This window comes from Oryza glaberrima, chromosome 6 (assembly GCF_000147395.1).
Source record: "Oryza glaberrima chromosome 6, OglaRS2, whole genome shotgun sequence".
Classification (NCBI taxonomy): domain Eukaryota; kingdom Viridiplantae; phylum Streptophyta; class Magnoliopsida; order Poales; family Poaceae; genus Oryza; species Oryza glaberrima.
In genome coordinates, this window is record NC_068331.1 from 13335977 (window position 1) to 13407650 (window position 71674).

Here is a 71674-nt window from a genome sequence, read left to right on the forward strand (position 1 = left end):
GGGAGGCCAGTCATCTGTCATTCACCGCAGGACACCTAACCACATCACTTTTTTTATTCATTATACGATTTTCTTCTATTTTTTTAAGTGAAACATATTCTGCGATACACCACTTTTTTTCCTTTCTATTCATTGTATGATTTCCTTTTTTTTTGAGTGAAAGCGATTATGCGATTGGAGTGCAGTGAGGTTGATATGAAAGCTAGCAAAAAAAAGTTTCTTGTACTATTACTACTCTTTATAATATGTAAAAAAAATGTTTATCCATATCAACTACCAAATAATAACCATGCATTGCAACCGATCTCTTAATAATACATGACAAAAGTTTTAGGTTTCAAATTTTAGTCTATAATACATAATTCAATTTTAAAGTGGTATTAATAGTTTTCCTATAATCATCCATGTCAATGGATTTAGAGCAACAAATAATTATGTCATGTTACCATCTTATTTACACTGGAAAGATTCGATTTGACTATACGGACATCAACTAATCTGGTGGCATTTTGCTCCCACACACCCATTATTAATATTTTTTTTTTGCTTCACCCAATGCAATGCATGGGGATTTTGCTAGTTAAGTTATAATTTACTATGCTATAGAGAATGAAGTATGAATTGAACCTCAATCCTTATAGTATAATTTAACTATCCGCTTTAATTTTAGTCTTTTAATATATTAGTTAATACCCGCAAGATGATAATTATTTTTCTCATTTTCCCACGATCTAATTTTATTTTCTGATTGTTTGTCACGATCTAAACTTTTAATTTGGATGGTATATTATCACAGATACGCTTATCATTTTGTATGCTTTGTACTCATAAGGCTAATTTAAAATGAATAAATATATTCAGTATAGCTACTTGGGTTCTTTTATTATTATCATTTGTTTTTTTACGTTGATATGAAATATTGTTTGTAGGAAGCCTTGATATTTTCGTATATTTTATGCTAGTTTTTATCGTATTTACTTGTCAAGTTGGCCCTTCTCGTAATCGGATCCTGGCTTCGCCACTGTAATACAAGATTTTACTCTCAAAACATTAGAGTGTACTCCCTCTTTTTTTTTTCTAATAGATGATGCCGTTGACTTTTTCTTACATGTTTTATTTAAAAATTTTATGCAAATGTATAAGATATAAATCACACTTAAAGTACTATGAATGATAAAACAACTCATAAGAAAATAAATTATAATTACGTAAATTTTTTGAATAAGACGAATGGTCAAACATGTGAGAAAAAGTCAACAGCGTCATCTATTAAAAAAGGAGGTAGTACTAGTTTAGCAAACCCGTTCCTTTTACTCACATGGTTAACCGAATTTCAATATTTCACAACACAATTTGTCGATAAAGTACAGTAACTCCACGAGGTATATAGGTAAATTACAAAAAAAGAAGCATATCCTACAAAAAAGTCAAATAGAAACCCCCATGTGCCAATCATTCACCGGTAGCCGGCGGCTTGGTCGCCGGCGGCCCGGGCCACACGCTGATCCGCTCCTTCTCGTACTTGACGAACACGGCGCCCGCCGCGGCGACGGTGTACACCTGGAGGAACAGCGTGGCCGGCTGGTGGTACTTGACGAGCGCCTTCCCGGAGCCGAGCTCCACGAGCAGCAGCGCCGCCAGGCCGACCGCCGCGAGCGCGCCGTTGAGCCTCTCGCTGTACGCGCTGAACCCGAACTCAACGGGCACGCCCACGGAAGACCGGGCCTCCCGCAGCGGCACGGGCGGGAGCGTCACGGCGGCCTTGGACTTGGACGACGCCCCGGCGCCGCCCTTCCTCTTCCGCGCCGCGGCGCTGCCTCGCTTCTTGGGCCCGACGCGGGACTTGATGCGCAGGACGCGCTCCTCGAAGTCGTCGCCGCCGCCGTCCGTGGCGGTGGCCGTCTTGGCGGGCGCCGCCGGGGCAGCGGGCTCCACCTCGCCGCCGGCGCCGTCATCGCCGGACGCCGCGCGGGGAGGGCGCAGCGACAGCGCGCGGTAGCAGCGGCGGCCGTGCCGGAGCTGCTGCTGCGGCGCCGGGAGGGGCGTGGCGGTGGTGGTCGCGGCAGGGGCGAAGGTGGCGGAGAGCTGCGTCGCCATAGGGTCCTCTCGGGGCGAGCGCGGCGGGCGCACCAGCACTTGATGGCGCGCACCCTGGGCTTGCCACTGGTTTTGGATAGGATTTTGGTGTCATCCGTGTGCGTGGGGCTCCGGTGGTTCCACGGGGCCTTGAAACGTGTGTATGCCCTCATGTCCTTGAAACGTGTGTATGCCTTGAAACAGTGCATGCGCTCGTGGAAGGTCCGAAGGTGCTGTCCGTCAGGTCCAGTCCACGGGCACCGCTGGGCACTGGTCGTTCATAAACGATTTTTTTTAAGAAATAATACGATTTCAACGAAAAAACGTAAAAATATTGGTTAGTTAGACGAAATCGTAAGTTTAGCACCTATCGAACAACTGTGGTTCGACAGAGTTGGTCCACTTAAAAAAATGAAAAGGGCATGAACAGTGTGCTACCGTGTTGTGCAGTGGCCTATCAAACGGCCAATGTTGGATATGGTCACATAAATAGTGCGCTACTGGGATTATTCTCTTTTTTAAAAATTTTGTATCACTTGTCCAACCGCGGTTGTTGGACAGGTACCCTGTCAAACTGTGTTTTTTCGACAGGGTGCTAAACTTGCAATTTCGCCTAACCAACTTATATTTTTGCGATTTTCCATTAAAATCATATTATTTCAAAAATTCTTCATAAACTCTGTTTGGCCTTTCACAGTGGATTCGCCTACATGGAGAAGAAAGTAGGTAGGGCCCATAGCTCTGGTTGATTCTTTACTTCTCACTAGATAAACGAGTGCTTTCTTTGCTAAAGGTTGGCACAGGGCCCGCTCAATGAGGAGAAATCGGTGATACCACTGAACCGTAGGGGTCGTCGCCGCCGAGGGCCGCCACAAGCAGATCAGCCACCGCCGCCACCACTCGGAAAGACAGCGATCCGGACCGCTGTCGCCGCCCCTGCCGGTTTGAAGTGCCGACCGAGGGAGCTCATGGAGTTGATGGAGTCACCACCGGGGCCATTGCTCAAGATCCGCTAGCGGGGTGCTGGCCGGTGACGCAGAGATCCACCACCAGGGCCGCCTCTCGAGGCGAGGAGGATGATGACCACGACCTGCTACGACGCTGCTCCGCTCGGCGCTTCCGACATCACATAAAACAAAAATTGTTCATAAAACACATCTAGGTTGTTTACTCGCCATAAATACTAATGATTGAGTCCTCGGCATTCTCCAGCTCAGCCATGACATCCTCCCGCCTATCGTCAGCCCACCCTTCGTTAGCATCTCCTCGATGTTGAGTGAGCCTGAGGCAGACAAGGACGTGGCAGGTGCTAGTCCTTAGGTCGTTCCGTTCGCCTTATAAAGCCTAGTTGGAGATGTCTGCGGAGATCCCTTAGAGTGATCTCGCGAGCTCCCTGAGAGACACCAAAACTAACGTCTCATCGGGAACTTGGGAGGCTCGACCCCACGACCTTATCCTTTGGCGATCTCGTTAAAGTGTGAGAAGTTATCGTCCAAGCCTTCTTAGAGGGATACCAAGGGCTCCTTCTCTTTCATCAGCACATCTTCGCCCTTCTTGCGGATGGCCTTGTTGTCCCGCACTAGTTCACAAAGTTTGTTGTTGTCGGATCTCGCCATACTCCATCTTTTTTACCTTGTCCCCTGCCGAACCCATCTCCACGTAAAGATGATTGAGTTCAAAGGGGGCTTCCTGGGCAGTGGTCTCTAGTACTCGGTAGGCCTTGGCAAGATGGTCAAGGACCAATCTGGGTGACTTGGTTCGAGAGGCGCTCGGTGCTAGCGGCAGTACAGGGAGAGGAGTCGCAATGGTAGAGATCGGATGAGAGCTGGCTTCTAGCTGTTCCGAGCTTTGCTCCGATAGAGATGGAGTCATCCTTCCAGAAAAACAAATCAATTAAGCTTGTGAACTGGATCCTATATAAGAGCAAGAATGGAAAAAAATGATTAAGAAGTTTGCTTACTTGGGCCCTGTTTAGTTCACACCAAATTTTCCCCCAACTCCCAACTTTCCATCACATCAAATCATATCTAAAACTTTCCTATACACATAAACTCCTAACTTTTTTTCAAACTACCAATTTTCCTCAAACTTTTCCTTAATTTTAGAAACTAAACACAGCCTGTTTCGATTCTCTCTCTTGAACAGAAGAGATGACTTTATGCGGTCGCTGATGGAGGCCCTTCTCGGCAGAAGAAGCCTGGCATGTGACAAACATTTATTAAATCATCATTTGGTAAAGAAAGTCCAGATGGAAGTTAAAAAGTCAGGGAGCTATGCTTAGCGTGGAACCACTGACCTTCTCAGGCTCTCAGCGTCCATGTTCCCTTGGCCTTGGCCAATTTAGATCAAGGTGCCTTCTTGGCACCTGCGGTCCCACTAGTGCCAGGTCTCGAGGAAGTGGTGATCGCTGCCGTGAAGGCCACGGCCAAATGGGGGTGCACAGTGACGGAGCTGGAAACAAATTAAGGGTGATGCACTACTTTACTATATGGATGATGGCAATTACTCTAAATAATTGGTATTTGATTATTTATAAATAACTATTGATACCAAAGCATTGGGTAGCAAGTAAAAGAGGTTACCGAAATATAAGATGAAAAGAAACTGCGAAGGGAAACATAAAAAAATACATAAGGGACGATCAACCTATGCAAAATATATCCTCTACCACAAAGCTGCCAATCTCAATGTCATCGATAATTAATAGCCTACAATTGAACCAGAAAAGAAGTCAGAAACATCTTAATTTTCAACTAGAAAATTATATCCAATGGCCATGTAAAAATTAAAAAATAAATATGTTACTTGTTCATAGCCTGTCAAAGTGTTAATTAAATAGTTTTATTATGTTAGATTATAAGTGCACTGTACAATAGAATAATGTACACCCCAAAAGCAATGATAGTTTCATATTGTGCTTACAATTTTACTAGTGATGGGGATTTATAGCTGCAACACTGCAGGTGTCCGGGTCCCTTCAAGAGAGGATCAGTTGAAACTTCCAATTCTTCAAACTTTAAAACCTAGCTTATATAAATCTGCATAATTGAAAAGGCTGTATCAACACGTTACAAATCAAGCTAATAGGATTAAAAAGAAGACTAGAACTACAAGAGAGTCTGGAACTAATCAAGATTCAAGAGAAAGAAAGCCTATGCACTTACTGCACTGCCCGGCGCTTCTGCTGACTGCTGCCCTGCTCCTGTAGTCTGTAGACTCGTGGAGTCGTAGTCGAGCTGCTGCTGCGCCCAGCGCTGCTGCCGGTGGCCGGCAAGGGCGACCAAAGGGACGACCGTCACCCAAGCCCCAAAGCGAAGACCGATGACGAACGGATGCGGCGTGGTGGGGGAAAAAGAAAGAAAAAGAAAAGGAGAAAACGGGAGTTGAAGAGATTTGCGGCATGCAGGAATCCTAATTGGAGCGTGCGCGCCGCTGGCGCACACCGGCCCACACGGCCCAATAGGCGGCAAGACACGGTTAGTTTTTTTTTTCCGAATTTTTTCATATATGTGTAAACTTTCAACCCAGATTTGAATACTTTCAAATCCAACTTGAAAACTTTCAACTCCGATTTAAAAGCTTTCAACTTCGACTTGAAAACTTTCAACTCATATTTGAAAATTTTCAAGTCAGATTTAAAAACTTTCAACTCAAGATTCGAAAACTTTCAACTTAGATTCGAAAGCTTTCAACTTGAGATTCGAAAACTTTCAAATCGGATTTGAAAACTTTCAACTCAAGATTTGAAAACTATCAACTCGAGATTTAAAAATTTTTAAGTTCAACTCACGGGCTTGGCCTTCAGCCTTCACTTGCCAGCTCATGGGCCAGGGTGGTGCACGGCCGTGGGCTGAGGGTGTTCTCATGTGGTAAGATGAGGGGTTAAGTACTAAATTTGAAAATTGGGCCAGGTGTCTATGAAACCCCAGACCCATTGGACTATGCCCCTGGGGGTGCAGCTCGATCAATATCTTCTCAAAGCAACACAGACTCTTAGTGGTCGATTAGAAGCCTGATGATGTCCGTTAACGCACTACTACAGAAACAGAGATTAGTGCCGGTTGGGAAACCCTCTTAGGTGCCGATTTTCCCAACCGGCACAGGGGAGGCGGCACTGATTTAAAATCAAATGGGTGCCGGTTCCTTAGAACCGGCACCTTTTAGGTTCGTCGAATAAAAAAAAAAGCTTAACTTTGGATGAAAAAAAACATTCATCACAGCAAGCACATCCACATTCACATCCAACATTCATCCACAACACAAAATTTGGATCAAATTTATGCAATAAAAAAGAGAGGGGATTCACACCTCTTCGAGCCATCGCGCCACCTCCCGTCGGCGAGCCCACTGCCTCCCTCTGGCCAGCCCGCTGCCGGGTCTCCTTCGCGAGCCCTCCATGGCGCCGCCTGCCGCCACCTAGCCGTGGCGCGCCCGCCGCCCCTGCCGCCACCTGGGAGGGCTCCTCCCCGTGGTAGATCAAGGTCTCCCGCCGGCGAGCCCTCCACCGCCTCCTCTCCTCGAGCCCGCCGCCCGCCGCCACCTAGCCTCGGAGAGCCTGTCGCCCCTGTTGCCACCTCCCCTCCTACCAGATCTGGCGGAGGGGAGGGCTCCTCCACCGCCTTCCTCCAGCCAGCCCTCCACGAGCTCGCCACCGGCCGACGCCTCCCCGCGACTAGCCCGTCGCCGCCTCAGAGAGAGAGAGAGAGAGAGCGGTGGAGAGGAGGAGAAGAGAGCGACAGAGGAGAAGGGAGGAGACGAGAGAGAGACATACGCGAGGCACCGCGAGACCTTATCAGCTCCTCATGGTGGGGCCCGCCGGCTCGGCTCCGGCTCAGCTCGATTTCGTGGGTATCGGTTTTTTAAAAAAACAGCACCTATAATATGTTATTGGTGTCGGTTTTTAATTAACCAACACCTATAATATATTATAGGTGCCGATTTTTTAAAAAAAACGACGCAAAATATAATAGATGCCGGTTTTTATATAGAACCGACACCTATAAGTACTTAAAGGTGTCGGTTTTTTCGATTTCAACCCGCGGAGGTGGGAAAAGGCCTATAGATGCCGGTTTTAGCACAACCGGCACCTATAATGGCGACACCTATTTGATGTTTTGTAGTAGTGATGGAGACTCCTGGAAATTCCTACAAAACAAATCGCAACCCAAAAAGAAGTAATTGAATACTCACATTAATGATCTCCTCCGGCTCACGCTCCGTCTGGGCAAGGTCGCACGATGGGGGCGAGATGCTCTCGCAGAATGGAAGCGGGATGTTTTCGGCTAATTGTCGAATTGGATTCCAAAATATGAACGGTTTAATCTTGATGTCTTCATGTTGATCTATGATGTCAGCAATAGTTATATCCATTGTAGGCATGGTCACATTATTGCCTTAACTATAGTTATCATTGGTCGTTAACAATTTCAGCTCGTTTGACAACAGGAAATAACTGAAGAAAAGCATTAAATTGAGGGCTAGCTTTCCTGACATGGTTGAAGGTAAGTGGTTTGATACTTTGATATGGAACAAGCTAAAAGTAGTGGTAGTAGAGACACATCCCAAGGTATTATAAACTATCTGCTATTGAAAGAAAAGTAGTGTTTAACTTTTTATTAGTATTTTATAAATACAAAACCTTATTTTATATTTTATACCTAGCTCTTAAATGTATTTAGAGGCGGCCCTATCAAGATAGGCATGAGATGGTGACGGAGCTTTCTCTTGGCAAATCCATCGTGGCCGGTGGAGGAGTGGAAGCAACAGCGCGGTGGAGCTTCTCTCGCCAGATCTGGTAGCGGAGGCGACAACAGCGGTCGTGCAGCGATAAAGATGCGACGACAACGGCCATGCGGCGATGGAGATGGCGACGACTCAGCAGATGCTCGGTGAGCAAATGGGGAGAGGGAGGTGATGGGATGTGCGACCCCCTCTCGCCCTTCTGCATTTGCCCATCCCACGCTTGCACCCCGCATCCCCGCCCCTGCATGCGCTCAGCCTGGGTGAGGAGAGAAGCTCGATTCGAGCGTTTCCAGTGAGCCTGGCTTGGGAGGCTGATTTGCACGAGCATGGCCAGGCCCTGGCAGCCATGCAAGCAACCAAACACTGGGCGACTGCACCCGCGCATGCTAGCCAGGTACGATGCAACCAACCAAACACGCCGATAGAGACACATTACGCCATGAACCAACAGGCACAATATCCACTCTAAATTTTTAACTGATCTACCACGCTATAGACAAAGCATCGACAGCCTCTGACCCTAATCCAATTGACGAAAATTTGAGTGAGGTTGACACAGAAATCACTACATCATGGTTAAAGTGTACTGACAAGTGTCATATTTTCTGCTGAGAATATCTGAGAATATCCTCTCCTGACAGAAAGTGGGTGTTGTGGAAAACCATGTTGGTAAATGACTTTTCCAACAGACAATACATGACCACAGTGTGATATTTCTTCCGACAGACCAAGCTTTAGCGACAGAGAAAACTCTACCAACAGACAACGACAACAGACAATATGCTGAAAGAAGTTCATTTCCCCACAGACTGACCCCAAGATCAAATATCATTGAATTATTATTATAAACAGGAGATATAGTATTTTTAATAGGCATTAAACAAAAAGGTGCATTTCAGACATTAGTAAAGGACATACGTATGGTCTGGATTCCTGATGTACTTTCATACGTTCATTCAACACATGAAGAGAATACATATATTGTCAATAGACCAAAAGGTCAGAGCAACTTATACATATATAAATAGTGGTTGTCCAGAAGCTCACATACTAACAACATTTGTTATGCAAAAAAATCAGGTCACATGCCTTCAACAGGCCACAAGGTTCGAGCAATTTTCATTACAAAAGGCAAATCAGTCAGGAAGGTTACTACAAAATGAGAATTTAGATTATTTACCACCTAATTCGTATGCCTCAACTTTTTTACCACCCAATTCGCGTGCCCTCTATAATATGTCATTAGGACTGCTAATTGCTCTATTTGGTACCACTTTCTCAGTTTTTTATTTATTTCTCATTTCTTAATCCCATTTGTATTTCTTCTCAAACTTTGTAGACTGTTTTGCCCCTGGGCCCACTGTCAGATGAAAGGAAGAGAAATCCTCTTCTATGTCGATCGATCTCTCTGCCTCCTCATGAGCGCCGAGCGCGGCATCCACTCCGGCCGTGCGCCGCACCAAGCTTGGCCACCGGCCCAGCTCGACGCCGCCGAGCGCCGCCGCTGACGCCGCACCGCCACCAAGCGCCGCCGCACCGCTCGACGCCGCACCGCCACCAAGCGCCGCCGCTGGCCCTCGACGCCCCGCGCCCCCAGCTCCAGCACCGAGCGGCACCACCTCGCCGCCATTGCCCTGGTTCAACACCACGCCGCCGAGCGCCGCCGCTGCCCAGGTCGACGCCCCAGCTCCAGGACCTGCATATTCCAGAATTTGATTTTTATGGACATGATTCATTTCACGGAAGCTGAATGTCAAGCAATATATTCTACTTTTCTATACTCCAATTTTATAACTACATTGTTCATGTTATTCATGTTTGTCTTTTCCCATAAATGCAGAACTTAGAGTGCATCTTAAGATGCTGAAGATGGGCGACCAAGATGAAGCTTTGCCATTGCGCCATCATTCTGAGATTGTTAAGATGTTACATGATGATATAGGATTCTGTAGCTGAATTCATATTCCTCGGGAGCCGCCATAGCCACCTTTCCTTCTCTCCCTTCAAACCCTAGGCAGCACGGGGGAGGCGCTCGGCCGTGGGGTGCACGGCGGCGCTCGGCCTGGGCGGCGGTGTCAGGGTGCGGTGGTCGGCGACGGGGTGGCGGCGCTCGGCGGCGTGGTGGCGGCGCTCGGTGGCGGGATGGTGGCACCCGGCGGCAGGGGTGCTCGGCGGCGGAGGAGCTTGGCGCGCTCGGGCTAGCACTAGGCGAGAGATCGATCGACATAGAAGAGGATTTCACTTCCTTTCATCTGATAGTGGGCCCAGGGGCAAAACAGTCCACAAAGTTTGAGAAAAAATACAAATGGGATTAAGAAATGAGAAATAAATGAAAAACTGAGAAAGTGGTACCAAATAGAGCAATTAGCAGTCCTAATGACATATTATAGAAGGCACGCGAATTGGGTGGTAAAAAGTTAAGTCACACGAATTAGGTGGTAAATAATCTAAATTCTCCTAAAAAATGCACCGGCCTCATATTCTGTACACTCTGCAATCATGAGCACAACCAAAAAAAAAATTGCACAGTGACCAGCAACGGAGAGGTCTCCAAGCTCCAGCTATCTCTGCCGCAGTGAGCTAACGAGGTGAAGGCATCCATGGAATCTACCGTGAAGAGAATTAATTGAGCACTGGATCTGATTGGGATTTGCAGCCGCTAGATCAATAGGTCGCTAGATCTAGTAATGGGGAGGCCGGGGGTCGTGGAGGCCAAGGCTACTCATCTGGCACTAGTAGGGGGAGGGGCGGAGCTGGCAATTGATGCTCCTTGCTTGGTGCCGGGGCAAGGTGCAGCGGTGAAGGCGGCCCATGCTCCTTGGCTCCTCACTAGGTGATGGGGTAAGGTGCCGGTGACATAGGAGGGGACCAATTCTACTGGAGGAGGCTGCAACTACAGCCTCCGGCAAGCAACAGGCTGCAATGATCGGAGGTTGGAGTTGTGGATAGAGAGAATGATGTGGGACCTTATATAGTATACTTGGTAAATGAATCTGGGTTGTTCGATTTGGATCGAATGGATGAAGCTTTGACGACAGATAATGAGTCGGTACATTTTTGGTGACAGACAGTTCGACCTAAGATTAACAACTGCCGAAACATAATTTGACATGAAAAATCTATAGAACTACCGACCGATAGATGGTTAGTTGATCATTATGCATTTTTGCCCACAAACATCTGTCGGCAATGCTGTATCATGGTGTAGTTAATCTGTAGACACATTGTATAGCAAAAATGAATCTAATACGTATTACATTCCTAACAAAATTTGCTTTATGCCATCAAAAGTTCCCGAGTTTTATTTTTATACCATCGAAAATTCCTAGTAAATTTTAATACCATCCAAAATTTACACATTATTCATTTTATAATTTCCTGTTGAATTGACTTGTAAAGAATGGTTAATATTGTCATAGCCTAGCTCTTTGCCCTTCCAGCCAAATATTTAAATGAAAAAAAAAACAAAATAGAAAGGGACATAAATGGTAAAACAAGTGACAGGGTAAACTTTGAGAGTACAAAGAACATAAGGCTTAAAGCAAAATTGGGAAGCTTTCGTGGGCATCGAACCAATTTTTCCTATCCTCATATGGTACACAACGCATCTGACAGGATGAACTCGCCCCACCAACTGGCATGATGGCCCCTTACTTAGATAAGCGTGGCAAAGAACAAGAGGTGTCCATCCAATCTAGTGTGTGTAAACACAAAACACAAAACACAAACATAATTGCAGAAAATTGGGATGGATTTAGATAAAATCCTACCCCGATGAACCGTGTCACAGTTCGTGATGTCCTCCCTAGTGATGGCCCGACAAGTTATGGTCTAGGAATAGAAGGAGATGAGGGGATCGGAAAGCAAAGTTTTCTGAGTTTAGAAGAATGACTGTTGGAAACCGTAGCCTATTGTGGTAGGTGGGTCGCAGGGGCTGTGTTACAAAAGGTTGATAGTAAATGATGGGCTGATGTTGGCAGCAGAGACAAAACATAACTATTAGTTTGGTGTCGAGGGTATATCCCCGTTGCCGCAGACGGAAAAGATAGTGGGTCAAGGGCATGTCACCACCACCTGCGTGTTGGCGCCTTGCGAGGTCGTAGGGGCATTGAGGTGGCGGCGGAGGAGGCAGGCCGCTTGGGAGGATTAAGTGGCGGCGTAGGTGGGGGGGGGGGGGGTAATCAAGGAGAAGCGCGGACTTAGGGTTGAGGGGCTGCACAAATCTCAAAGCAAATTCAACGGTCAAGAAGCACAAGAGGTGGGGGTGGGATAGGCAGTCCCAAACACAAATTAATACTACAATTCTTGGCCAGTACAAATAGGGCAGCCTCCACTGGACGATCGAGCGACCAATCCTCCCTGATCTAGCTGCTGCCTGCCTGGACGGCAATCGGATCGTTGTGTCTCCCCATCGGTTGTCACATCCTGATTTTCGTTTTAGGATTTATAAATTAATTAATAAATTACATTTAGAATTTCTATTAAATGTTCATTAATTTACAAGTAAAGTTAAATGTGGGAAATAAAATTTCCTAAATATAAAGCATGGTTGGATTTATTTTTTATTAAATTCTCCATAGTTAATTATATTCTCTGAAATTTTCTCGGATTTTTCGGAGCTCAATTCCTAATTTTAGTAATACAAAGAGCATTTCAGCAATTATTTAAATAATAAAATTAATCATTAAATGGTCTGATTATAATCTTTTTAAGTACTTTGAGTGTCCAATTAGTTTCAGGATTTTTATTGAAATTATTTGAGAATTAGAAATATTTTTAACAATTCAAAGATCATTTCAGTGATTAATTTAATTGAAAAAGTAATTAAAATCAACTTTTCCTTTTCGGGCCGAAACTGGAAATGTTCACCTTTATCTCTCGGCCCAATCTCCTCTCGGCCTGCAGCCCTCTCCCTCTCTTTCCCGAAGTCCATTTTGTGTCCCTCCTTCAATCGGGCCAAGCAAAAGGAAGCCCAGCCGAAGTCTGCTTTGTATCCCTCTCGCTACAGTGTTGCTCTCAACCTCCAGCCGGCCGGACAGAGGTCCTGTTCTTCCCGATACCGCCGCCCTTCTCACCAAATTCTGTCTCCTCGTTGCTCCTCCTCACAAATTAGTTGCTCCTCCTCACAAATTAGTTGCGGGAACGGATTCCCCTCGATCTCCTCCAAGAAACCCCTTGAATGCCGAATCAAATCGTGTGGAATCAACGCGGTTTTGAGTTCTTATTTTACGGCGAACCTTAACCAATCCACCGCCAAATCCTCTCTGGTCCGAGCCGATTTCCTCAACCTTTGCCTATAAATAGCAGCCCCTGGACCTCCTCTTCCGTTTCCCTCTTTTTCCCGAGCTTTTCCCTAACCCTAGCCGTCTCCCCGCAGTCGCCTTCTCTCTCCAACTCCGGCCGCCGCTCCAGCCGGCAGTAGCCGTCGCCTCCGCCATCTCCGGTCAGTGCCGCCACCTCCCTCCGCTCCGCAAGGTTGATCTCCACCCCGGCCACCGGTTTCCCTCCGCCAAATCCCGCCGGAAGGTTGCCGTCACCGTGAACCAGTGGGTTGTTGCCACGGTCTGGTCTCCAGCCGCGCCGTTCGTCGTCGTCCATCGTCGCCTTGGGTCGCCGCCGCCTCCATTGGATTCACAGAGACGAGCTCTACCCCGTCCACCCCTCCGTTGCCGCCGCTCGTCGCCGGAAAGCTGTCGCTGCCGTTGACCAGTACCTCGCCGTCGTCCCGATCTCGTCGCCGGCCATCTCCTTTGCCGCTCATCGCTGCGTAAGTGTTGGTAAGGATTGTTGCGTCCTCCTCTTCCTCCCCGTGCTATCGGTTTCCGCTGTCGTGCTGCCATTCACCGGTGTAGGTTTTTCCTTAGTGTCTTAATCCAATCTAACATAATTCATTGTCTGTCTAGCGTCGTCGTCATCTCCGTGTGTTGCCGCCAGGTCGTTGTCGCCGTCTCTCCCTCTCCGATCACTTTGGTTTGGTGAGACTTCTATCCGTGTACCCTCGGTTTAGGTTTTAATCTCTCGTTTGTGTCGTCGAGTAGTCGCTGCCGTGCCGCGCTTAGTTGTTGTATTAGCGTCGCCGCTGCGCTAGCCGTCTAGCCGCCATTGTGCCGCTCCCTGCTACAGCCGTGCTGCTGCTCGTGCGTGCCAAGTCACTGCCGTCCCGCTACGCAGCCACCGTCTGTTGTCGCTGCTGTGCCGTGTTGCAACAATGTGCCGCTTAAGCCTAGCCGCCGCTTTAGCCCGGTGCTCGGTAGTCGAGTTGTCTAGCCGTAGGTGCATCTCTAAATTCCTACAGGCCTATCGTTTGCCGTATCGGGGCTTTGCCGTGAATCGTGTCTAGCTCACTGGTTTAGTCGCAGCCGTTGTTGAGTCGTTCGCTCGTTCGTTCGAATGAGGTGTCCCCGTGCTTCGTTCGTTCGTCCGTCCTGAGTAGTCCTTTAGTTTAGAGCCGTTCGGAGCCGCTGGTTCGGTTCGCCGGTTTCAGTTGATCATTTGGGTGATCCCGTGTCACGTAGAATTAACTCGTTGAGTCGGTATCTCGTGAGGCTCGCTTGCCAGATCAGTCCAAGCCATCCGATCTTGGTCGACTTGGTCAAGATTAATCTCAGCCATCCAAAATTAATATAAATTCTGTTATCCCTTTTCAATGGCATATTAGTTCTTTTTACTATATGTCGTCTACTAAATTCGTTCCAATAATTTCCGGAGGATGCTTTTGTCTTATCTCAGTTATAAATTATTTGTAAATTGTTTAATTAATTTGGAATAGTCTTTTCTTTAATAGGTTTATTTGAATTAAATCTTGTAAAATTCATAACTAATTCATAATTCATATGAAGTCGGAATTAAGTGGTTCAAGTTTCTAAATTTATCTAAAATCATGATCTACATGTTTGTTTGCTTTTTATGTACTGTTTATTTGGTTTTTATTAGTCTTTTTCTTCGTTTTGCGTGTTAGCTTGTCGTTTCCGTCGTTGCGAAGGTTCGTGAGTGCGTTGGAAGTGATTCAGAAGATTAAGTGAAGACCGATTATTACAAGGCAAGTCACACAGATCCCAAACACAATTCTTTTGAGCATGTTGATCCTATATTTAAATTCTCTATTTATTTCAACTGTGCATTTATTTTCGAATGTCACTGGGTGGTGTGAACTTATTCCTTTGTTATGGCCAATTTGCATTGCTTACCTTATTCCTTGATACCTTGGGTTATAATTTGACTAGTTGGACTTATATAATGGTTCAATTAGATATTAGTATAATGACTTAGATATGCTTAGAAACATTAGCACACTATTGGGATGATTAATACTTTACTATCACTTATGATTATATTTAATGGTAGCTCGCAATGTTTTCCTCGGTCGTCATCGTCCCCGACGCCGCCGATCCAATAATCTTCTCGATCTCCCTTGCTGCAGACGCGCGGCGTCGTTGCGTTGTAGGATCGAGGAGGAGTAGCGGGGATGGGGCGGCCACCAACGCCAAGCACGGGGGGCCCGGGTTTCCGGTTCACGCAGGAGGAGGTGGCCGAGATGGAGTCGCTCCTGCGGCATCTCAACAACGGCATCCCGGACGGCTCCTTGATCCAGTCCCTCGCCGACAGGTTCACCGCCTCCGCCGCGCGCGCCGGCAAGGTCGGCGTCCGGTCCAAGCAGGTAATAGCCCGTGTGTCTCCTTTCCGGTGGGGAATTCGATCGCTTATGTCCTTAATTCTGACACGTCGATCCGGGCCGGGGTTGGTGGTGCGCGGGAGGTGTGGTACTGGTTCCAGAACCGGAAGTACTCGCAGCGCTCTAGGAACTCGACCAAGATGCTACCGGCGGCGTCCGGCGACCACAAGTCGGCCTTCGCGCGCTCCTCAGGTGACTTTTCAATTGCTAATAACTTGGGTGTTACTTGCGCTGTGTACATTGTGCTACTATAGTTAATTAGTATTGTAAATATTCATTCGGGCATTCACGATGTTACATGCAAAGTAACCTTCAGAAATAAAATATTATTTTTGTTCTACCTTTATGTATTAGGAGAAGAGAAAGTAAGAAATATTGCTATGGCTGACTTTAAGCTTAAGGCAAGAGCATAAGAAATAAAAAAATTAGTTCATGTCTTTAACAACATGCATGGTGCTCTTTCATCCATGTTAAATAGAGTTTTTTTTCATGAGTGAGTCCCAGTTTAAGATCAAGAAAAGACCATAACATAAGGCTGTAGGTTCTATCTTATTTCTCTAGTGACCTTAAATATTGAGGTTGCCCTTCGCATACTTAGCACTGTTTAGGGGTTTAGAGCGATGAAAAATGCCTTTGCCGTATGTAAGATTAATTTGTGCAATGATTCATGGTGCGTACGACCCTTAGCATAGAAAGGGGTTGGTTCTGGACTTCTGGTTGTGGGTGTTACCATGATATTATATAGTAGTACGTGTTTTGCTTGGCCGTGCAAGGTTTCTTCTGCATCTGTGTTGGGCTTTGCAAGCTGTGTTGTTACGCTAAAGCTTGATCTGCCACACCTTTTTTTTCAATCTCGAATATCAGAAGTCAGTAATGCATCTTAATATAACTACTTATTTAAATAAGATTCAACATCTTTCCCGTGATTTGTTTTTTCTTAGTTTTTGTGTCTCCTTCCGGAGTTTGTTCTTATGATTTTAAAGCGCTAGTTTCTATTTGCCTGGAGATCTTTCCTAAAAATAAAATCCCTGGAGATGCAAGGTTAGAAATTTCCTATGAATTATTTCCCTGTATCGGTTTTCCCCTCTCTGTTGCCTCCTCCAATCTTCAGCATTCTTCTTTATCCTGTGATTGTTTATTTTGAAGTTCAAAAATCAGTAAAGAATTCTTTGGAGGGTGGCCAGCTCGAGTTTGAGGCAAAGTCCGTTAGAGATGGTGCATGGTACGTACATATATCCCCTTGTTCAAAAAAATGATTGGTATTTTACATTGGTTCGTGTAATTTTGCTGACAGTACCGTACACATAATTATCAAACCTGTGAAAGGGCACATAGCATAGCATAGTGGTTGCAGTGACATGAGTAGCACCCCAACGTTCTGAGTTCAAATCTCCATAGGAGCGAATTTCAGATTGGTTTATTTGAGAGCTAAGTTCCCTATCTAGTAGGCTAAGAGCATCACCAAGAGCTTCCTTATTCTATTCCCTATCCTTAAATTTAGAAAATTTTAGTCAAAAATTACATCCAACAGATTTCCTAACCTATCTCCCAATAATCCAGGTTCCCAAGTTTGGATATCTTGTTACCCACATTCAGGGAGCGATTTTTTCTTCCCAATCGCCGTCTTCGCTATCTCGCGCGCGCAGGGGAAAAATATTCCCGCGCTCCTTTTCTCGCTCTTGGTCTTCCTCGCAGGCGTTAGCGACATGGTAGGGGAAGGAGAAGCTGGCGGAGAGGGGAATCAGGGGAGATCAACAACCAATAGGCGGCTCTGACAGATCGAGATGGGGGAGATCAGCGATCAAGAGAGATAGGAGATCGGCTTCTGGCGCGCGTACGGGAGGAGAGAAAAAACTGATTTTTTTTTTGTTGCTGTTGGTTAAAGGGATGGCCCACTTTTAATTATAGGAAATCAATTTTAGGCTATCTCTTCGAAAGAATAGTTTTCTCACTTCCTATATTCAGTTTAGGATATCCAAAAACCATAGGTTTGGGAATGAAATATTAGGATACTCTTGGTGATGCTCTTAAGTTCCTAATTTAAGAGGCTGCATATATCCAACTGGATGTAGAAGTCGGGTAAAAAAATACTCTTCTCTAGAAAAAACATAATTATCAAAACCGAGTCAGAATGGCGGTCTGACTGCAGTTTACTGGACATAAGGTTCTGATTGGGCCAAGCCAATCTAATCACTCTATAAGTTTAGCACTTATAGCACTACTAAGGAATTGATTTTTTTTTTTCACAAGATCCCCTCCAATCTCCAAGCGAGCCATAATTATATTCACGTGCACAAATATTTGAATGCGGTTCGGTTAAGGCCCACCTACGAAAATGAATTTTTCATACGCGTGTTAAGAGGCTGCTTGCGGAATTCCTTCTTCTCAGGTGGTGTGCAACGGCCGGCCTCATTCGTTCGTTTTTTTTCCAAACCATGCGCCTGCACTTCCCACATCTACTTTTCAGTCGCACTCCTCTCTCTCATATCCTCCACTTGCCACTCATCTCTCCCACGCTTCCCTCATTTCCCCATCCTCCTCTCTCTCCCACGCTCTCTCTATGCGGTGGTGTGGTGACGGCGACAGCCTCGGGTAGCGAAAGCGACCGTGGCATGGGAAGCCTCGGGAGCACCAGATTTGCATCCAGTGGGTTTGGGAGCAGTGGATGCGCCCTCGTGCAAGCGGAGATGACGGGAGGGCCGCATGGTGACCATAGCACTGGGAGCGAAGACCACGACCAGGGCAGAGGTGTGCAGGCTTGGAGCGGCGGATCTAACGCCGCATGGCTCAGGAAGAGCGGATATGTTGCCGGTGGGCTCGGGAGAGGTGCATCCACCGCCGACAGTCTCAGGAAGAGCAGATCCGCTGCCGGCAGGCTCAGGAATAGCGGATCCGCCCTCGCACACAAAAAATCGAGCCTTTGCAATTGGTCTCCTTGGACGTCTGTCTGCGAAAATGGTTTTTCACATGTGGTTGTGACATGTAGACACCTGGCACCCACCTGCCTACGAAAATGTTTTTGGCCGTATGCGAAGATCATTTCTATGCTAATGTGGTCACTGGTATGATCTCCGACTCACTAAGCTTAGTTCTATGCTAGTCGCAATGAGAAATGTATGTTTGTTGTCGTCAAAAGTTATTATTATTATTATTATTATTATTATTATTATTATTATTATTATTATTATTATTATTATTATATACCTAGAATCAAAAAGTAACGAAAACATGTTTAAATTCAGTTCAAACTTGTTTTGAACTAATTAGTAAAGTAGTTAATGTTAATTCGTAAACATTTAAAAAAAATTCAAACTCATTTAAATTGGTTATATACTCAATTTCAATCTTGATGCCCGAGCACAATGGTGCCACAGTTAATTTTCCCAACCATTTAGCGCATGCATCTCTTATTTCTTAAATCCTTTTTTCTTTAACCACGGAAGAGCTTTTATGCACTATGTTATTGAAGGTGTTATATACGTTTTACTCCCTCTGTTTTTTAATATATGACATCATTGACTTTAGATGTAATATTTGACTTTTCGTCTTATCAAAATAATTTATATAAATAAAATTTAATTTGCTTGACTTGTTTTATCATCAAACACACTCTAACATTTTTTTACACATTTACACTAAATTTTTGAAAAAGACGAATAGTCAAACCTTATACGAAAAGTCATATGATATATATAAAACAACTGAGGTTAGTATGTCCCTATTTTGAAAGCCTTGCACTTTCACGTGCCTAACAAAGATTTTACATATTGCAGGTATGATGTTGCTGCCTTCCTTTCCCATAGATTGTCCCAGTCTGGTGAACTGGTAAGAAACATAAATTTTTCGTTATATATGGTTAATGTTGCAAAACTCGTCTTTTGCTTTCTTAATGAAAGCAATTTTCTGCTTTCAACCTAGATGATTCCATTTTATCGTTTGTCAAAGTACGATTTGCGAGCTTACTTTATTTCCCTATAAATGTACCAGGGTGTTAATATAACTTTGTGAACATTGTGTATCTGCTAGACCAGGCCTTACATAAAAAAAATACACTAGAGTTGAATAAATTTGTTTTTTCTTCTCAACATATGCCAATATACAAAAGGAAATTTGTAGATAATTAAAGATTTTTTATTTTTTTCCATATAGTTGCGTGTTGGTCTAGTACTAGCAGAATTTCTGTAAAATCGTGTATGTGTGTACTATAGAATATCATCAGTACCGGCACTACCATTGGGATGATTGGGGCGCTGGTGAGGAGGGCTCATTAGCTGGTTGATGAGCCGGTTTCCCAACTGGCACTCCTGAGCCAAAAATAAAAAGAATAGGCTGGTAATATAAACATTAATGCAACCAAATCCAATGCACATTTGCCACCAAATCCCCATCCATATTTGCAGATTAAGAACGTGAATTCCACATCCAGAGGTCAAAGATGAGAACAACCACATCACAAATCAACAGCAGGCTATTGACATTGATTGATTCAATTATTCATCAACATCATCAATAACTGCAAAACCACATCACAGACCAAATCCAACTGCCATATTAGAAGTACAACAGAACAACAACACAACTAAATGGAGTCACTGCCAACGCCATCGTTGATCTCCCTCGCAGCCGTTGTCACCCTCAAACTGCACATGCCATCCGACCATTAAGGAGAGGGGGAGGCCGACACCACTCATTGGACCATGTGGTTGTCGCCCCTGTCCTTAAGGCGGCTGGATCTTGTGGCCTAGCCATCGGGAAGAAACAGGTGACTGCGATGGTGGCGTAGAATAGTGGAGAGCTAGTGACTAAGAAAAGGGGAGGCGCGGGCGATGGGGTGGAGGGGGGGGGGACAGGGGAGGACGCTGGTGGTGCAAAAGGTGGACTAGCACTGATGTCCTCGTATCAGTACAGGTATAAAAAACCAGGACTAATACGTATTGGATACATCAGTGTAATTTTATTTTAATGACCAATACTGATGACCTTATTAGTGTTAGGTGTTTTTTTATGGTGCACAAAGGTTGAGATGGTGGGAAAACCCCTATCAGTGCCGGGTTTTAACTAACCGGCATTGATGGGGCGGCAGTGATTACATGTTTTGTAGTAGTAGTATCATATATCTGTGTTACTTAGCTTTGTTAAAGGCATGTATAGTAAAATAATTTCTAATAGAACAATTATTTGTATTTTAGGAAGTATGGGTTCGATTTTCTGGATTTGGAGCTAGGGACGACGAATGGATTGATGTCCGTACATGTGTGCGGCAACGTTCTCATCCATGTGTGTCAACCGAATGTGCCGCTGTTCTTCCTGGGGACCAAATTCTTTGCTTCCAGGTCTGGCCATGTTTTACTTTTATCAGAATTGAAGTCTAGTTGTATCCATTCAGAATTTTGACTTGAAGTTAGAAAATGATGGAAGGGTGTTTTCTGTTTGCTCTACTCTAAGACGATATTTTATTTTTACATTAATTCTTTTGCCAAAATAAAGGATGTCTATTCGTATAATATATTTCTGTAAAAACAGAAGGGGCATAAGCTAGGGGAACATATCCTATGCCCACAAGGCTTCTCGTGTACACACTGTGCACACTAACTAAAAAAATTCACCAAAAAATATACATGTGCTTTCAGTAGTATTACATTTACATGTAAAGTCTCATCTTTAAATTCATATCCCTAAGTGGAGAGATATAGGCATAATTTTTTCATAACTTTGATAAATGTGAAATAAAATGTTGTTCCAAAAATACAGATGGGCGTTAAATATTCTTAGTAGGTGAATCATATCATTGGTTTGATCTTTGTTTTCTCTCAATTTTTCTTTTAAAGTACTATTACTTACACAAATTGTTGGCTCACACCAATAATTACATCTACCCTAAATTTACCAGGAAGGCAAACATCAGGCTCTGTATTTTGATGCTCATGTCCTTGATGCTCAAAAGCGTAGGCATGATGCAAGAGGTTGTCGTTGCAGATTTCTTGTTTGCTATGATCATGATGACTCTGAGGTATGTCATTCACTCCGCCCATTAAATTTGATGTGACCATTGTAGTAATGCATGCACTAAGCATCATGTTTTAATTAAATTATGTACTTCCATATAAATAAGCGCTGTAGTTCTTGAAGCATGGTTGTAGTTTGAACTCGCATAAGCTATTTCATGTTTGTTCAACCAACAAGTTCAAGGAGCTTATATATATGCATGTAGCAATTCATCATTCCATAACAACGTATATGAATATTTTTTTCTATGTTTGTAAAGTTGTTATGGAATTTATACCGATGAGAATGTTTACAGTACGATTTATTGGTAGTATAAAGAAGGGAAGTTTAGGAGTTTGCCACAAAAGTAAAAAAATATGATATTTTAGTAATCTTATGCTTTAGTATTGAGTCATCCAGTTGTGGTAATTGGTGGAGGGACATGTGGATTCACGGTAGCTGGCAGTGGCAGCGCCTCGCCATTGTCATTGTGAAGGATGACAATGAATAGGAAATTGGATCTAGTAGGAAAAACACCTACCATTTCCTTGTAGGCCATGAATTTACACAATTGCCCCAATCCAATAGTATAGAAAGAAAATAAATTTTATCCAATTCACACAATTGCCTCAATCAAGTAGTATAGAAAGAGTACATATAAACCCTTGGATCACCTATATTGTCAATACAAACTAACAGTAGGTTGGACTCTAAAAGTTCCCATTTTACTATATATGTTCATATATTAGTTTGTGTATGTTTAACCCATAATAGCTAATTGGTCATGCGCTGCAGCAAATTCCTGAGAACATAGCAAAATCAAGTTTTTGTTGAAAATATGTGTATTTAGTTGGTTCAAACAAGACTTTTTATATTAAAAACAAACAAAATGCCATGTTTAGAAAATTAAGGAGCTGCAGTCCACGGAAGACGGACTAGTAGATTGACTTACCCAAATCCTAATATCATGGCCTATGATGGTGGTAGTGGTGCCGGTAGAACCACGACCACCGCTACTCTCTTTTAGTTCAGTAGTATACATTATCGCTATATAGGTTAGTGTCATTGTTTATATTCCTGTTCCATAAGCAATTTCATTTCTTCTCTAGTAACATGTGCTAAAACACTACTTTATTGGGAGTGTAAAACAATACTTTTCTGCTATATTATCCAGCTGCTAGTTGTATAACTGAAACATTATGATTTGTTACTACATGTATCTCCATTTATTAGTATTTATGCTTTGTTTAAAATGGCAGGAAATTGTTCCACTGAGGAAGATGTGTCGTCGGCCAGAAACTGACTACAGACTTGAGATTCTACATGCTGCTGGAGCAGCAAATGCTGCTAAAGAGGCTGTGGTTGATTCGGTGATTGCTTAGTCACTTCGATCGAAAGGGTAATATAGTTGTCAGGAATTTCCACTCCAAACATAGTGGTTGCTTAATTAGGACCCAATGTGATTGTTGTATCATTGACTTGATTTCTATTGCACAAATTAGGTATGGCACACAAATTTTAGTTTACATATTATGCCAAAAAGTGTTGAAGTGGCTATGGATCGGGTGCCCGATCCGGAGCCAAAAAATCGGGGCCCATACCAGCCATCTAGCGCGCGCAACTTGCCTCGACCATCCAATTTGCTAACACATCATTATTGCACTGGAATGCCTCTCGAAGTGCGCTGAAACCGGTGTCACCATGCGGGAGGGGAGCCCCAGCAACCGCCGCCGAGCGACAGCATCCTAGCCCAACCTCTACATAGCTCTGCATGTCATCGTGCTGCATTATCGGTTCCTTGGAATGTCACACCTGCTTCGCCGAATCGATGCACAATTGTCAATTCACCGGTGACAAATGTTTCAATTGAACCATGGCTAGGGGCGAGTTCATCAGGTGCAAATCATGCCGCATTCTTTGCTCCCCTCCGGTGCCCAGGTGTGTCATAATTAGAGTTAAGCTGGTGTTGACGGAAAACATGGCGGCCTGGGAGATTTGCTTCACTCCAGTGCAAGTCTAAGGCTTGCCTCGAGTGTCAAGAGCTTGGTAGCTGGTTTGATCCTACACCAGCAAGGAAAAGCATAAACTGTAATTAGATGAACTATAGCCGATCGGCCAATAGAGCTGATGATTAGACCAAATCGGCCGTGGCTTTATGATGAACAAGTAAAACAAAACCCTAAAATATGTCCTATTGGCTGTAATATTGTCTATTTTGTTTTTATTGGTTACTTTAAGACAATATAATAGAAATAGCTGATAGATCAGTATTTAGAGCAAAGATTGATAATGTATTGGCTATTACTCCAATACAAGATTATATAAACAAGTCAATCTATATAAGTATATCAAATAGCAATCGATCACCAAATATAGAGTTATCAAATAGCAATTGATCACCAAATATAGAGTTTAATCGAGATCAATCTAACTTGATGTATTTATATAAAGTAATCAATCTATATAAGTGGCAAATATACATTAGTTATATTATGAAGCATGCACTATTATGTATGTTGGGTAAGATCCGCTGAAACTCCGATGCTATCCTTCATTATGATTAATTCCAGGTTTGTTTTTAGAGTTCTAGACAAGACTAAGGTTGATGCAACTCAGAGTTTGTAGAGAAACCAAAAGTCTAAACAATCAAGGAATTAACCACTTTTCGGGATGGTAGATACCTTTGGTAATCTAATCTAGTAAGATGAACTGGCCGATATGACTAAATCGAGATACTAACTAAAATATATGATAATGATGAACACAATAAAGAGACTAATACATCTAAAACAATATCTCTTGTCATCGATACAAGTTACCTCTTGTCGACAGATCGCAGCTGACGCCCCGACTTGAAGCAAGAACTCGTCGAAAAGTAAAAGAAAAAAAAAGGTGGCGATCCATTGAATGTTGTATTGATTGTATTGTCGTCCCTTATTACAATGATCTGGGGTTTATATTTATACCCGAAATACAAAACTTGCCCATTATGAACACAACTCAAACTTTCCTAAAGATAAAATAGCAAACAAGTCCACATGGCGGACTCTTACGATATCTCTAATTCAAACCAACATTAATATCCTAATTAATAGGTACAATTGTCTTAAATGAGATTTATCTTTATGCGGCAATGACGATTATCTCAATCGAGGCCCAAACCAAGCCCAAGTCGAGTTGTATTGGCTACTTGCCATATCAGCTCAATCAAACTCCGACTCTGTTTCTAGCCAATACACTCCCTAGCCGATACTTTTATTCCTCTCTTGATTTGTTTTGATTTGATGAAAAATTTCTATGAAAATGAACATATTCATTGCCCCCACCAACTATAGCAAAAACTCAACTGGGTATTAGCCTCGGTCCATTAACTTCGTCTTTAACTCAAAAGCATTGCACTTCTAAAAAGGGAAAAAATAACAAGGCTGAGAACAACCACCGTACTCAGCAAGCCACACTAACATTGCAATCGTGCAAGGGGAGACAAGGGTGGTTTGCGATTGTTTGCATAAAGGTGGTTGTAAACTTTTAAAGTTGAAAACGGTAAAACTGTTGATTAATTAAGGCAAGATTAAATATCTACCGAACAACGCTATAACACGTTGAATAGGCTCGACCAAACCACTTGAGCTAAACCAGTTCATTAAGCCAAGTTAATTAATAGAGTGGTACTAATCATGGTGAATCCGGTCGATCGCTCATAACCGCGGGCACAACTTTTCGAATAGTTTTACTTTGTCTAGAGGTGTGCAACTGTACCCACAAGACATGATTCCACACATGTTGTCATGCTCCAAAGTAGCACCATGGTACTGCAAAGGGGGAAATTGTGACAAGACCCTTCGCATAACCCTTAGTAACCAAGCAGAACCACACTGCAGGTTTTGCCCTTACCCTTAAAGTCGGGGTAGGCAACCCCCTCTTATGCCACGGTGAATCTGGAAGCCGATCAACGGGTAAACCCCAGCCGACCCAACTCCATCATGCCCACCCTCGCCAGGGAATGTTGGAAAGGGAAGAGCTATACTACAAGTCCATCAATTGCCTATTTTTGCTTGTGGTAGCACTGCTAGTCTTCTATGGTTTCCCGCGATTTAGTCCTTAATTGCCATGGGTGTGGACTATTGACGGTCGTTATAGACCAATTTTGACCATCAATATAATCAAAATAACGGAGAACTAGTTATGCTTTCAATGCATATTTTGTTTTTAGAATAATCTATTTCCACTTGTACTTGGATTCTATTTGATTGCAGAGATTGCTACATAAAAAGGAGAATCGGTGGCAAACAAATTAACAATCAATCGTAAGCCGTCGAGAGGTAGACTTGTGGATAGATGGGCCTACAAATACAATAAAATAAATCAAAAGACCCAAAGCACCACGTCATAGGACTGAGGAATCAATGGGGAGGAGGCCTGCCAAGTTTTGGGCTGGTTGGGCCAGGCCAGGGTTCGGCTAAACTAACATCGCGGCCGTTGATCCTGGGGTTTGGCGTGGACATCCAGGATGCACTCCCAATGACGGTTGGAGGGAGTTTCCGACCTTTCCAACCGTCATAACCGTCATATATCAGCTATAAAAGGAGTTCACCTCACTCTCTCCCTCATACACTCCAAGGAAGAAGATCAAGCTCTCTCTCAAGTTTAGATTAGTGTTCTAGTGCTAGTTGATTAGAATTAGAATAGTTTTCTTAGTCCTCGAGTCTTCAGAAGATTTCGAGTATGGCTCAAGTACCTCTTCTCTCTTTTGTAAGACTTATAGGATTAATGAAATATTCTTATTTATTCAGCTTCGGTATTTTATTTCATTCATATTATCCGAGTAACAACTTTCTTTTATAGTTATCTCGATATAATTGTGTAGCTAGCTTGCCAGAGATATGCATTGGTGTGGGTTTAATGTTCATGTGAGTGATTGCTCTATGTCATCTATGGGGATGTAGAGTAGTATTTAATAATGTAAGCGTGGTGCTTAGATTATTAAATATCATTATTTGGGGTTACTAGCAAAATGCCCATGCTTCGCAACGGGTGAAGACAAATATAACTTTACGTACCTTTGTCTCGTCATTCATCGCTTCGAATAAAACACACCAGTGAGGTTGAAGAATAAAGGCACCTTTGTTCCATCATTCGTAAGGTTGAAGAATAAGCTCGTGAGATCTCGATTCCCAATGCTAATATTACAAATAAGTTTATGTGAAAATAGTAATAAACTCAAGGTTAGGCATAAAAAAACAATTGAATGAATGAACTTTCATAATATTAACAGAATGAAAGGATTAAAATGAAGGTTGGCGATGAATCCGAGATATTTTACAATATGCTCCCCATCGATAGAATATGTTCGGTGATGACGGAGGCGCTACCTAGCATCTCTCATCGCACTTGCGAGGGACAGTGGCGGTGCTCCCTGAGCCGACTGGGCCCCTGAGCATGATGGAGGTCCTCTCGTAGTGTGGGACATCAATGCTCCCTCGGCCCTTCTCAGCCCTCCATAGGTGGCAAGGGCGGCGGTGCTCCTCTATCCTCTCTAGACAGGAACGACGATGGCAGCAGCCTCCATAGGCGACGAGGGCCGCAGCACTCCCCCCTCCTCACCTATATGGTGATGGAAGGTATATGGTGGTTTGCTAAGATGCCAGTGTACTGTGCTTTCTTGTGTTTGTTGAGCTAGTTGAATTTTTGGTATTCTTTCTGAAGTTGTCATCTCCCGCTATGGCGAAAAGCCTATATGGCTTGATTCTGTTTGCAGCTTCATAACTTCTCGCTGCTGATTTTTTGTCATGTTCCTCAAATTTTGAAGGCTTTGGGTCGGGAACTGTGTGGACTTGTTTGCTTTCCTCAAACTTTGAAGCTTTTGGGTCAGCCACAAACGGATTGGATGCAATATCAAACATATTTCACTTTCCATGGGAACCTTGGGGACTTTCCGCGATCTGGAGTTCTAGACGTGGCGCGGGAAATAAAGGAATCAGACAAAGATGTGTGTGGAGCAAAAGCTAGATGCCGGACGAAAAAAATATTTTTTCTTATAGAAATAATACTTTTTAATAGAGAATCACAAAAATAGAGGTTGACGAACAAAAAATGTAAGTATAACACCCTATCGAACAACCAAAGTTCGACAAGGGTACATATTGAACAACCGCAATTCGACAGGTTACCTGTTAAACTATGGATGTTTGATAGGGATAAAAAATAAAAGAGAAAAAAAATCAATGTATGCTACTGTGTGCCACTGTAGCATGCGGGACCTATTGAACATCCCCAGTTTGATAGGCCACCCTGCCCGTGCCATGCTTTTCCATATACTTTTTATTTTTTTAAGTAGACCAACAACACTGTTGAACAACCGTAGTTCAACAGGCACTAACTTGCGATTTTAACTCAACTTCTATTTTTATAATTTTTTTTATTATTCCTAATAAAGTTCTAAAACAAATTCCTGGGACTCTTGCATATTTTTTAAGCTAGATGACACACGAAAAGAGTAGATCCCAAAACCCTTACGTATTTTTTTAGTGGTATATAGATCTGCATATACACATATATGACCTTACCTTCATGTCTAACCGGGAAGGAATCCTTAAAAAAAGAAAAATAAAAGAAAAAGGGGAACTGTTTTCTCCTCCAATCCTGTCGATGTATCCGCCACGTGCGCGGATCCAGGTTGAAGAAAGCGACCGGTCAACTCTATCCTCATCCTCAGCCGCCGCTCACACTCACCCGGATCTTCCCCAAACCAACCTTGGCAACCCCACATCGAGCATGTGAGCAGCCGCCGGCACACTCTGCCTCCTCCTCCTCGTTCTCCTCCCGCTCACATCCTTTACCTCTAGCCTCCCCTTCCTCTCTACTCAAGTTTCTCACGAGCACAGCAAAGGCCCACGACAGAGGGCAGCCAGGCTAGCAATGCAAAGCTGGCGACGGGCGGAGGCCGGCGACCACCCCATCTTCTCTTGATATGGTCAGCGGTGGAGGAGGAGGGCGCATCCAGCAGAGTCACCGCGACATCAAGTGATCCCCAGCTGCCATCGATCCAGCGCCAGGCTTGAAGAAGGAGGTCAAGGTGCAGTTGGAAATCTCATATCCAGTTTTTGATTGTTTCGTGTTGCAGCGCGATCGACCCTCTGCTGATTTATTATGGTGTATTGGAGTTCTCTTGTAGATTTCTCTTGTGATGATTTTATTTGGTTGGATTAGAGTCTGATTCTTTTAGTTTCTTGTTCCAGTTGGAATTAGAATTTTGGTTGGATTAGAGTCCGATTCTTTTAGTTTCTTTTTTTTCAGATGAAAATTTGAAATTTGGATATGGTATTTTCGCATCTATCCTTCTTCTAATTTTTCATTGGGTGGAATAGAGTCTAATTCCTTTCAGTTTCGTGTTTAACTTGGGAAATTTAGAATTGGAAACTACCTAGATACGGGCTACATGCGTGAGGGTGAGATGATGCACCGTGACGGATAGAGTTGTATTGTGATGATCGGAAAATTACACGCCAACGGACAAAATCAGACATTGACGATTGGAAGAATCGCACGGATGAAACGGATTGATGGACGAGAAAATAGGTGACGATTGGAAAAATACCAATCTTTTAATTAGTTAAGATATGCTGCGGGACAATAGATGTAGGCCGCTGATGCTGACAGCTCAATAAAGGTATTCCTCCATGATAGTATATAGTCCAAAGACACTTTCCTACTTTCCTAGTATGGGTACTCCTTCATATTCATTTCTGGTTGGATGGCCATGATAGATTGTTGTAAGGAACTCGACAATCAGGGGTGGTCTCTAAACACCAGGAGGGCAAAGTTAGAGGGTATTGGCTACATGATTGTATACTAGTAAGTGTAAACTAAGGATACCTGTATACTAGATGTATAGGAATGATTTTTTCTCTTATTCTTTCTCCGCTTAGCCTAGATTTTATTTAGTGAATAACTTGATCCTTCTTTCTTCGTGTCACATACCCTTTAAAATGAATTAACCCCTGCATACACTTTGATGTATACAAGTAATATATAAATTATTAGCATAGCTCTCTCTTATCATATCTTCCCTTATCATATTTAAATTACTAAATAAATATGATATCTTGGAATACTTTCGGTGGAATTGCTACAATGGTATATCTGTGCGCTTGCGGATTATATCTGTAACCATAATATACCGGGAATATTTCGATGCCATTACTAGAAATATATAATTTCTGGTAATGTCGTTAAAAATATCAACATATCCAACAAAACCATGCACCAACAGCCCACCTTTAAGCCATATTTTAGTTGGATAATTACGACTAATAAAACATTGCCAAATGTCTCGAGTTCTCAGCTCATCAAGATACTACATGCAGATAATTTGATTATCCCATAATATGAGCTAGTGGTAATTAAGCATGGCTAAGCATATAATGATTCTAGCAAGGTCAACATAGGTAATACAAGCTAGTCAATTTATCACCCAAGTCTAACAAAGAACGGATATCAAGTGAACATGGCACAAGCGAGCAAATAGGTTGACCCTATTCCCATTTAATTAGAAAAAAGTGCAATTTATTCACAAAATGTGAAATATTTTCATAGATTAGGTTCAATATGCTCAAGGCGAATGTGTGACTTGCTTGCTTCTTTAAACAATCTTCCGGACTCTTTTCCTTGCGATCACAAAGTTCCGAAATGACGAAATCTAAGCACTAGCACACAATCCGAGGAAAAATCTAATAAAAACCAAATAAACAGTACATAAAGAGTAAACAAACATGTAGAGCTCAATTTTAGATGAATTTTGCAGTTGAATGGCTCAATTTGGAGTTAGTGTGAATTAGTTATGAATTTTAGAAGTTTTGAGCCATTTAAATCAATTTCTGGAAATTATTTTGATTTATTGCACAACTGTTATTTATTTTCTCAAAGAAAATCAAGGGTTATTGCGTCAGCGAGGAATGGGTGTGGATCGAGTCCACCAAAGGCGTGCCCCATGCGTTAGTGGCACATGGGTGGCCCGCCTACCGTGGACCAAGTGCATGGAAGCAATGGACCAAAAGGGCGCACACCCAACAGCCCACATCGGCCAAGAGCCGGTAGTGCGAGGCGACACCCGACCCAAAGGCCACCGTCGGTGAGCTGCGGCGGCACACACGGGAGGCGGCGCGCAGTGTGAAGAGGAAGCGGTGCCCACGAAAAGGAGAGGGAAAAAGGAGGAGAGGGCCTATAGCAGGCATGAGCCATATTTTTTGGGGCTTAATTTGCTAAAACCTACATTTAGATGGGCTAATACTGCTTGGATCAGACTATGCAAAATTTGCTCATATCTTCCTTTGTGCATTCTGTTGAACATGAGAAAATATATCCTATGCCATCAACTATGTAATGTTATATTCTATACCATCAAGTTTCCTTTAACTTATATTATATAACATCCCCATCAAGTACCAATCAAAAAAAGCTTTGTTAACCCATCAGAAAAGACGGTCTTGCGCTAGGTTTGCAGTGTTAATCCACAAATCATGTTTTCCTTCCATAGTGTCATTGAGTTCAACAATGCTATATAGTGTCATTCTTCACACCGTGTAAAATGATATTTCTAAATTTTTGCCATGATTTTTCCAATACAATGTAAGGTCCAGTTAATTCTTTCCTCTAGGCTAAATGCAACATCTTTGCCGCACATTAAACAGGGATGGTATAAAATAGAAATTAAGGAAAAAAAGTGATGCTATGTTGTTTTACTACCCTACAAGCCAGTGGCAAATTGTAGAACCATAACAAAGTTGGTGGTATTGGGTAGATTTCTCATTCAACAAGACAAAAACTGGCGTGGTTTGTAGGAGCAGCATGGATTTGGCCATTGCTTACTTCCCCATTTTAGTGATATGTTACAGTAACTTGTTAAGTATAGATCAGATTTATTATGGTAAAATATAATCTTAGCTGCAAAAGAGTTTCTCGACTTTCTCAACTTGCAAGTGGCAAACTAGTGTATCATAATCACTCCTGGAAATATTTCTAGTTTTGAATTTTTATGGCTCTGTGCTTTCTTTGTTGATGATTTTCTAAGATTTGTACATTTTCATCTTCTACTAAACTTCAAGTGTATAATATTTCATGTCATTGTTTTGATCCCTATTTTGTTTGTTTGAAGAATGAAGATGGCACCTTTTCTACATATGAGTGCAAGAGAAGTACACCTTGGTTAGAGGTGAGTACAATAAAGTCCTACTTTTTGTTTAAGGTAAAGTGGTAAAGACTTGCATCTATCGTATTCATAATTTCATATCATTGAAGTGTGAATCATGTTAAAATGCTCATATCAGAAAAAATAAGAAGGAAAATCTAGAAGCAAGCCATAAAATGTCAGTTTCCATATTCCAACTGAAATTGTAAAGAAATTTTTGATAGGGTTTTGGGGTACTTTTTATCCATTTAAAATAATTTTTGAGGTCAAATGGGCTTATCACAATATATTAGTACTTCAGGGACCTTCCATGAAAAATGAAGTTATTATCACCAACTACAATTACAGCTTAGAAGTAATAAATGGGTCTAGGTGGTGCAGATGATACACTTCATAGAAAAACATGAACTCTGCAGATGCAAACTGTTCTAATAACTACAACTGCAATTTATGTTGTTTGAAGGATTGACCTTCTACTGATTTTTACATATATACACCTCATGCAAATTATGTCATACTGATTGATAATTGTCCAAATGCTATGCTTCCTCTGTTGATGTTATACTTAAGTGTACACTAATCTATTTTTAGATAAATGTAGAATAACCTAGATTTTGTTTCCATAGGTTCTCAACCCGTCAGAGAGTTTTCTGAACATTGTAGTTGATTATCCGTAAGTGTGCATCCTTGTTTGAAGAAAACACCATTGTTCCCACTTCACAATATGTGTGGAGAGCTAATTTAATTGCCTTGAATCAATTGATAGATCTGTTGAATGCACATCATCGGTACTTCAAGCGCTAATTATGTTCAGTGAGCTCAACCCAGTGTACCGCAAAGAAGAGATAGGAAATTGTATTATAAAATCTTCCAAGTTTATTGAGAATAAACAAAGGAAGGATGGATCATGGTTTGTTGTTCTTGTTTGTTGCTGCTTGTTATTATTGTCCCTGATATTTACAATCAATAACTTGATTACTTTTAACTATCTGACAGGTTTGGTACTTGGGGTATATGTTTCACTTATGGGACATTCTTTGCTGTAAAAGGATTAGCTGCCGCTGGAAGAACATATGAAAATAGCTCTTCCATTAGAAAAGCATGCAACTTTATTTTGTCAAAGCAACTTTGTACAGGTGGATGGGGAGAGACTTATCTTTCTAGTGAAAGTGAGGTAATTCTTACTCTATATTTTCACATAACTAACACAATTTCCTCAAAAGTTGGCCAATTTTTTTTACAATGCATATATCAATATATAGTTTTACATTTTATCCTTACAATTAACGGTATACATCCAACCAACAAAACACTGCTAAGCACATGAAGCGGACACTGGTAATTTCATTAGGTTTGGTACTAAATTTGGCTCCACAAAATTATCTAATACCCCAATCATCAGCATACCTAAGGCTGTGCTAAGGAGGAAGGGTTGGGAGCCCCTCCTCCCCGGCACGCAAAACAAAGCTTGTATTATTGCATGATTAATTAAGTATTAACTATTTTTTTTGAAAAATGGATTAATATGATTTTTTGAAACAACTTTTATATAGAAAGTTTTTGCATAAATCACATCGTTTAGTAGTTTGAAAAGCGTGCGCGCAGAAAACGATGTACCAAGGGCAAAATGGTCGCAATCAGTTAGAAATTGACTGGTTGTTTGTGCCCTGGCTAGGGTTATCAGTTAAAGAACACAACCTATATTTTTTTCGATTTTGAGAAAATTCTCCAATAAATTTATTGGATTTTTCTTGAATCCTGTTGATGTCCATGAAATTTAATCCATCCATAATAAATTTCATTGGAATTTAATTTATACCCCCCTCTAGTCTTGGTCACTGTTTGGGTGCTAAATCATGTCAATTTTTTTTCTTTCTTTTTGAGAAACGGCCTTGTTTATCCCTAGGTTTAGCCAAATCATACCCCAATTCTAGGTGCCCTAGCCCCCTTCTTAACTATTAAGGGCAATTTGGAACATGAGAAATTGAGCTACTATCTCTTTGCTCATGCTTTGAGGACTAGTTTGGAACACTAGAAATTGAACAATGTCGGGTGGAATCTTGTAAAATTCATATGTGCTAAATGTGCCTAAAGAATTGGTGAATCAATAGCGACACCAAACATGACCAAACCAAAACGTAATAAATTATACACATTGCCTTGAAATTGATATATTGGTGTCCATCATGCATTCAGACATAGATTTAGATTTGCATGCAAATACACAAGTAACACAACATAGGTACACCATCTCAATACCTCCTATGCTCATACGTGGTAAACTAAGACTCTGCTAGGTTAAGCAAACTAGATTAAAACAAGGGACTTAGTAGTATGATTGAACAAACAACCAAAACCAACATCACTCTCATCACCTTTTCCCCAATCTGCATCTTCATATTCAATAAACCGGAGGATCATTTTCTGCCACAACACGACTGCCATAGGTTTGTCCTTAGCTCTGCTCATTCTAGGCCCCTAGCTTTGTTTTTCTACTAGCGTTGCCCCACACCGCATGATTTAGAATGCATCACAGATCACATCTGTTACTGCACATAGGCGGTTACTGCAGTTTTTATGATGTGGATTAACCAAGAGGCATTCAAATGGACCAATATTAGAACAACCAAATATGTGAGTATGTCGAGAACTCCATATATGAAGAGATAAAAACAGTATAAACATATTACAGTTTTATTTACATATTGATCTTAGATTTTGTAGTCAAGCTTATAAGGAGACAAAGAGGTAACACATTGCCTTAAACAATAATATGAGGATAAAATATGCCTCGGAGATTGTCAACACATAATTCTCTGAATTCAAATATTCGTTGTTAGTTTACATCCTTTTGATTTGTTTCCATTGCTTCCGCTCTTTTATTTGACAGGTTTATGTGGAGGCTAGTAGACCTCATGCAGTGAACACTGCTTGGGCAATGTTAGCTTTAATATATGCTGGGCAGGTTTGTTTTGTTCATTATTCATTTTAGTAGGTACTAATAGTCTATTATATTATTTATGGACTACCATGTGTTATTTCATGTCTCACTGATAAGCAGGTTGAAATAGATCCAACACCACTATATCATGCAGCACAAGAATTGATCAATATGCAACTAGAAACAGGCGAGTTTCCACAACAAGTGAGTATTTAATAGTTTTCTATTTTCTTAAAGCAAAAACATATTCGGTACATGGTTTTCTAGCTATTTCCTTTAGCAAGAACATAGATAGTACATATTGTAGGATCGAATCACAAGAACTAAGCCAACCAGAGGGGGGTGAATGGTTAGTATACCCAAAAACCGAGATTAAACTCTGGTCGAACCGCCGAGATTGCCTGCTATCGTCTGTCGCCGCCGTTGGTCTGACCGCCGTGTGCCCGCCGGTCTGACCGCCGCCTTAATAGAAGTCCTAATCCCCGTAGGAAACCTTCTCGTACAAGAAACAAACTTTACATAACCAATTCTACCAAATTTAGACTCCTTCCAAATTCGACTCCACATCCCATACGCACACAATTCCTCCATCGTATACCATAAGGAAACTTCACCATCCACGTGCATTGAACTCTAGCCTTAGTATCCCACATGATCTCTAACCACCACGGACGTCGTCTTATCCCTAAGTCGGACTCCCGGTCCATCACCGCAAATACTCTCCCGGCATCTCGAGTCACCTACACATAGAACAAACAAAGAAACCATATTCTGAAACCAAGCTATCCCCAACTTGACTCATTAGTAGCAAACAACAGTATTACATACGCATAGTATCCATCTAGAAGTCATATTCATGAAACAATCACAGATATCCAAACAAACGACTTGAAACCGAAACCGACACAGCGTCAGCCGGTCAGACCGCGAGCTGGCCGGTCTGACCGCTCGATCACCGCCGGTCTAACCGGCATACACAATTCGGTCTGACCAGACCCAAATCCAGCAGTATCCTGTAGATCACATGTGAAATCCAATCATCTCTAAAACCACTTCGCAAATAAATTCCAAATATCAAAACCAATAATCTCCAATGCCAATTGTTCATCACAGAATAATAATCTAAAATACCTTTGATTTTACAATCTCCCCCTTGATGAACACATTGACAAACCCATCAAAATGTTTTGGTGTTTGGAAAAATAAAAAAAAAGTGGTAAAGAGCACATTTCGTACAAATGTACACATCGTGCTCGAAAATCCAAATGAAAACCTCATTCACTTTTGAAAAAAAAGAAATTCCCAATTGAACCAAAAACATGTTCTTCTCAAAAGCTCATGTGCTTCCCCTAAAATTTCACCTTTTCTTTCAAAACTCATTGCTTCTCCCCCTTTTGACAATGATTTCATCAAGCATAGGAATTATGTTCATTAATATTCAAGAGTTGAGCATACATATAGCATATCATGTCATGTGTTGCAATAAAAAGAAGATGAACCCATCTATAATATAACAAGCATGTATTGAAGTATAATCATGAATCAAAGATTTTACAATTAAGCTTGAGTCAACAATCAAAATTCATGATTTCATACGATTTATAATGCAACATATTAACAAGCACATAGGTTGAAAAGTAAACACTATACATATACACATAGTGCATTTATCAGTCCTTCTCAAATTAGGTTTAGCACAAAACAACCAAGATAATTTTTTAAACTTTTCTTTTTCTTGAGCCTTTTTGCTCATTTTTTTCTTGATTATTCCGGGTACATCCCTGTCGTCAAGACTGTTTCCATTGATTCGACACCCATTATTTTGCTCACATCGAATACGTCTTTGTCGTCAAGACTGTTTCCAAGGATTCGGTATTCATTTTTTTCATATTTTTTTATTCTCTTTGCAAAATGAGCAATTACAAACTATTTGAGGAATATCAATTCAATAAAGCATATATATAGAACATTTATAAATCAAACCATATGCTAGCATCAATATTGCATATTTGCTTAATTCAAGTAAAGAATTTAAGTGTCATGCATCATCTCCCTTAAAAAAGCAAAATCTAAGCCTCATAAAAATACTAGAATACGTACAAGCTATGCTAGAGACAAATAAACCTTCATAGTATTGCTAGCATGCACAAGAAAATACCATATGTATAAACAAAGCTCTCTTTTCTCAATTTTTCTCATTGTCATATTTTTACTTGATAAAACCATAAGGTACAAACTCCCCCTCAAATCATGCCAAAAGGATGAATTATTCCCAATTCACCACGAAGAAAAGCAAAACGATTAGAATCCAAAGGTTTAGTGAAAATATCAGCAAGTTGCAACTTTGTATCCAAAAACTGCAATTCAACATCTCCCTTCTCAACTTGATTCCTCAAAAAGTGAAAGCGAATATCAATGTGCTTTGTGCGTGAGTGTTGAACATGATTTTTAGCAATGTTAATAGCACTAGAATTATCACAAAAGAGAGGTATTTTCTCAAGAGTAAGACCATATCTTTCAAAGTAGAAATAAGCCAAAGAATCTGTGAACAACAACTAGCAATAGCAACATATTCAGATTCAGCAGTTGATTGAGCAACACTAGATTGTTTCCTAGAAGACCATGCAATCAATGATGTACCAAGAATCATGTTCCACTAGTATTTTCCCTATCAATTCTACAACCAGCAAAATCAGCATCGGAATATCCACTCAAGCATATAGAAGATGAAGTAGAATACCAAATTCCAAACTCAAGTATATGATTCAAATACCTCATTATGCGCTTGACCACTTGACGATATGAAGCCCGAGGAGAAGCTTGAAAGCACGCACACAAACACACAGCAAGTTGTATGTCTGGCCTAGAAGCAGTTAGATACAACAAAGATCCAATCATACTTCTATACTCCTTTTGATCAACAGCTTAACCATTTTCATCAGGATCCAACACAACTGTAGAACCAATTGGTGTTGAAATTGGCTTGCAATTCTCCATCTTGAACCGTCTCAAAAGATCCTTCGTGTACTTCGTTTGATGCACATATGTACCTTGAGGTGTTTGCTTAATTTGCAATACAAAAAAGTACGATAACTCACCCATCATGCTCATCTCAAATTCCCTGCGCATAGTCTCAGTAAACTCCACAAATAAAGCGTGAGTTGAACAACCAAAGATGATATCATCCACATAAATCTGAACGAACGGTTGATTATCACCATGCTTAAGAACAAAAAGCGTTTTGTCAACCTTTTCCATTGTAAAACCTTTCGCAAGCAAAAAGTTCTTAAGCCTATCATACCATGTTCTAGGTGCTTGTTTCAAACCATACAAAGCTTTAGACAATTTAAAAACATGGTTGGGAAAATCAGGATTTTCAAAACCTGGTGGTTGTTGCACATAAACTTCCTCATGTATAAAACCATTTAGAAAAGCACTTTTCACATCAATTTGATACAATTTAAAACCTTTTGAAGCAGCAAAAGCCAACAAAAGTCTAATTGCCTCAATTCTAGCAACAGGAGCAAAAGTTTCACCAAAATCCAAACCTTCCACCTGAGTAAAACCTTGAGCAACAAGTCTAGCTTTATTTCTCACAATCAAACCATCCTCATTTTGTTTATTTTTGAAAACCCACTTGGTTCCAATAATATTACGCCTAGAAGGTGGTTCAACTAAAGTCCAAACTTTGTTTTGCTAAAAAATTTCAAGTTCTTCATGCATGGCGTTAATCCACGATTCATCAGTTAATGCATGTGACACATCTTTGGCTTCAAAAGAAGCAAAATGCAGAATTTGCGCAAACATCATGAGACGTTACCTTAGACCTAGTAGTCCGCTCACCTAGAGTACCAATGATTTGTTCTGGCGGATGTCGTCGTTGAATGTGCAAAGGAGCAGCAACTTCTGAAGTTGATTCACGTGTTGTATCAGTACTGGTCGAAGTTGTAATCTCCGGAGGACCAGCTCGATCAGCATCAACAGTACCGGAACCCGACGACCTTGGCCGGTCTAACCGCACGTCCTGCGCCGGTCTGACCGAAGGTGTGCCGGCGGTCTGACCAGCTTGGCACCTGGTCTGACCAGCTGAACCGACCTCGTCGTCGTCGCCGCTCTCGTCTTCAAAAATATGACCATCCTCCCCCTGAACCTTTGACAATGTACCTACAATATCGGGTCTAGTACCTGGACTAGCCTCATCAAAAGAAACTTCGCAAGTCTCAACGATTTTGTTAGTCTCCAAAATAAGTACACGGTAGCCACGAGAGTGTGCGGGGTAACCAAGAAACATTCCATCGGTAGAGCGTGTCTCAAACTTATCCAAATTTCCTGATTTCAAGACAAAGCATTTGTAACCAAAAACACGCAAATGTGAAACTTTGGGTTGACGTCCAAATCGAAGCTCATAAAAAGTTTTTCCAAGTTTTGACCTCAAGAAAACCCGAGTTGAAATATAGCATGTGGTGTTAACCGCCTCAGCCCAAAATTTTTTAGTAGTGTGATACTCATCCAACATCGTTCTAGCCATCTCAACCAAAACACGATTTTTCTTTCAACAACACCATTTTGTTCTGGAACACGAGGAGAAGAAAATTAATGTTCAAGACCTCTTTCGTTGCAAAATTGTTCAAATGAAGCATTTTTAAATTCACTAGCATTATCACTTCGAATTCTTTTCAAAGAACAAGGAAATTTAAGATCCAATCGAAGAAACAAACTACGAAAATGTTGAGACGCCTCATCCTTAGTTGTCATAAAGAAAACCCAAGAATATCGAAAAAAATCGTCAACGATAACTAACACATACTACTTTCCTCCAACAGATTGCACTCTAGCTGGACCAACAGTGTCCATATGTAATAGCTGTCCCGGTGCATCCATCATCACAGAAACAATAGAAGCATGTGAAGAAGCAACCATCTTAGCATGATGACACGGTGTACAAACCAAATCAAGATCTTTCTTAAGTTTAGGCAAACCACGAACAAGATCCAAACCACTTAACCTAGTGAGATGATCAAAACCAACATGTCCAAGTCTACGATGCTAAAACATCACATCTTTATCAAACTTAGCAACCAAACATGTTATCACAGGTGAAACAGGATTAGCAAAATCAGCTTTAAACACACTTCCATAGCAAGAAATATTTAACACAGAATCACCACAAGAATTAAAAACTTTACTTCCATTTTTCTTAAAGTGAACCTCAAAATTTTCATCAACAATTTGTGAAACTGAAAGCAAATTTTACTTTAAGTCCTCAACCAAAGCTACATTCTTCAATTCAAATTTCTCATTTACCTTAACCAAACCTGTAGCAAGAACGGTACTAGTAGAAGCATCACCAAAGATAATTGATTCAGTCTTGGATGCCCGTTTGAGGGAGGAGAACCAATTTTTATCACCGGTCATGTGCCGCGAACAACCGGAATCCACGATCCACACGTTCTCCTTCCCCGCCACCAAAGCCTACACACAAGCAGAAGTCGAAGCCTCAGTACTAGGGTTAGATGATAATAAAAATTTAGGAATCCAGTACTGAGACACACGACCAGAAGATCCAATAGGCATATATCCACGTGCAAAAACAGTTTGAGAATTTTTAGAAAAATCTCTCTGAGGCCGGTCTGACCGGTCGCCGGTCTGACCGGGGGACCCACTACGGTCTGACCGGTTTCCTCGAGGGAAACCAAATTTTTGCCACTTCGATTTTGGAAAATCAATCTCTCTCCTTTTTCTGTTTATGAGCTAACCTGAAACAAAAACCAACAATATGTCCATCTTTGCCAAAAAAGAACAAGTATACTATTCTTTCGAAGAAGATGGTTTTGAAAGATTTGTTTTTGTTTCTTTCAGTGTTGCAGAAAGATAAGGCGAAATTCCAGCAGATTTAAAAATTGTTTTCTTAGCATTAGGTTTTGTCAAAATTTCACCACGTTCAGTTATACTCAAAACATTTGGTTGATTTTTGGTGAAATAATCATGAACACTAAAACCTACACCCGTATTGTAACTAGTCACTTTAGACTGATCCAAAATCATGTTAAGTTGTTTCTTACCTTTAGAATATATTTGTAAAGAACTTTTCAAATAAGAAACCTTTTTTTCCAAATTAGCAAAATTTTCACAATCTATCATGACACCTTTGCTTTTACGATATTTGGGACAAGAAAGCACTTCATTGGTTTTCACAACATCTTCCATATACTCAACACGACCTAAAGCATCTTTTAGTTTCATCTTGTTTAATGTGTATGTTGAGCAATCCAAAACATTATGAGGTTGTTTTAACTTTTTAGCACAAATCATGTTAAACATCAAACTAGCATGAAAAGCAATTTGATATTTTTGCAACAACTTTTTAGTCAAAAACAACTCATCCAATGTGCAAAGCAAATCCAAGAGCTAAAGAAGATTTATTTTTCAAATCATGTGCAGCATTGACATCTCTAATTTTAGAAATTTCATTCATTAAAACCTCACAACTTTTGCAATCATCATCATTAGGAATAAGAGATTTTAATCTAGCAATTTCAGAATTAAGAGATTCAATGATAAACTCATGATTTCTATACATCTTCTCACACTTCTTAATTTTCTCACTTAAAATAAGAATAGCTTCCTCAAAAGTATGTACCTCATTGTCTTCACACTCTGAATCCGATTCACCACGCGCCATGAAGCAAACACCGGAGATGTTCTTTCCCTTATCTTCATCTCCACTCTCACCATCTACATCACTTAGTGGTTCAAACGCGGTGTAGACTTTATCAAACACCTTCTTGAGATTCTCCTTGTTCTTCCTCCCTTTGAATCTACCCTTGGGCTTGTTGTCATTGGTCTTCTCATCGTCATTATCTTCCCTCCTACTTCTCCCAAGCTTAGGACAACACGAATGAAAGGGATCCGTAGACCCACACTCAAAGCAACGATTTGGTCCACCTCTTTTCCTGTACCTAACATTAGTCACAGCTCGAGAAAGTCTGTTAGTTAACAAAACCAAGTCCTCCTCCTTGAACTGTTCGAGTTGATCATCGGACATGGCATTAAATAAAGCAAATACGGAAGACTTCAATGAAGAAGAATCAGCATCCAAAGAAGTGGAGGAAGAAACCAAAACACTCGACTTAGAATCAACTTTACGAGAAAGAATATTCATCTCATGTGTTTTTAGTTTTGTGTAAAGCGAATCCAAAGTCAAAGTAGACATGTCAACAGACTCCTGAATAGATGTAACTTTCATCTCCCAAATAGACATGTAAGACCATTCAAAAAGTGGCGAGAAACCTCAGGTTGAGTATAATTAACATCATATGAAGAATCAACAGATCTAAGATCACTCAAAATTTTATTAAGTCTACCAAGATAATCATCCAAAGCTTCTCCTGGTTTCATCTCAAATTTTATGCACTTTTTTGAAAAGATCTCAGCGAAGTTCTTTTATATTAGCAGTTCCTTGATGAAAGTTTTTCAAAGCATTCCAAATCTCATTGGCAGTTTTAAGATGTGAAACACGATCAAAAGCCGAACGAGAAATTCCACTCAAAAGAATATTACGAGCTTTGCAATTGTTATTAAACTCAGTTTTCAAAGCAATAGTGTCAATCTGTTCAGAAATCACATATGGCTGTGCAACCTTTTGCCAAACACCATAATCTTTAGCCATAATGTAAGATTGCATCTTATCACACCAATAAGCAAAATCAGAACCATCGAAAACATGAGGCTTAGTTGAAAACTTATTAGCTATGGCAAAAACTCTAGATCGGTTAAAATCCAAAGAAGAAAACAAGGCTCTGATACCACTTGTAGGATCGAATCACAAGAACTAAGCCAACTAGGGGGGGTGAATGGTTGGTATACCCAAAACCAAAACTTTTAGCGAAAATAAAAGTTACCCTCAAATTCGATGGATCGTGGTCTAACCGAAGTAGCTGCGCTGGTTCGCCTAATGAACATCGGTCTGATCGAGATTAAACTCCGGTCGAACCGCCGAGATTGCCTGTTGTCGTCTGTCGCCGCTGCCGTTCTGACCGTCGTGTGCCTGCCGGTCTGACCGCCGCCTTGCCGCCGGTCGGACCGCCGATGAGTCACCAGTTAGACCGTCGCACCCGAGAAAACACAAATCAAAGAACTCTTAAAGTGGATGACGACTTTATTGATTCTCTCTGTGTTTACAAAGTGCACCAACAACACTCCTTACAAAAATCTCGAGTAAACTAGAAACCCTAACTAAACTATCAACTCAATGCTCTTAAAAGCGATACCGAGAAGCCTCACGCTCCCTCTCTATTTATACCCGAGGTAGGCAGCCTAAAGCCACGAACCAAACTCATACAGAAGTCCTAATCCCCATAGGAAACCTTCTCGTACAAGAAACAAACTTTACATAAACAATACCTCCATCGTATGCCATATGGAAACTTCACCATCCACGTGCATTGCACTCTAGCCTTAGGATCTCGCATGATCTCTGACCACCACAGATATCGTTTTATCCCTAAGCCGACTCCCGGTCCATCACCGCAAATACTCTCCCGGCATCTCGAGTCACCTACACGTGGAACAAACAAAGAAACCATATTCCGAGACTAAGCTATCCCCAACTTGACTCATTAGTAGCAAACAACAGTATTACATACGCATAGTATATATCTAGAAGTCATATTCATGAAACAATCACGGATATCAAAACAATCAACCCGAAACCGAAACCAACACAGCATCGGCCGGTCAGATCGCGGCTGGCCAGTCTGACCGCTCGATCACGCCGGTCTGATTGGCATACACAGTCCGGTCTGACCGGACCTAAATCCAGCAGTATCCTGTAGACCAGCTGTGAAATCCAATCATCTCCAAAACCACTTCGCAAATATATTTCAAATATCAAAACCAATAATCTCCAATGCCAATTGTTCATCATAGAATAATAATAAAAAACATCTTTGATTTTACACATATATAATAAATTGAAGTACTGACTACATAGTATATGGTTTTTTATTTTTATTGTGGTTTTGGTATCCACCAGACTGAATTAGGAATAATTAGTTCATCAAGTTATAATGGTTGAGGCCTACTGTTTCTAGCATGTTCTCTTTTCCTCAGCAGCCATGAATACTCTTGCCATCAATTCTTACGTACAATAATAGACCGGGTTTCTACTTTGATTACAGGAACATGTTGGATGCTTCAACTGCTCCTTTTCTTTCAATTATAGCAATTATCGTAATTTGTTCCCTATTTGGGCTCTTGGGGAGTTTCACCGCCGATTGGTTCTAAGAAAGAGCTGAACCTGATGAAATGAGATGATTATTTGCCGATCTTATACCCAAAAGTTTCAGAAGAAAAATATCACATACAACCTGAATTGTTGTAATAAATATAGCGAAACTACTACTAAAACGCATGATCGTTGTAATTCCAAATGAAACTGTACTTTGTACTGTTATCTAATGGCATGTCAATAAATACTACTCATGTATCAACATTTTTTATTCACCTACCATTCACACACATTCACACACTGATCCCAAAACGACTATCACAAAGACTTACAAAATGTTGTCAAACTGCACACGGATATTTAGAAAAAGGCTATATCCGCTAACATTTTGTTACTGAATTTTTACCAACACTGATATATTATGTCATGAGTATAACTAGATTTTTTATAACTTTTATCAATTTAAATCAAACGACGGTTGAGATAGATGATTATTAGTACAAATTTACTTCGGAAATTTTGGTATGAATAGCAGTGCTCCCTAGTAAATTTATGAACGTACGATTTTTTAGCGGGCAATTTCTTCCCGTTTACATTGAAAGGAGAGTTTATAGGAAGCAAAAGGTTATTTTTGCTGGAGATATTAGCTTATAACTACTGGAGTCACTTACGTGCAGAACACATAGGGGGTGTTTAGATACATGCTGTAAAGTTTTAGCGTGTCACATCGGGTATTATATAGGGTGTTGCATAAGTTGTCGAACACTAATAAAAAAACTAATAAACCGCGAGACGAATTAATTAAGCCTAATTAATCCGTCATTAGCAAATGTTTACTGTAGTACCACATTGTCAAATCATGGAGAAATTAGGCTTAAAAGATTCATCTCACAAATTAGTCGCAACCTGTGCAATTAATTTTTTTAGCCTATATTTAATATTTCATGTAGTTGTTTAAACGTTCAATGTGACCGGATATAAAATTTTCGGTGGGATCTAAACAGACCCATAGACACAGTGCCAGCACATCAACACTTAACGGCAAAAAGAAAAGAAAAAAGAACTCTAGGTGGTTAGTCAATGAAACGGGAGCTAGCACACGGCGCGCGGGTGATCGCTGCCCGCACCCCCCTCCCCTATACGTCCCTCTTCTCCCCTTCCTCCTCCCCTTCTTCTCTTCCCTACTACAGTACACCACACAAAAATTTAAAAAAAACAAAAATTAGAAAAATTTATGTATAGAAATACTATATATAAAAAATTTGAATTTAAATTCAAATTTGAATCGGGTATGTAAACTTTTTGACTTATAAACTTTGGGTCTATAAACTTTAGGTGTATAAACTTTAGATGTATAGAAATACTATATATATAGAAAATATTTGAATTCAAATTCAAATTTGAATCAGATATAAACTTTGGGTTTATAAACGTTGGGTCTGTAAACTTGATGTCTATAAACTTTAGATATATAGAAATACTATATATAAAAAATATTTGAATTCAAATTCAAATTTGAATTGGATATATAAACTTTTGACTTATAAACTTTTAGTCTCTAAACTTTAGATGTGTAAACTTGAGGTGTATAAATTTTATGTGCATAAATTTACTAAAATATGAAAGTAATGCGGTGCCAAACATGGAAACCAGGTGGAGGGAGGGAGGGGGAACTAATCGCTACCAGTTGGCCCTCGCAATCGATCGCGAATCAGCCTTTCCGCATCGTGGTCCCCCTCATCAACGTTGCCATGTTGCATTGCACTACCACATATAGATGGCCAAATGGGCCACCTTAACCGGCATGACCGGGTCGGGGCTGAGATCAGTCGGGCTGGTACGGCCTGACCTACACGCCGGGCTGGGCCGTGTCGGGTCAGCCCGAAGGCACGACAACTCTATAGAATAAGTCTATTTTGCCTCCCTCATTTTTTTTTGCTGTGTCTAATAAGTCTAATTTTTTCCCTGTTCTCTATGGGCTATGCCTAATATGGCTGATTTAAGTCTATTTTAGTTCCCTCAACTATTTTTCTTTAATCGTGCCGGGCCGGCCTAGCCCACCATGACAAGGCATCAGCTCAGGCACAACCTAACTATTAGGTTAGGGCCAACATGGGCCTAGCACTAGTCGTGCGAAGTCGTGCTTGGGCTGGGCCAAATGGTCGTGCTATGGGTCAGGCTATCGGGCCTTGGGCCTTATGGCCATATATAACCACCGGACTTCTTTGGTACACCGCCGACATGACGGGGTTGCACACGTCCTCTAGCTCCTTGAGCTTCTCCTCATACTCCTCCTTGCCACCGTCATGGTTGTCGCCCAGCTAGCTACTCGTACGCCTCCCTCTCCGCCTCCTCCACCTTCTACTTCTCCTCCCCCTCCACGGCATCTGCCATCTTGCCGTCCACTGCATTCTTGATGTTGTAGACGTAGGCCTCCAGGTTATTTCGGGTGTCGACATGCTCCTAGTGCCTCCAATCCTCCTCGGCGAACTCCTCCGCCTTGCCCACCATCCGGTCAATCTCCTCCTGGCTCAGGCGTCGGTTGTCTCTGGAGATAGTGATCTTCTCCGACTTGCCGGTGGCCTTGTCCGCGGCCTACACGCTGAGGATGTCGTTCACGTCCATGTCGAAGGTCATCTCGATCTGCGGCAGCCCTCTCAACGCCAACACGATGTCGGTGAAGTCGAACTTGCCAAGCAGCAGGTTGTCCCTCGTCATGCTTTGCTCGTCCTCGAACACCTGGATGGTCACCATCATCTGCTTGTCCTTATAGGTGGTGAATACCTGCGTCTTCTTCGTCTGTACCACCGTGTTGCACGGGATAAACTTGGCCATCACGCCCGCCGGCCGTCTCGAGGCCGAGCATCAGCGATGCGACATCAAGGATGATCATGCTAGTTCCCATAGCTACAAGGTAGGGACTCACTCTAGCAATGAAAAATGGCTCCGTCGCCATCCCTTAGCAACGACACCCACCCCCGCCACAGGCAATTCCGCTCCTCGCCGGAGCAGCTCGCCGGCGCTTCCATTGCCTCGCTAGCCTCCCCAACACTAGAAACCTTCCCCATCCCAGATCCCCTCCACAGCCTTCCTTCCACAACCCTAGCCTCCTGCCCCTCGCCCAAATCCCCTTGCCCCACCTGTCCAGATCTACCGGATAGTGAGCAAATCTCCAGCAATGAATCCTCTCCTGCAGCTCAGATTTGCCAATCTCCTCGATTGGACTCAAGGTTCATCACTCTCCGTACTTAGGATCCAAGCAAATCCTCTTCGCTCTCAGATCTGCCTGCTGAGGTGCTGCCCGAAGCAAGTCGCCTTTACTCCGAGGTGCTTGCTACTCCTGCCCCCTTGCTTCCTAGCTCCAAGTCCCAGCACGAGCAGCTCCCTCTGAAAATCCGTCCTCTTGCCGACCGCCTTAACTTCCCTGCTGAGCAGCTTGGTTCATCTACCATGAAGCAGCGCTTTAATCTGGTCGAAGTGACAGATCCAGCTGTGGTTTCCCAAGGAGCAGCAACCAAAGATCTCCGTATCCTTAAGAGTGGACGCAGAGTGCAAATGTCAGCTCAAATCCCTCCCGTTTCACATCAGCTGAAAGGTAGCTTTGATGTCGACGATTCGCAGTGGAAAGAAGTCAAAGCAAATCGTTGGCGGAAGAGACCTGCTCTCTCCCCTGAGGACACCAACCAACTTCAATTACAGTTAAGGAGGGAGAGATTTCTGAAGCATATGGAAGGTAAATGCTTCCGCTGTCTCCGCCAAGGCCATCGAGTTCTTGACTGCAGAGACCCTCTTCACTGTTGGTTTAGTTTGGGCAACGGTCATCTCGCTTCCTCCTGCCTAAAGAGAAAATCCTTTAAATCCACAGCCCTTCCTTCGCCACCCCCTCACACCTCCACTGTTTCTTTCCCTCCACTCGCCCCAATCCGTTTCCCACCCAAATCCCTCCCATCCTTTGCTCTCCCAGTCCCTCCCACCATGGATGACCTTGCCGACCGCCCCTCTCAAGAAGCTGTAGTTCTTTCGGCCACAGGAGGAGATTGACCGTCTGAGGCAGAAGTTTTCTGCTCGCTCCATAGTTGCTTGGCAAGTTGGGACTCAGGGTTCCAAGGTTGATCCCAATGTGTTTGCTGACGATGTTCGTTCAGCATTCCGGATTAGGCGGTCAGATATCCAGATTACAAAGTTTCACCCTGAAGATTTTTTCATCACATGTGCCAGCCAGAGTGACAAGGATGCCATCCTGAGGCAGCCACGGCTTGCCACCAAGTCTGGGCGAGTCTATCTCTTCCGCCCGTGGGAAGAAGGCTTGCATGGTGTCTCGGCGCGTTTCAGATTCAGAGCTCGAGTATGCATTGAGGGGCTCCCAATGCATGCCCGTACAAATGAAGCAGCAGCCAAGATCATTGGAAGAAAGTGCTCTGTTCATTATGTTGAAGAGTATTCCCGCCGCAGGAACTACAACCGCACTTTTGACTTATGGATTTGGACTGACGCTCCAAAATTCATCCCGCGATCTTCGAGCTTCTCTCTCACCAATGCTGATGAAAAAGGTCTGCCCACAGACATCCCCCTTCCAGACCTCGAACCGCACCACAATCCGCCGCCAGAGGAGCCAAAGGAGGGGTGGACTTACAATGTCCTGATTCATATTGACACCCTGGAAGACCTTCACTGCAAGCTTGCCCGTGCGTACGACTATCAGTACGGTGCAGAAGATGATGGTGTTCGCTTCCGGGAATTCCCGCTTCCCTGTAGGAGGGAGCCTGATGTCGGATCCCAAAACTAACGATTCAGAAACCGACATGTTTAACTGTATCAAGCCCTAGATCAGTAGATTGATACAGGTTCAACAATCTGGATCTTCATCGCATACATTTGGTAAAGACTCCAAAGGAGATATCTTTATATAAAATAATAGGACATTTACAAGTTTGTGGCTAACTATTACAGCAGAAGCTATACGATGACTCAACTCTGCCGCTTTACTATAGAATTAAACCGTCTAACTATACTAGACGTAAAGATTAGGTTTAAAGGGAACTAACTTATGTGATTGAACTCCCAGCTTTGGCAAAAACTCCAAATAGACTCTAAAAAAGAGGGGTTGAAGCAAGGGTGAGTACAACGTACTCAACAAGCTATTATATTATTCAACAATGAATGCATGAGAGGTAATATCTGTGTAGAGCTAGATTTACTTGCAGAAGGCTGAGAATAAAGAGGTAGAACTCCTGAAATGTTTGATATGCAACAGTATTTAGGAAAATCTTGAATTATATTTCTAACCAAAGTACCATATGAGTCCCGATGCTCAAATCCGTGAGCACGGCTATTCGAATAGTTTTAAGGATATTCATACTGCAGTAGATGTACGCTTTACCCGCAGTCCACGACTTGCCAATAATGATTAGCTTAGTCATGGCCCAGTATTAGGTTATTAACAATTGTGGCACTTGTTCCATGAACTCTAGTCCCCATGCGCTTTGAATGTAACGTTATCAGCAGCAAGAGGAGTTCTGGCGTTCCCGGGGTTTTTAGAGAGAACTGGATGAGAGACCCCACGTCATCTCAACCAGGTTTTCATAATTCACACACACATCGCGCGATAATCAAGATATTTACTTGCGCCTCGGTAAATATCACATTTGCCCTTCGCGGCATATATTTGCCTCCTTCGCGAGGACTTACATAAGAACCACTGTACAGAGGTACCACATTGTTAATTAACATAATATCTAGGTCTGTCCCCATTCTAGAAGCTGTGGTCGTACTCGTTTGTTTGACATAAGTACTTGGTAAACTTATATCGACCGAGACAGTACTAGCCACCTGGAAATCAACCAAATCTTACATACTGTCCCAATCTAAGTTCATTATATTTTATGCAATCTAACTAGGCAGGGCTAAGCAAAAGCTAGCATATAACTGGTTTGCTATATGTTCAGATTATGCATTCAAAATCATGAATGGCTAATGCGTAGAATAGAATGTAGAATATAGGATAATTATGCTCAAAGGAGAGGAATAATAACTTGCCTTGCTCCAACGCAAATAAATCCAAGATAGGCAACATGATTATCCGATTCTCGAAATACCATAGGTTGCCATCCAAAATACAATAAACTCTATTGAGAAAGAGGAAGAACCAAATTCAATAAAAGCCATAAAATAATAAGAAAACGATAAACGACTAAGAGGGCTAGGGTTTAAGGTATAACCTATCTCTTTTATAGGGTATAGGGATTATGGGGCTAGTATTTGCTAGTGGTAGGTTTAGGTGGTATAATAGCTAGGGTTTAGTTATATGGGAGTCGATTGTGGAGTAGGATAGCATATCGGTTAGGCTCTATATTTTATGTGGAGGCTCTCGTGGTTTGTATGATAGGAAATATACTGGATAGTTGATATGGTTAAATAGGCATGTGGCTAATATGGGTCAAGGTTGGGCTTTGGTAGAATAGTGGCTAGGATTTAGTTGTTTAAGCCGATATCGAGGTAGGATAAATATCGGCTAGGGTTTTAGGTGTTTGCTAGTCGTCGTTAGGGTTGGGTAGCATGACGACTAGGTTTGGTATCATTTCTAGCCGTGTCGATAGACAACATATCGGCTAGAAGAATAGGAGGTGGGTGCAAGTTTAGTGGGGTGGAAGTGTTACTCCGACAACCGTGAGTGGTGGCGGAGCGGCTAGGATCACACAGAGCCCGAGAGCTAACTATGCGGCGTGCAATGGAGGTCAAGGGGATAGTGAAGCTCCGACTGCTATACGCATCAGTGAAGCTCCGACTGCTATACGCATCAAGGCGTGGGGTGCCAGGAGCAGCACTTCGACCTTGGGTTTGGTTTATGCCGGGCTTTACAACCAACGGTCCGACGTTGAGGTCCGTAGACCACGCGAACGTCCCCATGGAAGGCGTAAAGTTCCAACCGGCGGCTTTTAGTGGCTAAAAGGCATTTTGGAAATAAAAGAAAATATTTGGAAAGCAAATATAAGTTTAAATTGTAAATTCAATTATAAGATTAAATCAAATATTTATTCAAATGGCATTTGAATAAATTAAGGAAATTCAAATAAAATCTTAAAATAGCAAATTTGATATCAAAATGAAGAGTTTGAATGTATATGAATTTAGGTCCAAGTTTCACTGGAATCGGATCTACGGTTTAGGAGATATGGGCTTCTAAAGAATAGGATTTGAATTAAATCTAGAAAATGAGAAAAGTTACTGTTGATGGGCCCACCTGTCAATCCCCTTTTCTTTTTCTCTCTCCTTCTCTCGTCTTCTTCTTCTTCTCTTCTCTGTTCCAGAGAGAGAGAGCCGTGAGAAGAGAGAGGAGAAGGCGAGCGGGGCAGCGGCGCTCCGGTGGCTGGAGGGCGGCGACGTCGGCGTCCACGCGTGTTCCCGAGCACGAAGCACCCGGGAAGGGCAGTGTCTGGCGGAGAGAGCGAGGGAGATGGCCGGAACGGCGACGACAAGAGCTCACCTCCGGCGAGTAAAAGAAGTGGTGATGGTGGCTTATAGGATGGCTACAGGAAAGGGGAAACTAGAAAAATGGGTTCGTCGGAGGGAGGCAAGTATGGTGGCGCGAGGATTTGGTTAGTGTTGCTCCGGTAAAGGAGATTGGGCATGGCAAGATAGTGGCCGGCATGGGAGAGAGAGAAGAGAGAGAGAGTTCGGCTTGTGTGTAGAGAAGGGCCGGCTATTTATAGGAGAGAAGGGCGGTTGTGAGAGGCGGTTCGGAGGAGGAGGTCGAGGAAGACACGGCGACGGTAGCGTGAAGAAAAGAATGACGGCGGCCGATTACTTCGCAGCGAGGGAAGGCGTTGGCGGCGCCGTGCGCCGTGCGCAACACGCGCACGGGAGGAGGCGGCGGCTCGGCTGAGGTGTGGGCTGGTTTGGGCCGGCTCGGCTTAGCTGGGCCGACAGCCCAAGAAGGAGGTGGAAAATAGAAAAGAAAAGGGATTGGGCCAAAAGGAAGAAAGAATGGAGTTTCGGCCCGATGACAAAAGGAAAGAAGTCTAATTTGAATACTTGATTTGAATAACTAGGTTATGCAAAGAATTTGAATTCGGAAAGAATTCACAAACGAGATTTCTTAATTTATTTGAGTGCAATATTTAGAGGTGGAGTTTGAGGGAATTTATTTGGAAGCACTCAAATAGGAAGGGAAGTTAATAATATTCCTCAAAATATTTTTGGGAATATTGAAGGGAATTAGTTGAAGACAATAAATAGGATACCAATTCTAAAATTGGTATTATGTATATTTGTGGCTAAAAGGGGAAGTTGAGTGAAGAATATAAATTGGAATTTTCTTAGCACAAGAGCAATTATTCACCATATTTGCAATAATACTATTCTTGTGCCAAAGAGGAAATCAAGCCACAGAAATTAAATTGGTGGCTAGATCAAAAGGAGGAATTTGGATATTTGGATCGATAATCAAAGGATGGTTTTAAGATCAAAGGATGGGCTAACAATTAATTCCAATGAGATTGGAATTACTTTGATTTAGGTTCAAGGGCAAAATTGGAGGATTTCTTGGACCATAATTCATAATAGTAAAAATGGTTTTCAAACTAAATTTGAATAAAAGAGTTTTAGTCGAAAGAAGGTTTAATATTCGAAAATAGAATTCCAACAAGAAATACCAAATATATTTTTAAATGAAAAACACAAAAGAGATTAAATACCATAGATGTTTTATGCGAGTTAGTTTTAGGAGGTCCCGCTAATGATATTTTCCTAGGTCTAGAAGGTTATTAAGAACATAAGAATCAGCATGATACAAGATTAGAAAATGACACATTTTCAGGATGTTACACCTGATCCAAGAAAGGGCCTTGATGATGATGAAGAAGACAGGGAGCAGCGCTCCCAAGGCCGGCATAGGAGCCGCTCCCTCTGGAGCCGTGTTGGTGGACGATCCTCCAGCCGGAGCAGGGAACCGGTTGGTAGTGAACGTCAGGTCTACACTCAAGATTCGCGTGGGCGGCAGCGGGCAAGGGCTCCCTCTGAAGGCAGAAGCCGCTCCTACCGCTCTCGCTCCCCAAGTGAGGTACGTCCACCCCCGACTACCCAAGAAGAGGTACAAGATCCCCAGCTCAGTCAGCCCTCTCCTCAAGTTCCTTCGCCTTGCAAGAATGCACAACCGCGCCACAGTGGGAGCCCTGACGCGGGCGCAAATTTTACTGCCACACATTTTTCTTCTTCCTCTCCCCATGATGTGCAGCCTGAGCTACTGATCTTCTCGCAGGGACAGGTGCTGGACATGCTGGAAAAACACCTCGACCCCATGCTCCATGAAGCCACTATCCAGCACTCCATGTACTCTCCAGACACCACCTCCCCAAGAGTTGCCTCACCAGTCTTCATCCCTTCCAGCGCCTAGGAGATCGTTGTGGGGGCTGCTGCAGAAATGCCTCCAGGGGCCAGGAACTTGAACGAGCTGGTGGCAGGCCTCTCCACGCCTGTCCAAGCGGCGCTTCTTCCAACCCCTGACGTGAGCTCTCGCCGTCCTTGCCGCAACAAGGTGATACTCCACTCCCCTCAAAGACATAGTGAACGATTGGCATGCAAGCGCAGATTTGGAACCAAGATTGAAAATTTTGCTCAAGAAATTCTTGCTAAAAATTTTGGTTTCTTAAATGACCAAACCCGTTTTGATGAAAATATCAAAAAACTGTATGTGCAGCATTTCAAGAAGCCGCTGTCCCCTGCCTCAATGAAGATGATCACAACCCTGGTTGAGAAGGGAGGATGCAAAGGCGCCCGCCTGAAGACCGCCAAGAAGAAAGCGGTGGTGGTGCCGGTCTGATGCTCCCTCAGCTATGCAGTCCCTGTGAAGTGATGATTGCTGATATGCATCATCTCATTCTAAAGAGTTCCAGCGCCAGCAATTGTCCCCCACTCCTGCAGTCCTGCCTCCAGCTTGTGTTACTTTTGGTTGTAGTAGTTGCATCAACTGTGTACAGCTGTCGCACCTGTGTTTCTCCCAGCTTTGCTGGCTGTGCTTCGGTGTGCTCTGTATGCTGCTTGCCGACTGAAATGTCATCCCTAGTTGCCTCTCTGTTTGCACTATGTCACGAGACAATGTTCATCTGTTCAATTGGAATGTAAGAGGGCTTAATGCCCAAGCAAAGCAGGATGCAGTTAAAGCTTTTGTTTATCAAACTGGTGCTTCCATTGTGTGTTTGCAAGAAACAAAGCTAGCAATTGTTACTGACAGAAGTATCTCAAGTATCTTGGGTCAAAACTTTGTCCAATCCTTTGCTTTTCTGCCGGCCAGTGGAACTAGAGGTGGAATCATACTTGCATGTAATTCGAACTTCTTCTCTATGTCAGAAATTAAGCAAGGTCAATACTCTCTAACAGCAACCATCACCATGCTTGAAGAGGCTCTCCAGTGGTCTATAACGGTGGTATATGGTCCCCAGCTTGAAGCAGATAAAATTGCCTTCTTGACAGAGCTTGAATCCCTTTCCCCGTCTATGAAACCGGCTTGGCTTTTAATAGGGGATTTCAATTTAATCTATAAAGCAGCTGACAAAAACAACGATCGCCTAAACAGGAGAATGATGCAGCGTTTCAAAGGGTTAATTGACAAAATTGAGGTCAAGGAACTTTATCTTCCAGGCCGACGTTACACTTGGGCGGGTGATGGCCAAAACCCAACGCAAACAAAAATCGATCGCGCTTTTGCATCACCTGAGTAGGACATTTTGTTTTCAAATGCCTCCCTGCAGCCTCTTTCCTCCTCAACCTCAGACCATGCTGCATTGTTCCTAATAGGAAATGAATGGAAAGATAAAGCTCCAAGCTTCAGATTTGAAGCGTTCTGGTTCAAAATACCAGGCTTCCTGGAAATAGTACAAGACTCCTGGCTCCGTCCGATTTTAGCAACAAACCCGTTTGCCATCCTGCACATCAAACTGAAACGGCTGGCACGTGACCTCAAGAGATGGAGCCAACAAAATGTTGGAGACATCAAGCTTCAATTAGCAGTGGCTAATGAGGTGGTTTTTCAACTGGATGTTGCGCAAGAGACGAGAAATCTGACAGCTGATGAACGCATCTTTCGCGATGATTTAAAAGCAAAGATCCTAGGCTTGGCTGTCCTTAATAAGATACAGATTCGACAACAATCGAGGTTAACGTGGTTAAAGGAAGGCGATGTTAATTCCAAATTCTTTCATATCAAAGCAAACTCCCGCAGGAGAAAAAACTACATCCAGACCCAGCAGTCCCCAAACGGTTTAGCAGTCTCAACCTAGGACAAGGCTGATACTCTTTTTCGCTTCTTCTCGGATAGGCTGGGAACTCCTTCACAAAGACAGTCTTGCCTCAATTGGGAAGCGCTCAACTTCACATCCTTCGATCTAGACGATCAAGAAGACGATATCACAGAAGAAGAACTAAAACAAACAGTTTTCTCCATGCCGTCTGAAAAGTCACCCGGCCCAGATGGTTTCATTGGAGCTTTTTTTTAAATTTGCTTGGGAGATAATCAAAGACGATCTTTTGCTAGCTGCTCAATCCTTCTTCGCCATGAATACAAATCAACTGGAAAGGTTGAATTCAGCCTTCATATGCCTAATCCCGAAGAAAGACGGGGCAACTGGCCCGGAACACTATCGCCCTATAAGCCTAATCCACAGCTTTGCAAAAATCTTGACTAAAATCCTTGCAAATAGACTTGCTCCGCGCCTAAATAAATTAGTTTCTCAAAATCAAAGTGCTTTTGTCAGAAAAAGGGCAATTCATGACAATTTCCTGTTTGTTCAGAACCTAGTGCGTACCTTACATAGAAGCCATTCAGAAGCCCTCTTTCAAAGTTGACATTACCAAGGCTTTTGATACAGTGGGATGGCCATACTTGCTTGAAGTCCTTCAAAGGTATGGTTTTGGTACCAGATGGAGGAATTGGATCTCAAACCTTCTCGCAACCTCCTCTTCCCAGGTTCTACTTAACGGTTCGCTAGGAACTGTTTTGCAGCACGCCAGAGGACTTCGGCAAGGGAATCCTCTATCTCCGCTCCTGTTTATTCTCGCTATGGAGCCCCTGCACAAACTCTTTCAAGCTGCGGAAGAGGCCTCCCTGCTCACCCAATTGGAGGGCGTTTTAGCAGGTTTCAATGCTCCCTATACGCTGATGACGTCGCTTTGTTTGTCAAGCTCGACCCTATCGAGATTGATGCAGTTAAAAGGGTTCTTAATTTATTTGCCCAAGCTTCAGGCCTCCACACAAACCTGAACAAGATTGAAATCTACCCTATCCGTTGTGACACCACCGACTTGACACATGTCATTACTCCTTTCCCTGGAACTTTGAAATCCTTCCCCTGCCGCTACCTAGGCTTACCTTTACATTTTCGAAAGCTTAGGAAAGTGGATTTCTTGCCTCTAATTGAAAAGATTGGATCGCGTCTCCCTGGCTGGAAAGGACGCTACTTCACGTCAGAAGGGAGAAGAATTCTTGTGCAATCAGTGTTGAGTGCATTGCCGACCTTTCATCTAACTGCCCTTCAAGCTGCCAAATGGGTAATCAGCAGAATAGATCGTTACCGCAGATCCTTCTTATGGAAGGGAGAAGACCCTGACAAAACAAATCCGGGAAGTAGCTTGGTGAATTGGGGTACAGTCTGTAAACCAAAAATTGTAGGAGGCCTTGGAATTCTAGACCTTGAGAAATTTTCTCGCGCTTTAAGACTTCGGTGGCTCTGGTTCAAATGGAAGCCTTGGGTTGGAATGGATTTACCTTGCGATGACTGTGACAAAAGACTCTTTCAGGCTGCCACTACGATAACTGTGGGTAATGGAGAAAAAATAAATTTTTGGCATGATAAGTGGCTGCAAAATTCATGTCCAAAAGACATTGCACCCTTGTGTTTCAACCTAGCTAAGCGCAAACAGAGATCGGTTAAAACGGAATTGACAAGCAATTCTTGGCTCCTTTCCTTTTGGCAATTAACTACAATTGAAGAAATCAACGATCTTGTCCAGCTTGGGGGAATGCTGCAAAATGTTCAGCTTCTACCGCAAACCAATGACGACATCACTTGGAACCTGAACGAATCGGGATCCTACTCTGCAAACAGTGCTTATTTATTTCAGTTCCAAGGGTCCTTCTCTTCGATTGATTTTCATTCCATTTGGAGGTGCCCAGCTGAACCGAAGATGCGCTTCTTTGGATGGCTAATCCTTCACCAAAAAACTCTCACGGCCCAAAATCTTTTGCGCCGGCACTGGCCTTGCAATTGGATTTGTAGCCTGCGTGGAGAGGCGTTTGAAGACACTAACCATCTCTTCAATGTCTGCCCCTTCTTCAGAAAAGTTTGGCTTATGGTGTGCCAATGGCAAAACATCCCGGGGGCACAACCTGCAGATGACAACGCAGCTTGGTGGGCTGATCTCAATCATCTACACCCCAAACCTTTCAAATTCAGGGTTAAAGGATCTCTTCTCGCCACTTGGTGGAACGTTTGGTTGGAAAGAAACAGAAGAATTTTTCAAAACATCTCTTACATAGAGGACCATGTTGCGAGAATAGTAAAGGAGGAACTTGATCTCAGACACACTGCTTTCCAACCTCCTTAATTGTCTTTTCTTTTTCGGATTCCGTTTGTTTTTTTTGGATTTCTCCCTTCTTCTCCTTCGATGTCTTCACCTGTATTCTCTGAACTATTTTTCTCTCCTCTAATGAAATTCCAGCAGAGCTCCTGCCGTCGTTCACCTCAAAAAAAAAAAGGATGATCATGCTCTCGGTGTTCTCGTCGACGTTGCCACTGATGATGCTAGCTTGCACAGCGGCGCCGTAGGCCATGGCCTCGTCGGGGTTCACGCCACGGTTGGGCTTCTTGCCGCCGAAGTAGTCCTTGAGTAGCTGCTGCCGGCTGCCGCCGACGAGACGATCTCGTCGATGTCACCCTTGCTCAGCCAGGCGTCCGCCATCGCCTTCTTTTCCAGCAGCATTGTCTTCCTGAAGAGGTCCGCCGTCGCCTTGTTTGCCAGCAGCATTGTCTTCCTGAAGAGGTCCGCCGTCGCCTTGTTTGCCAGCAGCATTGTCTTCCTGAAGAGGTCGTTGTTGAGCTCCTCGAACCACGCCCCTGGTGAGCGGCTCTGAGAAGTCCATACTGTCGAACAGCGACTTGATCTCACTGCGCACCTGGTGCTAGTTGCTGAGCACGCGCTTGGCGCGCTCGCAATCGCGGCAGAGCTTCCCCAGCGCGCGCGTCTCCGACGTTCCGCTTGATGAGCTTTATGAAATGGTCCATGACGCGCTGGTCGAAGTCCTCGCCGCCGAGGTGGGTGTCGCCATTTGTGACCACTTGCCAGGACCTTGAACACGCCGTTGTCGATGGCTATGATGCTGATGTCGAACGTGTTGCCGCCGAGGTCGAAGATGAGGACGCTCTTCTCGGTCCCCTTCTTGTCGATGTCGTAGGCGATGGCGCCGGCGGTCGGCTCGTTGATGATGCGGTCGATGGTGAGCCCGGCGATGACGCCGACATCCTTGGTGGCCTGCCACGCGCTGCGCATTGTTGAAGTAGGACAGCATGTTGACGACAGCGCGGGTGAGTGGTGACCTTCTCCTTCTCGCCGAGGTAGGCCTCGGGGCTCAACAGTCAACACCCGCACGTCGCTGTCCTTTACCTCGACGTGCACGTGCGGCTCGCTGTACCTATCGACAACGGCGAACGATAACAGCTTCATGTCACGCTGCACCTCGGCGTCGGCGAATTGCCGCCCGATGAGGCGCTTGGCGTCGTAGATGGTCCGCTCCGGGTTGGTTGCTGCCTAGTTCTTGGCGGCCTCGCCGATGAGCTGCTCGCCATCGTCGGTGAAGGTGATCCACCACCACCAAGGTGTAATATGATTCCCCTGGTCGTTGGCGATGATCTCGACAATGCCGTTCCGGTAGACGCTGACCCATGAGTAGGTGGTGCCGAGGTTGATCCCGATCACGGTGCACCGCCGCCGCTGCCCTTGGCACCAGCAGCTCCACCCTTGGTCGATGGCGGAGCGGCCGCCGCAGAGCCGCCCGATGACGTGAAGAGGAGAAGCACGGCGAGGGCCCAGCTGCTTCGTCATCGTTGTCTCCGACGCACGCCGTATCATGCCTCTGTTTCGTTTTGCTTTTGGTTGCCGTCGACACGACGCGGGAGCGTCGCTTTGAGGGGAAAAATATTTGGTGGAGACCGGCTGCAAACCTTCTCGTCTGCAACCCTGCTCCAGATATCTGACGCGTGGACAATGGTGCGCCCTCCTTGGCTGCACACTGTGTGCGATCTGTAGTGGCCCATGATCCGCTCGGCTCGCGTGCCTTCGTCAGCTCAACTCAACCCTGGCTTGGCGGCTATAGAAGCGCGACGCGCGCTTCACCAATCGGCAATGGTGTGTCCGCGATAGTCAGATTGTCATCGGAGGAGCAGGACTGTTCGTCTTCCAGCATCTGATCGCAACCCAATCGCCGGCAACTGCAGCTGTCATGGCAGAAGAATCCTCCACGGATGATGCAGCTGCAGCATACACCCTGGTAGGCATCGAACCCAGACCTGCACATGTGGCAGACGCAGTCACCGGGGATCGTGGAGCCGACGAGGAGCAGTCACCGGGAATTGTGGAGATAATGCAGTCGCCTGGGAATCTGGAATCGTGGATTACTGGCAATCCAATGGACTGTACGGCCGATTATAGTAGAGACAGATTGCTTGGAGGCTTTGCAATTGATACAAATGAAAGAGAAAATCTTGTCAGATCAGGTCTTTTTAGTCAGGGAGGTGTGTGACCTCATGACTGGAGACAGGGAGATCTTGGTCAGAAAAGTTCACCGATGTGTAAACTCAGTCAGTCATTCTTTAGCTAATAAGGCTCGTTATGAAGCCTGCTCAAAATTTTGGTTAGAGAATAACTGAGATGAGTTACTACAGCTTGTAAGAGTTGATCTAAATCCTGAATAAAGATCTTCCTTGTCCTCGAAAAAAAAGGACTATATAACAAAGCTACTTAACTGTAAAACTGTAATCATGTTGTCCTTTAGTTGTTCTGTATCTTGGAGGCTTGGAGCCATGTTTTCGTTTCTTTATTGTAAACTTGTAGTGCACTAAATTTGGATAAAACTTTGTATAACCAGTAGCCTCCAGTGCCGAAATGTTTTGGGGAGTCTTTGTCAATTCATCAGACAACATCAAATTGATGCATAATGCTTGGTGTGGAGATTATGGTACCATCTACCCACAAGGCTTGATTATCCGACTAGTTACAGTGAATAGTTCATATAGCTAGAATATGTATAGGATAAGACTTGGGTATTGTATTATCTTGTGTATCAAGTAAATATCCTGTAAATCTTAGTCGGCTATGATTGTAAAGTAGTTATAAAGAATTAGACCGTATGGGATAAGGTCTCTATCTTGTAATCCTAACTCCTCTAACTATATAAGGAGAGCATGGCTCTTTGGGGGTATAACCACACTTGAGATCGTCAGATCAATACTACAATCGGCGAAATATTTCTCCGGACAGAAGTAGAGTATTACTTCTCATCGAGAAGGCCTGAACCTGTATAAATCTTTTGTCTCATAACCCATCCACTTTCCTGCTTATTCGCAACCCCTTTTAGTATTACCGAAATCAAGTTTCGACACTTTGACCATACGATTTCAGACATTTAAAATTTTGGATTACACAATTCCATATTTTATTTATCAATGGAATAAGATAAATAATCACATTTTTTAACACATCCATCAGAATGCATATTTCAGAACACCTAACACGCCATTTGTATTTCAGATAGAAAAATTCATAGTACAGATTACAAAGGGATCAGAATTTCTTGCAATTTGAACAACAAAAAAGGTGTCAAATTACAGCTTATAGCATCTGCACTACTATCCTTCCAAACTCTTAACGTTTTACAGAGATTAAATATTTCAGATTACAAACAAGGGCTACCATCATGATCAAACTACAATACACCATCCTCTTTTGATTTTTTTTAGATAATGATCATCCTCTTTTGATGCATTTACAGTCCTTTCAGGCAGTACATGTACTTTGTATTTTGAACAGAAAATAGAGAACCACCATCATTCAAAATTCAGTTGTCCAGGATTTGTCAAAATGAGAAGTGCAGAGGTTCTGCTTTTATCAGAAACCTGAGAATTAGGAACGAGAACCCTCTTCGTCATACTGCAATGTTCTCTCTAGTGCCAAAGTTTGTGTTGGTCATTTCCTGAAAGTACCACAAGACTAGTGAGGTTGATGCATAAGAACCCACCGCCGCCGCAAAGAACCCGCCGCCAAGAACCCGCTGCCGCCCGCCAGATCTATGCCCCCACCTCCTCCTCCTCGTTCTCCTCCTCGCCGCCGCAATGAACCCGCCGGCAAGAACACGCTGCCACCGCCAAGAACCTGCCGCCGCCGCCAACAATCCACTGCCAAATATTCATTTTATTATGTAGAGAGAGGACCCACCATTTTTCTCTTCTCCAATGCCAAAGGTGAGAATAAATGACTAATGAACACTATTGGCTGTGTCTTATAGGAGCTTGTGCCGGTGCTAGCTCTTGGCTAAGCGCTTGCTACTCTCTCTCTCATCTTTTGTGTATCCTCCACGTCAGAAAGTGACAAGCTGAGCAGGCTTATCGCCGGCTGAAACGCTCTTATTACTAGATGATACCCCGCGAGTTGCGGCGGAAAACTTATAAAAGTGAATTAGGATGAAAATTATGTTGGATGTTTTTGTCCTGGTGATGTTATATAGAAACGGTGTTTGGAGACCATAAGTAATACTGAGGGAACATCTCTGAAGAAGATTTTCAATATAATATTGTAGACCTGTACGAACATCTCTAAAGGAGAATAATATTGATGTTGTGTACTGATTTGTAGTTGGACAATAGTAAAAGATGTAGTTGGACAATAGTAAAAGAGGACTACAAAATTTGTTAAAGAGTGTATTTAGATCGAAACAATACTTGTGCAATGCTATTCAGTTGAACATTCATTGGCTCTAAATCAAACTGTTCTTTTATCATGTTGACTAACTCAAGTAGAATCAAACCATCAATGGCCCTAGGCAAAGGAAAAAATAGATACAGTAAATTCCCTAAGTGAGACATTTTAGGACAATATTGTTGACGATGGAGATCAATGGCTTCTGTGGCCTATTATGCATCCATTGTGGGAGCAGAATAGTTAGGGCACCTCTGATCTCTTTTTAGATACAACCTAGATCATTAATTTTACAGTGTTGGTAGGAATAGAACTATGTAATGTACATTGGATAAAAAGAACTGGAGACATTTAAAGCATAAAAGATCACCTCTGGGAACAAACTTTACAATGTAATATCATATATATATTATACCAGGTTCTTCTAATTGCGCAGAACGGTTTCCCAAAGGAAGCAGTAGCACAGCCTGCAAATTGACGCAAAAAAAAAAGAAGTAAATACCTGTAGGTAAACATAGATACATTGCCAGCTGGGAAAAGAGAATATTTGTCTACCTGAATACATCAACACACAGTTTAGAATATGACAATAAATAATAAGGACAAAATGCATCAGGAAACATCATACGATGTTACTCTTGCTCAATGCCAAACCAATACTGGAACTGGATTCATCTATAAAGTTTCTGTTAATACTTTGGGTGATTTGCATTGATGAAATCATGGTGCTCCTGGAGACTATCATAGGAGAGACTAAGCGTTACATAATTAATTAGTAAATAAAACATGCAGAGTGAAATGTCTTGTGGTAAATTATGTACATACCTTCATCCACATACATCGAATTTGTCTGTCAATCAGTAACCACATGGGTTTGCTCTGAACCCTGGTTGTAATCTTGGAAAACAAAATTATGTCCAATCGAGGAGAGAAGATAGAAGAAGGAAACTCACAGTCACTACTCACTAGTATCGGCATTCACCAGTCACCAGTAGCAATTAAGGCCTACTTTCTGGAGTGGAAGTGAAAGAACCCAAAGCAGCAAGTAAAGAAATGGCAGAGGGGAACAGTGAAACGTGAGCAGCGCTACAGTGTTTTGCAATTGCTACAGTACGAAAGGGCATCAGCATGACTGCTATAACACTACCACACTGGGCACACAAGCCATTCATCAGAAATGCAACAGCGTGGATCCGCCTTCATCTTGACCAGCGATAGCCATGGAGGACGAAACAATCTCCATTGATGAGATGCTAGTTCGTGGTGAGGAAGAGGAGGGGAATTTATTTGCATCTGAATTCTGGACGGAGAAGAGGAATGGGAATGGTTGCAAGAAAATGGATCAGTAAAAGAGAGGAGGACGGGGCAGTGAGGCAGTCAGCGATGAGCGGAAGCGACATGGGAGCCCGGGCGCGGCGGTCTCGCTTCCTGTTGGTGTGGCGGTCGCTCTTCCTAGGCTCCTGGCGGCGTGCACAGGAGTGGAAGAGGTGGTGGTGGCGTTGATTGGGCTTTTTTTCCGACTGGGCATTTGGGCCACTAGGCCGAACAAACTGGTAAAAAGTGCTGGATTGCTTGATTGAGATCTAATGGCTGAGAGAAAAAAGATGACGTGGAAGCATGAGAATGCAGAGAATTGCTATTAACTATATTAAGTGGGGATGGATTGTATAGGTTTATAGGATTCTTGCTCTTATTATGCTCGTCGGGAGCCAAGAGGGTCGGCCGTGCGATCTGCTTTTTATCCACGCGTCAACCATCTGCACCGAGGCAGGCTTCGGTTTTGTAGCCGGTCTCCACCAAATCTCTTATACCGATTGCAAGGTGCAAACCCTAGCAGCACATTGGGCCATGTGGCCAAACCTAGAATCAAAGTTTACATATCTTAGAAACGAGCCACGTGGCCGCGTGCTATTGCAAGGTTTGGTTCGCACCCGCATCTGTTGGATTATGAATCAATGGTAGAGATGAATCAATGGTACAGATGGTTCAAAGGATATAATTGTAAAATTTGATCTTTCAAGGGTGTTTAGCGCAAAAGCTGGCATCCATTCTAGGGAAATTCTCCCCTCTTCTCGCTCCTTCCTCCGGCGATTCGCGAACCGCCTCCGACGTTGGCCACTGCCGCACGCACCTCGCCGTACCCCATCCCTAAAAACCCTAGCCCACAAAGCCTCCCTCTTCACTTCACCTGCGAACGCGCCTGCACCGGCGAAGGAGCATGGATGCTGCGAGCGCGGCTATGCGGCGCGGCGCGCATCTGCAGCAGGCACGATGAGGGCAGGGGTCGGGTGGTTAACCCCTTGGCTCGATGAGCGGCCCAAGGGCTACCTCTTCAAGCAGCTGTTGCCGCCGGCAGGGGAGTTCCACAAGTGGGTGGACTGGGAGCTTCCCTGCTACCTCACCGTCGTCATTCTCGGCATCAGGCTCAACGCGAAGCCCAACCTCACCCTGCAGACCTGGCCGCACTAGAAAGCGTGCCAACAGGCAACAGCAACAGGAGCTGGTGTCTGTGGAGGCCCAAGCTGAGCGATCTGCATGCCTCAGGTCACCTCGAATCCTACACTGCGTTTGCTTTGCTTCCAATTAGATGGTTGAGACTTGAGATGTCCGGGCTAAATAGTGTTGTTGTGTTTGTTTGATGGATTTTATCCGATGATGGCGAATGCCCTGAATATTCTGAAATGCTTTTCAATTGTATCATTTCCCCCCTCTTTAGATGTGCCGCACTGCAATTTTTTTTGTGAGCATAATTAGAATTTAACTTGTCTCTCCCATTCAGAAATAACTTGGTTGCAGATTGCATATTCGGGTTAGGTAGAGCATAAATCAATTCTCGTGATGAATCCTGAAGCCAATCTCTGAACAAAAATAGCTATCCCTCTTGCCGAATATGATGGCATTGTTAGGATATCTAAAAATAACTTAGAAACATGCCACAATGGATAATTATGTACTGTAGCACCGGTGGCTATTATATATAAACTGACCTCTTCTTTATGGTGCTTAAATTTCTCTCCAGTTCATTACTTCATTTCATGCCAAGTTGCCAATTAGCCTATCAATTTATTTAACCCATCCGTTCAAGATACTATCGCTTAAAGGACATACTTTTACCATCACCTGGCAAACCATAGAGCATATTAAGGTCAAATAGCATGATATCCAGGGTTCTTAGGTGCTACCATAGATCATGACCATAGTGCTTTGTTTTTATTTTCCATTTTCTTGGTGTCTTGCTAAACATATAGCTAGGATATTTTTTTTCCCAAATACCAGTTCTGAGAAACCTAACAGCTCTTTATATTCATCCACACTCCACAACAATTAAACACACATGCAGAGAAATATAAAGGCTCCTTTGAGAAGGAATATTAACGACCCGGGTCAGGGAAGACAAGAAAATAGATTTTTATTTTTTCAATTTTGAATATTTTAGCTGATTAGATTTTGTTATCACAATGAATAATGTCCGTGAATATAATGTCTGTCTTCGCTGCAAGGCTTCTGAATATAATTTTCTATTGCTAAACTTCATTGATATATGTTTTGATGGTCTGTCATGACAACCTGTGCGATGAACGATTCCTGTTCTTCCAGCAGCGCCTTCTTCTTGCATTCAAGAATACGAATTTGGTTCTGTATGACTGCGCTTGCATGCCACTGACACACTCATGGTGGGCTGGCCGCTCATCAATGACCAGAAGCCAGTCTTGGAGCGCGGCAAGTTCGCACTCAGAATCTTCCAGCCACAAGGTAATTAAAATTGATCGTCCTCTTCTCCAATCCACGCACAATTTTAGTTGTTCATTACCTTAATTAAATCAATGTCCCTTAGGGTTGTTTGATTGAGTGAAATTAATTTTGCATGGTACATAACAACTGCAACTTGAGAAACACATCCCTTATAATATGCTAGCATGAACCATGCTAGTCTAGATGAAAACATGTTTATTTAGCTACTCAGAAAAAAAAAAGAGAATCTCATCGGTACAGAAAATCAGCACTACAATTCTGCACGACTGCCTGCAGAAAATATTCCTTACTACCAGTAAGGCAATAACAAAGATTTCTCTTGCCTTGATTTCTCTCTTTCTTATTACCAGGAATGGAAGGCCAAATCACTTTTGCTGTTCGTGAAAATTGTAAAGTTATAACTTAGATACCTTTTTATACTCAGGGTATCATGAAATTTAGATCGTGTTGTTCTTTGTTTAGGACCGCCTGTGCCTTTGGAGATTTAAAAAGCATATTTCAATTTGTTATCCCCTTTTCCACTTTGCAGACATTTCGTTGGTCCAATTTGTTTATCCCTTTTGATGCTACTATATGGTGTGCTTGATAATAGTTGATAGCCAAAGGGATTCTTTTCAGGCTGCAAAAGGCTAAAGGCGTATGCTTGATGATTTGTTCATCAATTTTTTTCTTTCAGTTTTGTTATAGCAATTAATTGATACCATTTTTGATTTCAACGCATTATTAGCATATGGTATTATCACTTACTGATGTGTAATATTAACTTTGACATTTCTTACTTAGTGCAGAAAATTCATCGAAAATAATCATGCCATTACTTGGCATCGGTCCCCATCATCTGTGTCCTCATCTTACAGGGGTGAGCTCGAATAGTTTGTCATGGACAGATAAGAGTGAAACTAAAAGCTATGTATTCGATGACTATGTACAGATAATAAGGATATCTTCTCCCTAGTTGGCTTGGTGATATAATCACTTATGAGTAATGATCATGTATAGTAGCATGTATTTTGTTTCTAATTTGCCTCGCTGCACGGGCAACATTGTAACTAGAGTTGATAATGATTTTTAATTTTTTGCCATTCTCTCCCGTTCATATAAATGTAACAGGTAATACCTCTATTTGGCCCAATTGGGCTTGCGCATGTACATTTGCCGTGTTCTGTTTCTAGTTTTTTTTTTCCGATTTGAGGTGTGACGTCCAATCGGAGGTTTTGCGGCGGGACGTACGTGTCATCATCGTGATCTGGGCCATTGGCTCTCGCGACCGGACGGTTAGTGTAGGGACTGTGACACGTGGCCGGTGCGTCTCGTGCCGGATAGCCAGACATGGTGGCGCTGGCGCGGATGACGGTGGTGGGCTTCTTCTCGGTTTCATCTTCGTGCACGTGTTACGAGCACGGACGTCCTTGACAGTTTACGGAGTTGCATGGTGTTAGTGATATGCCCTAGAGGCAATCATAAAGATGATTGTATCACATACTATGTTTACATATTTATCCAACATTGTTCCTTGAAATAGATAACTCATTATTGGTTAATGAATATGTGATTCTTTCATGAGACTCTTTATGTTGTTTGTTACTATTTCTAAAGGATCCCTGATCAAATATCATATGTGGAACAAATATGTTTAGATGATCAGCACATGCATTAATTGATGACCATGTCTCATGGATCATGGTATAGAGATACCAAATTAATAATGTGGACACATGTTAGTGAATATGTTGTTGGATAGACCCAACATGAGGCACTGCAAGAGCCATATGTGTTGTGTCATCAGTGATCTAGTTTAGTGATGGTGTTGAATCCTTAGACCTGAGATTATCATGCTTCCCAACATGTGTAGTACCTTACTTAGGGACTGCTAAACGCTACTCCGTAATTGGGTAGTTATAAAAGTAGTTTTCGGGTATGCTATGAAACATGTAGTGGGATATGAATAATCAAGATGGGATTTGCCCCTCCTATGGAGAGATATCTCTAGGCCCCTCGATGTTGTAGATTATGGAAATGCATGGCCATGCCAAAAGTGATTGAGGAGTCAATCACAAGTTATATAATCTATCAACATGTTCAAGTGAATGATTGAGCTACTAGAGGATGGCACATATCTAGCCTTGAGCTTAATCGATTACGCCGTTAAGGTTTTCACATGGCGAATCGTGATAGGACCGTCGTGTGCGTTGCCCCTTAGATTTCGCTTGGTGTTTTATATCTATCTTACTTTATTGCTGTTATATATTTGATATGACATTGTAGGATAGATTCCCTCAGAAAAATTAAGTGTAATTTATGCTCTTCCAATAATTGCACCTATTACGGTTGTGATCATAAGTGATGGGTTTGCCATATCAAAGTGCCACTTTTTATCATGATAAAATAGGATAGATGTCGGACATCTATATGCGGAGATTATTGGTTTATTTGACAAGGTTATCAAAACAGTTTTGGACCTTGGGGCATAGGTTGGGTTGGACATGGAGATGTCACCCCAACAGCACAAGAGTCACATATGATGTGATTAACAAGGTGTTGCTTACCTATTTTGATAGTTGTCTAGCTGTGATGCCAAAGCTCACTAGACACTAATAAAATGAGGATCTTGACTCACTATGTTACTAGAGGGAATTTTGTTTCACAATACATAGTGGGAGTATCTTTTATTAAATTGTTTAATGAATGGTTAAATGTAAACATGGTGCTGATTTTGCATATATATATTTCTATTGTAGATCATGGCAGCTCCTGCACCATCCAGTTTTAACTTGCGGTCTATTCTTGAGAAAGAGAAGTTGACTGGAACAAACTTCATGGATTGGTATCGCAGCCTGAGAATTGTTCTCAGGCAAGAGTATAAAGAGTTTGTGCTTACAGAGCCTTTTCCAGCTAACTTGCCCAACAATGCTTCTGCTGCTGAACGTAGGGAGCATGAAAAGCGATGCAATGATTATATTGATATAAGCTGTCCCATGCTTGCTACTATGTCCCCTGAGCTTCAAAGGCAATATGAGGCATTGAATGCTCATACGATAATCACGGGACTACGTAACATGTTTGAGGACCAAGCAAGAGCTGAGAGGTTTAATACCTCAAAGTCCTTGTTTGCGTGCAGGCTTGCAGAAGGTAATCCAGTGAGCCACATGTGATCAAAATGATTGGTTACACCGAGAGTCTGGATAAGCTTGGCTTTCCCCTTAGCCGAGAGTTGGCTACTGATTTGATTCTCCAGTCACTCCCTCCCAGCTTTGAGCCGTTCATAATGAATTTCAACATGAACAACCTGAACAGGACCTTCGCAGAATTGCATGGGATGCTAAAGATTGCCGAGGAAAGCATTAAGAAAAACTCCAACCATGTGATGGTTATGCATAAGGGCAAGCCCAACAACAAGAAGAGTGGTTAAAAGAGAAAGCTAAACTCTGATGAGATCACGAGTACTAGCAACTCTAAGACCAAGGTTCAAAAGACAGGGCCCGCTAAGGATGCAGAGTGCTTCTTTTGCAAGGAGACAGGTCATTGGAAGAGAAACTATAAGAAATACCTAGAGCAGCTCAAGCAGAAGCAGCAGGATGGAAAGAGTTCCACCTCAGGTATTAATGTTATAGAAATTAATCTTGCTACTTCCTCTACTGATTCTTGGGTATTTGATACCGGGTTAGTTGCTCACATATGCAAATCGTTGCAGGGGCTGCAAAGAAGTAGGAGCTTAGCAAGAGGCGAAGTGGACATTCGCGTGGGCAATGGAGCAAGAGTTGCTGCTATTGCGGTCGGCACTATGCCATTATCTTTACTATCAGGATTAGTTTTGGAGTTAAATAATTGTTATTACATTCCAGCTTTGTGTAAGAACGTTATCTCTGCTTCTTGTCTGCAAGCAGAGGGTTATGGTTTTAGATCTGTGGACAATGGTTGTTCAGTCTATTGTAATGACATTTTCTATTTCCATGCACCCATGATGAATGGCTTATACATTGTGAGTCTTGATGGATGTTCAGTCTATAACATTAATGCAAAAAGGCAACGTCCTAATGATTTGAATCCCACTTTTATTTAGCATTATCGCTTGGGTCATATAAATGAGAAACGCATGGAGAAACTTCATAGAGATGGACTTCTACACTCATTTGATTTTGAATCATTTGAGACATGTGAATCTTGTTTACTTGGCAAAATGACAAAGGCACCTTTCACGGGTCAAAGTGAAAGGGCAAGTAAACTATTGGCACTAGTACATACTGATGTATGTGAACCAATGAGCTCAACTGCCAGAGGTGGTTTTGGGTACTTTATTACCTTTACCGATGACTTTAGTAGATATGGTTAAAAATTACTTTTGAGGGTTTAGTTATGGAAGCCCTACCCAACGGAATGTTCCACGTTCGCCTAGAGAATGACACCATCATCCTGGGCTATATTTCAGGAAAGATCCGGTTACTTAATGAGGCATAAGTCTGAGTCCTTTGAAAAGTTTAAGGAATTATAGAATGAGGTACAAAATCATATGGGCAAGACAATCAAGTATCTACGATCTGATCGTGGTGGAGAGTACTTGAGCCTTGAATTTGGTATTCATCTAAAGGAGTGTGGAATTGTTCCACAACTCACTCCGCCAGGAACGCCTCAGTGGAATGGGGTGTCTGAATGGAGGAATCGTACATTGTTGGACATGGTGCGATCAATGATGAGCCAAACTGATCTGTCGCTAAGCTTTTGGGGTGACGCTCTAGAGACAGCTGCGTTCCCACTAAACAGGATTCCATCAAAATCAGTGGATAAGACACCATATGAGATATGGACAGGGAAGCATCCCAGTTTGTCTTTCCTAAAGATTTGAGGTTGTGAGGTCTATGTAAAACGTTTGCAATCGGACAAACTCACACCTAAATCAGATAAATGCTTCTTTGTGGGGTATCCTAAGGAAACGAAAGGATATTATTTTTATAATCGGGAAGAGGGCAAAGTGTTTGTCGCCCGACACTGTGTTTTCTTGGAAAAAGAGTTTATTTCAAGAAAGGATAGTGGGAGTATGGTGCGACTTGAAGAAATTCAGGAAACACCGGAAAACGTTTCAACGTCAACACAACCACAACAAGCTGAGCAAGATGTTGTTCAACAGGTTGAACAAGTTGTTGTTGAGCCAGTTGTGGAAGCACCGGCTTCACGAAGGTTCGAAAGGATATAGCGTACACCTGCGAGGTATGCGTTGTTAACTACAGGACAACGTGATATATTGTTGTTAGACAACGATGAACCTACTACCTATGAGGAAGCAATGGTGGGACCAGACTTTGAGAAATGGCTTGGAGCCATGAAATCCGAAATAGAATCCATGCATGTCAATCAAGTTTGGAACTTGGTTGATCCACCTGATGGTGTAAAAGCCATTGAGTGCAAATGGGTCTTTAAGAAAAAGACAGATGTAGATGGAAATGTTCACATCTACAAGGCACGATTGGTGGCGAAAGGTTTCAAACAAATTCAAGGTGTTGATTATGATGAAACTTTCTCACCAGTCGCCATGCTAAAATCTATTCGGATTGTTTTAGCAATTGCTGCCTATTTCGATTATGAGATATGGCAAATGGATGTCAAAACAACTTTCCTCAATGGAAATCTCGATGAGGATGTGTACATGACACAACCCAAGGGATTTGTTGATCCACAATCAGCTAAAAAGATATGCAAATTGTAGAAATCCATTTATGGGTTGAAGCAAGCATCTCGGAGTTGGAATATTCGTTTTGACGAAGTAGTTAAGGCGTTGGGCTTTGTCAAAAACGAAGAAGAGCCTTGTGTATACAAGAAGATTAGTGGGAGCGCACTGGTGTTTCTAATCCTATATGTAGATGACATATTATTGATTGGGAATGATATTCCTATGCTTGAATCCGTTAAGACATCATTGAAAAATAGTTTTTCAATGGACTTAGGGGAAGCAGCATATATTCTGGGCATAAGGATCTATAGAGATTGATCAAAGAGGCTAATTGGATTAAGCCAGAGTACATACATTGACAAGGTGTTGAAGAGGTTCAACATGCAAGATTCTAAGTAAGGTTTCTTACCCATGTCACATGGCATTAATCTTGGCAAGAATCAGTGTCCTCAAACGACTAATGAGCGAAA

The 71674-nt window shown here is 42.7% G+C and overlaps 3 protein-coding genes, 2 long non-coding RNA genes and 2 pseudogenes across 12 annotated transcripts; 3 read left to right on the plus strand and 4 right to left on the minus strand.

Annotated features, from left to right (window-relative positions):
- Positions 1 to 1291: 1291 nt before the first annotated feature.
- On the minus strand, positions 1292 to 2225 carry LOC127777585 (uncharacterized). Its single transcript, XM_052304192.1, has one exon. It carries the CDS (start codon positions 2095 to 2097, stop codon positions 1453 to 1455), a length of 645 nt encoding a protein of 214 aa, XP_052160152.1. The 5' UTR covers positions 2098 to 2225; the 3' UTR covers positions 1292 to 1452.
- Positions 2226 to 4446: 2221 nt separating this feature from the next.
- Positions 4447 to 5343, minus strand: LOC127777587 (uncharacterized). The gene is made up of 3 exons (XR_008018348.1): positions 5241 to 5343; positions 4999 to 5114; positions 4447 to 4527 (listed from the first exon to the last, which is right to left on the minus strand). It is a non-coding gene; the product is annotated as an uncharacterized LOC127777587 (long non-coding RNA).
- A 7486-nt stretch (positions 5344 to 12829) lies between these two features.
- LOC127777583 (protein SAWADEE HOMEODOMAIN HOMOLOG 2-like) lies at positions 12830 to 23647 on the plus strand. 8 transcript variants are annotated; one of them, XM_052304185.1, is made up of 10 exons: positions 12830 to 13595; positions 13722 to 13793; positions 14777 to 14857; positions 15239 to 15475; positions 15574 to 15682; positions 16637 to 16712; positions 19264 to 19315; positions 20680 to 20823; positions 21381 to 21500; positions 22735 to 23647. In XM_052304185.1, the coding sequence occupies exons 4-10, from the start codon at positions 15284 to 15286 to the stop codon at positions 22855 to 22857; spliced, it is 816 nt and encodes a 271-aa protein (XP_052160145.1). In that variant the 5' UTR covers positions 12830 to 13595; positions 13722 to 13793; positions 14777 to 14857; positions 15239 to 15283; the 3' UTR covers positions 22858 to 23647. The 8 variants fall into 8 exon arrangements, with proteins under 8 accessions (XP_052160145.1, XP_052160146.1, XP_052160148.1 ...); XM_052304186.1 differs by having other exon boundaries at positions 12830 to 13585; XM_052304188.1 differs by lacking the exon at positions 13722 to 13793 and having other exon boundaries at positions 12830 to 13085; positions 13196 to 13595.
- A 6872-nt stretch (positions 23648 to 30519) lies between these two features.
- On the plus strand, positions 30520 to 44122 carry LOC127776918 (achilleol B synthase-like). Its single transcript, XM_052303480.1, has 8 exons — positions 30520 to 30567; positions 31629 to 31685; positions 32288 to 32334; positions 32428 to 32571; positions 32658 to 32835; positions 34552 to 34626; positions 34723 to 34806; positions 43782 to 44122. Exons 1-8 carry the CDS (start codon positions 30520 to 30522, stop codon positions 43896 to 43898), a joined length of 750 nt encoding a protein of 249 aa, XP_052159440.1. The 3' UTR covers positions 43899 to 44122.
- LOC127775709 (uncharacterized) lies at positions 34827 to 38636 on the minus strand. The gene is made up of 3 exons (XR_008018018.1): positions 38423 to 38636; positions 37376 to 37723; positions 34827 to 35342 (listed from the first exon to the last, which is right to left on the minus strand). It is a non-coding gene; the product is annotated as an uncharacterized LOC127775709 (long non-coding RNA).
- A 915-nt stretch (positions 44123 to 45037) lies between the features above and the next one.
- LOC127776920 (heat shock 70 kDa protein BIP5-like) lies at positions 45038 to 59133 on the minus strand (annotated as a pseudogene).
- On the plus strand, positions 52632 to 53743 carry LOC127775708 (uncharacterized; annotated as a pseudogene).
- Positions 59134 to 71674: the final 12541 nt, after the last annotated feature.

What these genes read in the sequence shown, in the direction of transcription:
- LOC127777585 (XM_052304192.1), bottom strand. Translation starts at nt 2,097, where the DNA reads ATGGCGACGCAGCTCTCCGCCACCTTCGCCCCTGCCGCGACCACCACC.
- LOC127777583 (XM_052304185.1), top strand. Translation starts at nt 15,284, where the DNA reads ATGGGGCGGCCACCAACGCCAAGCACGGGGGGCCCGGGTTTCCGGTTC. An exon ending in GGCCTTCGCGCGCTCCTCAG is followed by an intron (nt 15,683 to 16,636) that starts GTGACTTTTCAA and finishes TTTATTTTGAAG; the next exon opens with TTCAAAAATCAGTAAAGAAT. An exon ending in ATGATCATGATGACTCTGAG is followed by an intron (nt 21,501 to 22,734) that starts GTATGTCATTCA and finishes TTAAAATGGCAG; the next exon opens with GAAATTGTTCCACTGAGGAA.
- LOC127776918 (XM_052303480.1), top strand. Translation starts at nt 30,520, where the DNA reads ATGGACCAAAAGGGCGCACACCCAACAGCCCACATCGGCCAAGAGCCG. An exon ending in CCCACATCGGCCAAGAGCCG is followed by an intron (nt 30,568 to 31,628) that starts GTAGTGCGAGGC and finishes GTTTGTTTGAAG; the next exon opens with AATGAAGATGGCACCTTTTC. An exon ending in CAGGCGAGTTTCCACAACAA is followed by an intron (nt 34,807 to 43,781) that starts GTGAGTATTTAA and finishes CTTTGATTACAG; the next exon opens with GAACATGTTGGATGCTTCAA.